This window comes from Thalia democratica, chromosome 4, assembly GCF_965202585.1.
Source record: "Thalia democratica chromosome 4, ktThaDemo2.hap1.1, whole genome shotgun sequence".
Lineage (NCBI taxonomy): Eukaryota > Metazoa > Chordata > Thaliacea > Salpida > Salpidae > Thalia > Thalia democratica.
In genome coordinates this window covers 41,804,082-41,876,170 of record NC_139168.1, presented here as the reverse complement: position 1 = coordinate 41,876,170, position 72,089 = coordinate 41,804,082, and the positions used below count along the sequence as shown (strand labels likewise).

Here is a 72,089-nt window from a genome sequence, read left to right as displayed (position 1 = left end):
CTTTTATTAAGTGTTTATTTTAATAAACAGAGGTTTGAATTTTATTATTTTTCGCACTGTAAAATTTAAAAAATACAGGTCAAAATATAATCTGTAAACTTGTGATACAAAAATCAAAAGGGTTATACTGCTCTATTAGTTCAAGTTACAACAATAAGTTATTTAGATTTAAACATAACTGGCTGACTAAACTAACATGATTTATTTGCTTATATTCGAAAACAAAATTAAGTTTATTTTTTAAGTGTAGTTAAAAAAGTATTTATAGAGTAACGAAAACTAACAGTTTTTAAAACTTTTTACTTTGAATTCAATAATTTTATTAACGATAAAAAAGTAATGTTTTTCATCTTCTTAAGAATTTAACAAGTAGTTGTTTTATTATATCCCTTTTTTGATTAAAAGGTATAAAAGTTATTTAAAAAAATAAAGTATTTAATGTAGAAAGTAAAACTTACTTAAACTATAAACTTGTAAAAATATCGGTTTAATGTACCTTCAATTTAAGTTTTATAACGTTGATCTTGATTTAGTTTCTACACTATTTAATAAATGTTTAACTTATTGATAAAATATTATTCTAAATGAGTAACATTAAATGAACTATTATTTAATGTAAATAAAGTTATTTATAAATGCAGTGAGTAAAAACTACACTATTATACGTTGTAATTTTGATTAAAAAATAAGAAAATTATTATTTGAATTTAGTTTTATGTACTAACTTATACTAAAGTTTTAAATGATAAGCAATAAATTAAACAGATAGTATCGGATCCAAATGACCCTATGGTTAGTTTAATAGAAATTTGGTTTGCAAAATTGTAAAACTGTTAGAACAAGTTTATAGATAAAAATACAACAAAAGTTTGCAAACTACTAAATCTTAAAAAATAACATGTTTTGAAATGTTCCAAAAAACTTGTTTCGTTTACATCTCTGTTAAAATCATTATTAACAATTAATACTTTTTGAACTATTTTAGAAAAAGACATATTAAAGTTAGCTACCTGAAGTAAAATATGTAGCTTTATCGTTTATTTTTATCATATATGCAACTTAGTTTAAAATTAAAACAAAGTATATTTTAATGTTCAATGAACAAACTTTTTTTCTAGAGTGTTATAGAAACATACACGTTTGGTTTTACTTACACAAATGGACAAGTTCATACAAGTATAAAAAATGACCAGAAGAAAACTACCCAGAACATTCCTACTACTGAAGAAAGTACTCATTCTGCAAGAAAGTAATTACTTTTAGTAAACTTAACATTTTCGTTTGTTTTACGAGTAGATAATTAAGTCTCAATTTACTATTCCTAACACTTGAAATGTCAAGTTTAGTTGTAAATTTAAAAGTACTGTTTAGGTTTTGTTTTAAAAAGTTTAATCTATTAAAAAGTCTGTTTAATTATCTAACCTATATGGTTTATTTTTAGTTATAATTACTACTAGATATTTACTAAGCATATTTGCAGAATGCCTTTAAGTTTAGACGTTAATTGTAGTGAAAAGAGAAAACAAACTTTATCAGTTGCAACATTTTTCTAATCTTCTTTTAAGAATATAAGGGTGGATCATGCTTTTTCTTCGTAAAAATTACTTAGGGTTTTAAAAATTAGTTTAAAGCAGTAGTCTTATAACAATAATTAAAATCTATGCATTATAAACCGGTAAAAAAAATTTGTCAAAGACCTTTTTGCTCCTCACCATAAACTTCAGAATGTATAGTGTAAGTTTAAAAGTGAATTTCTGAGACCCATAAATGAGTTTTGTGTACATGTGTGCCACAGTGAAGACAACTGGCTTAAAGTAAAAAGTAGAAATCCCTTTTTAAACAGCCTTTAAATAGTTTAAGAAATTGTTAGTGTTACAATAAAAAAAAAACTGTACGTACAAAAGTGAAAAAGGGTATTTTTATAATCAATTATTTCAAAAATAAAAAAATTATTTTGGTAAAATTGTATAAATGTTAGTAACAGAGATACTATTGAAATTAAATGATTAGTTAAAATATGATCAGGAATTTTTTTTAGTGAAATAGTCTTTTATTGCTTTCCATAAGTGACCTATTAAACTCTTCAACTTTGGTCACTTTTATTTTAAAAGCAGTTAAACATTTCTTGTAGCTATGATAACACTCTACAAAATAAGGTCAACCTGTATAAAAAACAAGGTGCCATAAAAAATATAAAGTGCTTGCAGGGTTGCCACTCGGTCAGGAAATCAGGAAAAGTCAGGAAAAATTTTTAAAAATGACAAAAGTCAGGAAAAAATGGGGGGTTTTGAAAAAAAGTCAGGAAATTTGATAAAATTTAAATAAAAGTCAGATTTTGTCAGTTTAAATTTACAAAATTTCTTGCTTTCCAAAGCCTTCAAATTGTAAAAATTAATTAAAAGTCCTTTAAAGTCAGGAAAAAATTCCAAAATTTTCCTAGAAATTTATAAAAATATTTAATTTTATTTCCAATGCCTACATCTGGTATAAATTAGTAAAATATCCTTTACAAAACTGCAAAAAATTTCTATTAACATATTAAACAATTACCCTACTTAAACAAGCAGATTTTGTAAGCTTTTCAGTATTGATGATCTGTAGCAAGGACACTTCCATAGTCAAACTGTGATATATACACAGTAAATATATAAGTTTATGTAGCATAATTTTAGAATCAAACTGTTTTTTGTTTAAGTAAATAATTGAGTTCTTCATAACTAAGCAGTTAGTTTAGTATTTTATGTAACAAATTAATGTGTATACTTTACCTCTTTATAATTTTTTCAAAGTTGTTTAAATTTATAAAATAAGTTATAAGAGAGGTATATGCCAAGATTAAGTTTACTTATTATTTGTATTTTTGTAGAGTAACTTAAGTTTTTAAAGTAAATAAGAGTATATTTATTTGTTACAAGTTTTATACTAAATGATAGGAGGAAATACTTTATAAATAAAAGTAAAAATAAATGAGTGCCAAAAGAAAAGAAATGAAGCCCACAAGTTGTGGCTTGATTTAGAGAAAACATTCTCTTCAACAAGTGTAGGGGCAGCGGATGAGAGCGATTTAAATAAAATGAGGTAATAATTTTAACTGCCAAGAAAATAAAACGAAATGCAGTTCAGATGAAGGAAACAATATCTTTGTTAGATGAAGAGGTTGAAGTGCTAATAAAAAAACGGAGAAAATAAATTTTAGTACATACATTTAAAAAAAACAGTATTTCGTTAAGTTCTTTATTGTTTTAATGTTTTAACTATAAAAGTTAGTTATTGTTTTAGGGTTTAAGTTATGAAAGTTCCTTATTGATTTAAGGTGTTAATTCTATTGTTCCTTATATGTCGTTTCGTTTATTTAGATACATTTATGCTAGGAAATTCTAAAAAATTGTGTTATTTATTGTTTTAAGGTTTCATCTGTAAAAATTTGTTATTGTTTTAAGATTTTAATTGTGAAAGTTCGTTATTAATTCAAGGTTTTAATTGTAAAAGTTCCTTATATGTCGTTTGTTTATCTAGATACATTTATGCTAGGAAATGCTAACAAATTGTGTCTTTTTTCAGACAAGCTGTGTTTATGAGGTAATAATACAAGTATTTTGCTGATAGAGCTGTTTATTACAAACATCAATTATACACAGATGGTTTGATTGATGTACTGGAAGTTTGATGATAGAATTAGCAAAAAACTGTTGTTTTTAATCTGTATTGAAATTAGATTGAAAGCTTTATATAGTTTCAAGAGTTAGATTATGTATTTTAGAATAAGTTTAATTTAAGAGTTTGATTTAGAAAAGTCAGGAAAATTTTGGTAAAAAGTTAGGAGAAGTCAGGAATTTTTTCTCAGCTTGATCAGTGGCAACCATGTACTTGTAAAAGTAACTTTTGCAACTTACGAATTGTTTTTATTTTCATATAAAAGATTAATTGGAACTAGTTATTAACTTGAATTCTTTTTTAAACATTTACTTATTAATTTTATTCTTTACCACTTAAATTTTAAAGTAAGTTTCTTAACAAATGTACTTATTTAAAGGTTGATAAGAAATTTGATAATTCTCACTCACAATATGACTAATTTACCGCAAAATGTTTTTATGACTCTCCGGCTTTTGTACTACGACGAACGTAAGTTTTTTTTTAGTATTTTTAAAAATAATAAAAAAATTTAACTTTAAATGAAAAAATAAATTACGGCTATAAAGTCTTTTGTGAAATAAACTGTGTTAAATATAATCAAAACTATAATTGAAAATATTCTTGTAAGACTACCTCTATTTAAAAATTTTGTTTGTTTACTTTGTAGAAGATTTCAGTAATATTTATGGCGAACTAAAATGCCACAATTTACTATAAACTAAATCAAGTATTCAAATACAAGATTTTATTTTGTAAAATTAGTTGTATAAACACAAGGTTAACGTAAAATTACAAAATACAACTGTTTTATAAATTATGCTATAATTTAAACAAGACAGTTAAAATTGGCTTTTACATAAAAAAGATTATAGTATATAATATTTTGGTTAGCTTTTTAAGTATGACTTTTTTTGTATAAATTTTTTGATACAAATTTCTGTACAGCATATTTTCATCGCCAATTTTATCGTAGTTAAAAAAAAAATTTTTTGAGCTAAAAGTTTCAGGAAGTATTTTTTTAATATTTGTAAAATTAAATTTTCAGATAAAAAGAAATGGTAACTAAAAATTATTTTAGGTTAGTTATTATTTAAATATTTGTAACGGACTAACTGTTAAACTTGAAGAAGATTGGTTTTAAAATGAAGGTAAATATAGACTTTAATAATTATTTTGTCTTCTTGGTTTGCGCCTTATTTTAGGAACCTATTGAGCTCACTGATTTTGATCACTTATATGAGAAAATTATTAACTGGTAAGGGTTTCTAAAAGCTAAGATAAAACTCTACAATATTACATTTTTAAAACACGGTGTACCCCAATTTCATTAACTCTATCATTATGTAAAGTATGATTTATCAGACAACATAGGGTATATTAAATTTATACAGAAACACCAGAAGATTATCAACCTCCAGGCTTTGTATCCGCTGAAAAAAAGGATGTTTTAAACAATGTAACTGACAAAGTTCGAATTAAAGTTGGAAATCTCAATACTCCTTATTACAGTTTTAAACTAAGGGCTAACACTTCAAAAGAACAATACATGGATGTATGTAAAAGTTATGCAAATTTGATTGCTTTAAATCAGGGTTTCCCAAACTCATTTTCATAATTACCATCTTAGCAGAAATTTAATAAGAAACCACACCTTTACTAATTAATTACCAATCAATTTTTTGCCGCCTTACTAGTAAATGTCCTTTAATAGCCAACATCCCCTCTTTAGAGCGATAGTGCCCACTTTGGGAAACCCTACTTTTAGTCGTATAATATTTAAAACTTTTCCTCACAGTATCTACAATATACTGTTATAAAGTTTACAATTGTACCTAATAAATTTTAGTTTATCAAATACTTAGTATACTTTTTTAATACTTAAAAATGTTTATAGTAATGTATACCTAAAATTATATAAGTTATTCTCTTTTTATATGTGAGTTTATGTTCTTAAATTTATTAAATTGTCTTATAGTTTATAAGTTTTACTTCAAAAACATATTTGAACAGCTTTTTTCCAGTGCATAACTTATTAAAAATATATAACAGAATACATTTCATTTTCTTTAAATTTATTTTAGTACTTTTGTAGTAAGGCTCATCAGAAATAGTTTCTTACTGAATTGGAATGAATACGAATTGAAATAAAATCATACTGAAGTTTTAAGATATAAAATGACGTAATAACCAAATGTTAAAAATTAAATAAGTGCTCATGCTAAATAAATTTGGTATACTAATAAAACTCGTTTGAATTAAAACTATCTAAATAAACAAGCGATAAAGATTTAAATTAAAACTATACTTAAAAATAAAATTTAACAAGAAACTAATTACTTTAAAATTACCGATATAAGGATTTAAAAAGTCTAGTTTGGTAAACGAAGTTTTTCTGCTTACATAAACTGGGCCTTAAAGATTGAATACATAAGGCTTCCAGAATATGCAACTGAAAAGAGTTCTCCGCTCTCACTAAGACTGAAAAATTGTCCTTTTTATATTCTTTAACACACTCAGGATTGTCCAACAAATGTTGCCCAATCGCCGAGAAGCATTTTTTCGTTGGTTTCTCAGAACGGCCATCAAACAACATTTTCAAAACTTTCGGAACATGTTGATCGATTCTTACATGAAACCTTTGAGATGTTTTTCCTACGTAGTCACTACTTAGAACACATATGTAAGAATCGATCAACATGTTCCGAAAGTTTTGAAAATGTTGTTTGATGGCCGTTCTGAGAAACCAACGAAAAAATGCTTCTCGGCGATTGGGCAACATTTGTTGGACAATCCTGAGTGTGTTAAAGAATATAAAAAGGACAATTTTTCAGTCTTAGTGAGAGCGGAGAACTCTTTTCAGTTGCATATTCTGGAAGCCTTATGTATTCAATCTTTAAGGCCCAGTTTATGTAAGCAAAAAAACTTCGTTTACCAAACTAGACTTTTTAAATCCTTATATCAGTAATTTTAAAGTAATTAGTTTCTTGTTAAATTTTATTTTTAAGTATAGTTTTAATTTAAATTTTTATCGCTTGTTTATTTAGATTGTTTTAATTCAAACGAGTTTTATTAGTATACCAAATTTATTTAGCATGAGCACTTATTTAATTTTTAACATTTGGTTATTACGTCATTTTATATCTTAAAACTTTAAACTTCAGTATAATTTTATTTCAATTCGTATTCATTCCAATTCAATAAGAAACTATTTCTGATGAGCCTTACTACAAAAGTACTAAAATAAATTTAAAGAAAATGAAATGTATTCTGTTATATATTTTTAAAAACATATTTAAAAACTAAACTTCGTTAAATCAAAAAATTTTTACCTAAAATAAAGGCATCTCAAGCGAAAACTGAAGTACTAAGCGAGTCGACTAACGACGAAACACCAGTGTCCAAAAATGGCTCTACAAAAGTATGCTTGTTGTTGTCTAATAAAAAAAAACAATTATCTAAAAATATAACACTAACAGCCTGTAAGTGAGGAAAGGAAGTTAGATGAAAAAGATTTGTTGTGGAAAAAAACTCTTGAAATGTTGTTTGATATGGAAAGAATAAGTTTGAGTGTAAGTTTAGTTAAGATAAGTCCGCTTTTGTATACAAAAAATCTGTAGTCATGTGTCAATTACCGTAAAGTTTTAATAGGAAAAACTGTTGATTGTTTTTTATAAAAATTAAAGTTATCGAACAACTATAACTTCCGTTAAACATTTAATAGACACATATAAAATTTGTTTTATCTAGCAAAATCTATCTTTGTTCAAATAATAGTTTTTCTCTATAAATAAATTGATGCTAAAATTCGCTCTTAGACCCAGCTAGCCGCTGTATATATATATAAAAAAAGGTAAATAGGTATCTTTGTTCTTTTATACTTCAGAAATGTAAACTATTGTTCTATATTACATTAATAATGTTTTAGTCAGTATCGTTTATTTGTAATGCACAGTGTTTGTAGTAAATACAGGTTTTGGCAGATCAATGTTATATACTAAGACATCCTAATTAGGGGTACGTAACTTAGGATCCGCGTGCCGGGTCTGGCTGTTATGAACTTTTTAGCTTTTAAACAACAAATTAATTTTTTACAATTAAAATGTTGAAATTTAGTATTTTAATAATATATATTTTTAAACGTGCTCTTAAATTGATTTTTAGTACAAAGTAGTGTTTGCTAAACTATTATTTCATTGCCATTTCGCTTTTTATAGGTATTTAAATTTTTATAGTAATAATAATTATAATAAACTTTTATTCGTCCGCGAAAATTTTTAAGTGCTTATAAATTTATTTGTGTAAGTAGGAAGGCACGACTTCTTATGAATTTTGCTAAGTACCACTTTAAAGCTGAAAAGGTAGTATATTTTTCATTATAATTTTAAACAAATACTTTTACAGGCATTAACCAAGAAGTTAAAATGTACTCGAAAAGTTGCTACAGAAGTGTTTAAGAGGCTTCAGTCTGAAAAAATTATTTCTCGCGGTGGACAGAGGTATAAATAAGCATTACTAAGCTGTTTACAGGGTTGCCAAAAAAACTGGAATCATGGAAAAACCTGCCGTTTGACATTTTAGCCTAAAAAAATGGAATTTGAGGATTTTGAAAAAAGAACTGGAATTTTGAACAAAAGTTGCTAAAAAACCTGAAATTTTAAACAATTTTTTCATGTACATGAAATTTTGATTTGACACATAAAATATATCATATAAATATTTTATTTGATTCCACTTTTTTTTTGTTAAAAACGCATTTAAAAGAGCTTTATAGTATCTTTTCAATCTTGTTAAACTAATTAAGACAGTTTTTACATTTAACTTAATTTTGTACTAAGATAGACCCAAAAACTTGTATTATTGAAAACCTAGAAGAAATTTCTCGAAAACATTTAACAACCGTGTATTTATCTTCAATATTTTAAAAGCAATGGTACATAATGTTTGAACTAGCTTTGAATTTCGAATATACCTAAATATAGTATTACATAATATTTAAATTTAATACTTAACAAAAACTGCAGATCCAACAGCATTGTAAACTCAGAAATTTTGTCGGATGTTTATGAAGAAGAATTTGGAAATTCACCTGAACCTATGGAAAGCGAAAATGTAAATTCACAAATGGAGAATGGTTTTTTTTTTTTGCCTAGTAGTTATATATTAATTTATAGCTTATAAATGTTGTCATACTTTTTCCTTTTTAACTAAAAACAACTTATAGTCTTTATTCAGAATTTAGAAATATATATAATAATTTTGTTGTTAATTATCTTGAAAATGAACAATTCTCTGAGTAGTTCAATATTGTTAACTAAACTGCAGAAAAAATGATGAGACTTGTTTAAACCTATCTAGATTTTTTACCTTTTAAGTTAATTAAAATGAGAATAAGTTCTTGTTGCTTAGAGAAGATAAAAATAGCAATACCTTTTAAATAAACATTTAGTAAATATATATTTTTTAATATATCTACTTGTTTCTTTGGGAAAGGTTCAAAATTGCAAGAAGACAAAATTTCACAAAGGGACAAAATTGAACTAAGACAATTTTGCACCAAGGGTCAATTTTGCACGAGTTAAAATTTTGCATAGAGGGTCATTTTTGCACGTGAGTAAAAAAGAACAGAAAAAAAACTAAAGGATAAATTAATAATGAAAAAAAAGTTACTGACCAAATGTAAGTGTTAGGGATAACAGTGATAGTAAAAATAAAGAAATAACTAATAAAAGTTATTATATAAAAAAATGAATAAATAAAAGTAAATAAATAAAAATAAAAAAAGCTACTGACCGAGGGTTAGGGGTATCAGTGATAAAAAAAAATAAAATTAAATTAATAAAAATAAATTCGACCCGTGCGAATTTGACAGCTACCCTGTTTCTTCAGTATATTATAAAAAGCCGATAGTAATTTTTTTTTTACAATTTAGATTAAAAAGAATACTTGTTTTCAGACATAGAAAAAATGGAAACCGAGTTACTTCTTGAACATGATAAAGAAGCTCTCAAGGTTATTGAAGTTTATTTGTTCTTAAAAATCTGATGTTATGCTTTAATATTTACTAAATACTAAGTAACCATTAGTAGACATTTGTATTATAGAATTATACTTATATCAAATTTATGAGATTTAATTTAAAATTATAAAATACTTTATTATAATAGTTATTTTAATATAGTAAGCCGACAGTATTTTGTAACTTGTAAAGGAAAAATCTAAGGAAACAAAAAAACGTAAGTTGAATAGTTTGGGTGTTTCCGATAGAAAGCGTTGTAACGATAGTGGACTTGGAACGTCTGTCTACGATTTTGGAGGTTTCGAGAACGATTCACAAGAGGTTTTGTTTTGATCCTTTTAGTGTTTTTTATGTAAAAATTTATTGTAATGTTTTATATTTACTGCGTGTATTAATAAAAAAAAGTGTTAATAATCTTTAATTATTTTGTCAACAAAAACATCGGCAAAGGTCTGCAGTGCAGAAGCCTGGACTAAGCCGTGAGACAAGCTCAAGTTTAACAAAAGTGTTGATCATACCAATTCGATCATTAGACCACAGTCCTTCGGTAGACTGATGACTGATTTCGTCCTAATCAGGACGAAATCGGTCTCAGTTTACCCAAGGCTTGTGCTCTGATGATTGAATTGGAATGATCAACCTTATCCTTTATTTAGTTTGGTTAATTATTATTTGCAGTTTTAATTATCAATTTGAAATGACATCAATAGTTTATATTTATTCTTATTAATGATAGACTAAAACATACCTTTGTTTTTCGTTGACATCCTTTAAAAAATGCTGTCTATTTTGCAAACAATAAAATAATTTTTCTGGCTTATAATAACTTAAAAATATCAGGGTTGCCACACACTCAGGGAAACTCAAGGAATTTTTATGTTATAGAAAATCTCAGGGAATTTTGATTCTTTTTTTTACTCAGGGAAACTCAGGGCAGTTTTGGTTTTTTCTAAAAATTTTAGGGAAATTTTTTCTAGATCTAGAATGAGATTTAGTTAATCCAGTTTCAATATTTTGTTCAAAAAAGTTAATTTTATTTGTTTTTAAGTGCTAATTTAGAAATTTTTTAGCCTTGCGGCTAGTTCTTCAATATTCTTAGAATTAATATTGTAATCTTTAATATATGATAAAAATTTCAACTATTTGAAAAAACTCAGGGAAACTCAGGAAAGTTTAAGGTAACTCAGGGAAGATTTTTTGACTCAAAGAGTGGCAACCCTGAAACATGCAAATACATGGTTTTCACTTAAACAGCAAGAATTTTTTTGTTTTGGTTTGTAGGTTTGTGACCAGTAAAACTTTTCTGACTAAGAAAGTGACATCCTGAAAGTAAAAAATATATTGCAACAAGTTTAATTGTTTCTAGTTTTTAGTTTTTTTTTTCCAAAATAAATACTACAGTAAGTAGTCATCAAATTAAAGTAGCTTATTAAATATAAATAATTAATATTTTTATTTAGATTTTTCTTCTTTTAAACTTATACTAAAAATTTTGAAAACTTATTTGCCTTTTTTACATAAAATTTGAGTATTTTATTTGTTCTTTATAAGTTTTTCTTCTAAATAATATTATTAATGTATCAGATTGAAATTGGACCAAAAGCGAAGATATCAAAACATAAGGATGTAAAGAGAGCATAAAACAACTTCTATTTGATTAATAATAATAAATAAGGTTTTCGTTATTAAATAGTTTTGTTTCAAATTACTTTTTGTTCAATAATTCTTGTTAGCTTTTTTTTAGCTACTTTTTGTAATATATTTATGATGATTTTTTTAGATTTTTGTTTTTAGTTTTTAATTTATTATTTGTTTTTAAAATTGAATTGATTATTTTCCATCATTGTGAATAAACTTGTAATCGACAATACACATTTAATCTGACTAATAATTTTGTTGTATTTTTGTTAGAAACAACTAACAAGAGAACAAATCTATTAAAATAATGTTTTACAATATTTTACTGATTAGCTTTTTTAAATATTCACAGTTTTTTGTAATGACTAAAATGAGCTTTAAATAAAATATAACTTTGCTGACATTGCTTCGCAATTTCAATGCGGGTAAGTTATAAACAACGCTTTTATTTTACTAGCCATAAATTATTTTACTTCTACTTTTGAAAATAAAAACCTAGTTGATTAAAAATGCAATGTAAAGTAAAATTTTTAGAAAATATTAATCAACCAATTCTTCACATTGTATATATTATAATTTCAGTTGTTAATCAAACAACTATCGTCCTCAAGACAATTGATTTTGACTCTTGGGTTTCTAAAAACTATTCCGTAAACAATACACCCTTCATAAGATTACCAGTATAGATAATTATAAAAATACATCGAAGTTATAAAGAAGAAAGTTTTAGTTGACATTAACTATTGCAGGGTAGCCACAAAGACAGGAAATTCGATGTAAACATGCTCTTAATATAAAAGTTTGTCATCACTAAAAACTTCATTTTCTTATTTAATTTTGTAATAAATTTTGCTTTTTCAATTCTTTTTTTAGGGTCTAATTGTTTTTTGGAATAAAATGTTTCAAGTCTTTGTTTACGTATTTTTGAATCGGTTTTAATCAAAAATTTGATAAATAAAAGTCAGATTTTTTTGTAGCTTGACCTGTGGCAACCCTGCTATTGGCTTAAAGTTAAAAACAAGAATTAATAAAACTAAAACTTTTAGTTAATTTTTTAAACTTATAAACTGTTTTTACCTTGGCCAGCAGTCAATGCCAACTAATATTTTCTTCTATATGACGACTATCACCAGTATAGTTACATTGATTTTTACAGATTTATTTACATTGGTGTGAGAAACATTAAATATATAAAAGATTCAAACTGTTAGCCTAGTTTAGGGTGGGTATCTATAATGTATTCCAAAAACAACCTGATACTTGATAGTATTTGAAAAAATTTTGAACAACTTTTACATATAAAATTAAGAAAAGAAATAAATATTATACAAAAAAACGTGTTTTAAATACTATTTGATACATTTTCAAATTAAAACTTGGTTTCTGTCAAAGAGAGATAAGAAAGCCTGGAAGAGATTTAAATAAAAAGTAGCCACCCTGATAATTGCTATTGTGTAAACTGATAAAATGTGTTAATTTTTTACGATAAGCAAGATTGATATTATTACAAACAATTTTTGTAATCAAATAGTTTCAAATGCGTACTAATGATATCATTTTGCAACATTTCAATAATTATTTTTGAAATTATTTTTTTCGAATGTGCTCGAGGAGACCATAAATTTCAGATTTTTATGAGGAATTTATACAATTACTCGGGTATGCCAAGTATTATATACATATTACAGGGTGACCAATTAACCTAAAATTTAGTCAAAAATTACCTAGGTTTTTCGAAAAATCCTTAAAATTTTAAATTAATTTTATTTTTTAGATGCATATTAGAATAAAAAAATATTTTTTATATTAAAAAGAAAAAATGTATAATACTTGATTTTTTCTATGATAAAGCGAATTTAAAGTAGCAATTCAGTAACTTGATTCTATTATATACCATTTTTGACCTTAAATTTGATTTTAAGACTATAAAACTAGTGTTTTCAAAACCATGGAAGAAATTTCTAAAAAACTAGTCGAGACCCTAGTATTAGATATGTTATTAGTTATCTATTGGTTTTCGGTTTTCAAAAAAAAGTTGAGGTATTATATTCTTACCTTAAATACATATTTTTAGTAGTTACTAAACGAAAATTAACTGAATTTTTAGTTTAAAAATGTACTTACAAATAAATTTAAAAACTTATTTAATAACATAAGAACTAAAAAAGTAGATATAACTTTAAATTAACTTATAAAAGGAGATAAACAATACTAAAAGCAAACATGTGAATAATTGAATGATAGGTTACAACCTCTTTAAAGAAAGTAAAAATGTAATACGCTGAAATAATTTTTTGTTTAGTTTTATCAGTATTTTGTGGTAAAAGTATAATTTTTATTTAATAATTTTACTTGAACAGTAAAATTAATTTTATATTGAATAGATAAATAAACTATTGTATAATTTTTTAATAATCTTAAAAAAGTGAATTCTACCATAACTGAACTTAACTTTTATAAATGAAAATATAAAGACAATTACTGTAAAATTTATGCTTTTAATAAAAAAAAAATAATAACAATATTAACAGCAACAAATTTTATTCTATCTAAAAATATACTTTTTTATATTTTGGATACTTGTCAAAGTCTAAAACTGTAATAATAAAAGTCAAAAAATATTTTTAAACACAAAAAATAAGATTTTTTCTATTTAATGTCTTCAGAAAAAAAAACTCTTAAAATAAGTTTGCTTGAAACAGTTATCTCAGCATGCTATTTAAGTACTTAATTTTCTGTTAAAGTATGTATATCTGTTTTTTTTTTCCATTGGCATACAAAAAAAAAAAGTTTGTAAGTATTCTGAACTTAATTCAAAAAAGTAATCTTAAAAATTTAAAGAATAACCAAATACAAAATGCTGCAATCTAGACTAAACCACTGTTTTTGTAACCAAACAAATCAACTTTAACAAAAAAAAAGTTAGTTATTATATGACAAATACTATTAACTCCTTAAACAAAAGTAAATAGACGAGTAGCAATGATCACTAATGACCTTGTTAATAATTTTTTTGAAAAATGACTTTTAAGTTCATCCTTGAACTTTCAAAAATGACTCTCATTTTTTAAACCAAATGGTAGCTTAATTCATAATTTGCTTCCTTGGTAAGATAGCGATTTATGACCTATTTTGCTGTTTTTGCTGTATTTAAGCTTTTTGTTTCTGGTAAGACTGATTAAATATTTTTAAAAAAATACGGATTTATTATACTTAGTTATTCGAAATAATATTTTTTAAGTCAGGACTGTCAGGAGAGTTAAAGCTGTTTTTTATCTAATGCATTTTGTTTTAAATTTTGTAATAGAAAGTTTTTTTTTAATATAGCTTTTTATTTCGTAATAAAAACACAATTAAGTACAGAATAAGTTTAACTTAACCATATATCTTCACTTAAAAATGTAAAATTTCCTTAAGAAACTTCTAACAAATATTAAAGAAGATAGTAATTTAAATGTAAAGTTGTCTAACTCAAAACTTCTATCATTAAATTATCATTTACATCTTTTAAGATTCATCATGTATTTAAAGCTAATTAGTTTGAAGTATTTTTTTAATGTTAAACGTTTTTAAAGTACAACAATCTAAAATATTTAAACTGCTGTATACGTTCATGCACACTATAACCTTAAAAGAAGTTATAGTTAGATATAAACTTCAGTAATAATTTTAGATTACTTTTCAAGACTTAAGTCACGAAAAAATATTTTTTAAATTAGAATAAAATAGATTCAAGAAGAAAAATTACAAAAACAAACTTAAGATTACTTTTTTTTTTAACTATGCCTTTTGAATCTTTATTTACCTTATATTATTATACCAATCTATAAACAACATTTTAATCTTCAGTTTATACAACTATTTTAAAATGAACACAAATGATTAAGGGGCGGCTTTATACTGCTTTCTTGGGCCTGAAAAAACCCGAAAGAATTAAACTTAGATTATTTATTGAAGACATTTCTAAAAGAGACACTTTACATTAAGCAAAATAACTACTGGAGATTTCTTAATGTCTTTCTTAATTTTGAATGTTAAGTATCACCTGAGTAAAATGTACACTTTTGAAAAGCTGAAACTAGTTTATAATAATAAAGTGTTTAAATTTTAGAGTAGGTTGGGTGGTCATTTATTTTTTAGAAGTTCTTTTCGTTTTCTATAAACCTTCCTGGCTTTCTTATTTTGTTAAAAAATGTTTAACTGTGTAATTTAATTGTGTCTATTAGTACATAATTAAACTCATGATTTTTTTATTGTTTAATATTAATTCAAATGTACTGCATTGATTTTACACATTTTTTTCTATTTCATTGCAATCTGTACAACTTTTTAACTTTTATTTAATGTTATAATGAGATTGCTTTAGGACTGTCTAATTGAAGTAACACAACTAGTTTTACTATTTAGATTAAGTTTTAACGTAATACTTTTTAATTATAAACATGACTTTAACAAAAGCTTTAATTAGATTGTACATAGAATTAGAATATTTTTCACCAACGTAGTCTATTTGAAGCTTTAAAAAGTTGATAACAGTCTTTTTTAAGTTTTTTAAATTAGTTTTACAAATCCGTTTCCTGCACTAATTAATTAGGGTAGGAGTCAAATATGCACGAAAGGACACTTTTGTACGAAGGCACTTTTGCACGGCGTCAATTTTGCAGAAAGACACTTTTGCACGGGTTGAATTCTTTTTTCAATTTTGTTAACTTTAATTATTTTTTTAATTAATTTAAGTTTTTTATTTTTCTTATTCTTACTATTACTGTTACCCCTAACCCTTACCCTAGGTCGATAACTTCTTTTTCTCTCTTTGTTTTTTATTAACTAACTTATTTATTTTATTTTTTATTTTACTATTTTTTTATTATTATTATTATTTCACTTTTTTATTTTCCTATCACTGTTACTCCTAACCCTTACCCTCGTTCGGTAACTTTTTTTTAAAGTTTATTTTTCTTGTTATTTTATATAAAAATTTTTCTTAGTTATTTTTGTTCTTTATTTTTACTATCACTTTAACCCTAACCCTTACCATCGGTAGATATTTTATTTTATTTTATTTTATTTATTATTTAATTTTTTTATTCTTGTGCAAAAATTACCTTCCGTGCAAAAGTGTCTTCGTGCAAAAGTGACCCTTCGTGCAAAAATCTCTTTGAGCAAAAACGTCCCTTCGTGCAAAGGTGTCTTCGTGTAAAAGTATCCCTTCGCGAATATTTGACCCGTTACAAACTAGTTAAGATCTGATAACTAACAATTTTGAAAAGTATTTATTTGTGAGCTTGTCTGAACAGTTCACGGTCTAGTTTTAGTAAGATACAAAAATGGGTTTTATTTATAACTTGCATCAGTAAGGGTAACATGAATCTAAAATTTAAGTATAAAAAATTAAATTAAACAAATCTATGTTTATTGTGCATTTATGAACTAGATATAAATTTCTCAGCAAATTTTTAAACAAATAAGAATTTTAATAAAAGGTAATTAAGGTTATATTTTTATTTTAAGGCAAATTATAATTATAAGCATATTAGTAGTAGCTGAAAAAGCTAGGAGTAACAGCTAAGGACAAATTACTTAGTTTAAATAAAGGCAGTTCCTATATAAATTAAAAGTTAGCATGTGAAAGTTGTAAAGAAGGCATTTATGTTACCATATAATTGTATATAAACTATTTGTTTTCAAGTAAATTAATCTTCAATGACATTAAAGTTTTAGATTGTGAAAAGATATATTTTAATTTATATTTTATACAATGCTTAATTTTTTTTGTTACAAAAGAAAAGTATTTCATGTAAATACTTACGAGGCTGCCATAGGTTTTATGATCTTTTTCCAGGTTTTTTTTTTGAATTTCTCTAGGTTTTTTGAAATGGATTTTTTTTTTGTCCTACTTTAGTATAAAACTTAATTTAAGGTAAAAAACTGTTAAAAAAAAAGTTTTAAATACATTGTATTTCACTGTAAATGTTTTTTTTTTTATAATAGATAAAAATCTAACCGGTACAAAAATGTTGTTGTATTTGATAGATTTGTCGTAATTAATCAAAATTATATTGTTTTAGATTTAAAAACTGAATTAAATGCAAAGAATTTTAAGGGTTTTTGTTTAAGTTTTCAGACTGTTCAGGGTTTTTTTTCAAAATTTCTTAAATTCCTGGTTTTTATAGCTTTTTGCCTAGATTTTCATATTCAAGGTTATATGGCGACCCTGAACTTACTTATAAAATCTCTAAATTGAGCATAAATCTATTTTTTATGTAAAATAGTTTTAATTTCTATGATTATAATAGACTTTAAGTAAAATTAACGAATAAAAAAATCTTATGAAATTTTCGTTTAGTGAAGTTTTTTTGTTTATTGATTACAAAGCTTGATTAAAAAAAATTGTTAATACTAGTTTGTATTAATTTAAAAAAAACTAATGAACGACAAAATTTATATATGAACAAAAAAAAGCCCTTGCTATAGAAATTATACTAAAATTTTTCAGGGTGATTTTTTCAGGATAAACTAGATAACTCTGGCAATCTTGAAATTAAATATGGTTAATGAGTAATATTGATTGACTTTGTTAAAATCATTTTAGTTTTAGTTTTAACTAGTGATTAATATTTTATCAACGTGAAAGACATATAGGGTTATTACTTTTTTAAACCAACATTGGGTCTTTCGTGTTTGCTAAAAGGTTTTTAGATAAAAATTGCTTAAAAAAATCAACCTTTAAGTTTAGTGTTATAAAAAACTTTTAGCTGAATGTCAATCTATATCTCAATTTTAAGCTTCACTCACTACTCTCTTTACATTGTTAGTCTACTTCTTTTCAAATGAATTTAAAAATTGATTTCTATCCAGTTTTAAAAATCTTTTAAATAGTTTTTTTCGATCTAAATTATTTAGTTGGAATAATACTTGCTACCTATTTTCATTTATTAATTTCAAATAAAACTTCTTATTTAAAAACTTCCATAAAAGTTTGTTTTAACCCTGATTAGAAACTTTTATAATATTTAACATTTTGAACAGTGAAACAAAAAATAATGTGCTTTCAAAAATGTTAGATTGGAACCAAAATTTTAATATTGGTTACAATACAACTATTGTTAACAACTACTAAAAACTAAGTTATACTTACATGTATTAATATTTTATACAACAACCATGCTGTAACTTAAGCTGTTAATGTTTGACATATCTTTTGACCTTTTTATGTAAAGCTAATTAGGAAGAACTAATTATACTAATTTAAATAAAAATAATGCTATTTTGAAAACCAAAACTATGTAAAGTATTATAATTAAAGTAGAAATTAGTTTTCTCTTAACTTAAAGATTCAATGTAAAAGAATCAAATAAGTACATTCTAATTATAAAATTAGTTTTCTAGTAATCTAGTGTTTAAAATACAACTATAAAAATGTTAGATATTTGTTCTAATTTAAAACTTTTTTATATTTTCTCTAAATATTAATATCAGGTGCATTATTTGTAGTTATACTACATTAGGCAAGCTCAGATTATTTCTTTTTAGTAATTCGGCTCTTTAAAACTTTATTTATAAATCTCAGGTAGTATGAATTATATTTAATTAATGTTTAACTTATCTTATATTGGATTTTACGTAATTTTTTTTGACAACAAGTTTTATCATAATGTTTTTGTTAGTTTGTATTTTAAAGGTTCATTCAGCAGTTAAGATTTTTAATTTTTGGCTACTACCTCCACTTAAACTGTTTTTTATTTTATTTAAACTAGAGTTTAAGCTATAAAGATTAGTAGATCTGTAATAATAGTTGTAATTATAACTTTTTTAGTATTAGATTTTCTGTTTATTACTAAATATCTTAAAAATGGTTTATACATCCATTTATTTATTTAAAACTTACATGTGTACAATTTCTTTTTAAGTATTACATTCAGGTTGCAAATAAGTGAATTTTTATTAAAAAGTTAGAATAAAATTATTTTAGACAAACCAAAACAATAAATACAAATAAAGTAAGTTCAAGTTTTACAAAACTCTTCACTATTATTTAGTCTTTAAGATATATGTTAAATTTATTTTTTATTTTGAAAACTGTATAGTTAAGTTATTAATAAGAAGAATAGTATGAAATGATTTTAAGGAAAGTTAAGAAATACTATGCAAATTAATATTCCTACATTAGCAAAATACTTTTTAAAGTTTTTGTTTTTATTAAGTATTTCTAATTATAGTTTAAAACTATAATATTTAAAAAAAATGATACTTTCAATTTATCCCAAAGTAATAAAAATGAAATAATATTTAAAGTAGAGTATATTTGATTTAATAAAAAAACTACTTGTGATCCTAAAAAAAAAAAATATTGATTATTGTTTTTAAATTTAACTAATTAATACTGTTTTGATAAAAAATTATTTCATATATAATTAGAAAGCATTTTGTATTGGTTTTGAAATATATTTTAATTGCTCCTAATTTATTTAATTTGAGCACATCAAATTTGTTTATATTTGGATACAAGTTTTTTTTGTTACAGTTTTTGTTAAAAATATTTAAAACAAAAAGTGTTTATAGGTTTTTTTAAAGGTTTATAGAAACTTCATATTTTTTTTAGTTTACAAAGACTAACAGATTCTGAACGATTACTTTAAGTAAATAGCTGACTGTTTATTCAAAATTAATTATTTTAAACTATTTACTATTTCAAGCTGGTATTAAAAAAAATTGTTATTATAAACATTTAGTTTTAAAATTTAGTCGTAATAAGTAAAAAGAGTGATTTCTTATCAGTCAAGTTTCACTTAAAACGTTTTACAACATTACTTTAAATGAATTTAAAAGTCTATTACCTTTTTTGTACTCAAGTTACAAACTATAAATTTTTCAAAGTATGTACGATTGAAAACGATCTATTCTAATATTTTTCATTAGAGTAATTTTTATTTTTTGTTAAGCATTACCCTTTTCATAATCAGACTATAGTATGAAAGTTACAGAGTTTGTTATTAATGAAAATTAGCTAACAGTCAAATATTTTTAGATTATTTAAATTCGTATTGCTGTATTTTTAGGTTTAATTAAATCAACTTAAGAAAAATAAATCTAGCTTTAAAGTGGTAAGTAAACTTAACTATATACATATATTATTTTGTTTTCTAACAGATAAATACACGTTAAATTAATTTCATGCCGAAAAAGCCGAAATCACAGACTACCTGTAAATTTTATTTACAAGGTAGTTGCAAAAAGGGAAATAGTTGTGAATGGATGCATATTAGAGAGTTCAGAGGTTAACTAAAATGTCTAGGCTTTATATTTATTAACATTTAAAGTAATAAACAGTATTAAAAATAAAAGTCAAATAAAGATGTAATACGTCGTAGATACAATTAAATTTTTTAATTCTGAGATCTTAAGTTCTACAATATTTAGCTTACATAGTCTCTAAAGTTATAGTAACTGTTTAATGTAATTAACATTTTTATCACTTGCAAGCAATTGATACAATGAAAAAATTAAGAAATTGGCGATCATGCTGAGTTATAAAAACAAATAGTTACAATACATTGGGTAGTAAAAGAATTTTAACTAACCCCGTAATTTTAAATACACTATGATATTCAGAAAAAAAAATATAAGAAAAAACTTGCTATTAGCTTTTAATTACCTACTGTTTTAGTTATTTTTATTCAATTTATTTAAGTAGATTTATTAATATCTCAAGAATATTTATAATTTCTATGTATATAAATTTTATCAATAGTTTAGACTAGAAAAGTACAACTTCAACACAAAATTTAAATAGATACGTCCCCGCGGAATCAAAACTCAAAAAATGAAGCAAAAAGTGTGCAATTAGAACAAAATAAAGCTGCAGTGAATGACAATAGATCTAAGAATGAGTTTGTTTTTATTTTTAATAACCTTTTTCAAACTACTTCATCATTAGAGCTTTAAAATAGCAAAGTTTACAAATAGTCTACAAAACTGAAAACTTTGAAGTTTTAACAAAGATTGGTCAAACATTAAAAAAATTAAAATTAGCGTTTGTTGATATTTAAAGCTAAAATTAGGTTAGTATTATTTAAAGCATAGGACTACATTTTTTATTTTAATTAATACATAAAACTTGTTCTAGTTTTTATTTAAACATTATTTATAAAAATACTTAATTCAGGCTAGGAATTGAAGATGATAGTCCCTACGGTCCATATGACAAAGAACTTGGTTTGGTTTTATTCTATTTTTTAAACAGTAGTTTAGGAAAAATTTAAAATTTAACATTTAAAATTATTTACATTAGTTAAATGACAATTTAGTAAAAAAGTACTTGTTTTTTATATTTGCAGAAATTTTAGTCTTTTACATTACGCAATCCGTAAAAACTTTTTTGATAACAAGCTCGGCCCGCAAAAGACTTTTCCTGTTAAATTTAGTACACCGACTAGAACATTTTTTCGCCTCTAGGTTATACGATACTTTATGTTTGAAAAAATAAAAAATATTTTAAGCTTTAAAAACCGCTTAATTTAGTTTTCATACAAAAAAAACTATTGCATAAATCACTTGAGATTTTCTAACTGCAGACATAAGTTTAACTATTTTCAAGTATTCTTATTGATTGTATTTTAAATTAAAATAACGTTTAGTGTTATTAATTGTTAAAAGTAGTTTCTTTAATTTTTATTTAACCTTATTTTATTTTTTAGTTTTTGTCGATCCAGATGAAGAAACTGGTTCGGAAGATGCTTCAATTGCTTCAAATTTCTTTTCAGAGAAGTTTTCTCAGAAAAGTAGGTTTTTTTGTTCAGTTTAATTTTAACTTTGTTTTTCTGTTCGTCTTAGAAATGATAAAAACAAAATAAACAGTAAACATAATAGTAAAACTTAATAAAATAAAATTATAGATTATAAATACTTGACAGTTTGCAAATTTCACCAAATGGGACATTGTAGAAAAGGAACAAGATGTCATGATTTGCACTATAGAAGTACTATTCCAATTCCAGGTAGTATGTGTTTAGTCATTCTAACTGATGATTTTTTTTTAATTTTAATTAACACAACTTCATTTTCTAAAATACAAAAACCATTTATATATTTTTATTATTATTATTATCTATTTTCTTATTTTAATAAAAAGCTAGTTCAGTTTTTACAGTTTATAGCTTTATTATTGTTTTTTATTTTAAAGCAGTTCAAAATAATATTATAACTAAAGATTAAAACATATATCCAGCAGATTTTTATGTTGAATTGTGTAATAAGTAAATCTAACGCGAGTATAGTTAGAATAGGTCTAACACTGTGCTTTTGTAAACATTAATTATAACTGATAACAATTTTTTACAAAATAAAATGAATTTATTGTTAAAAAGACATATTTAACTTTTTTATTAGTTGTATAAGTTCAATGTATAATTATTAATTAATTATTTATAATTACTTTTGCTTGAATGTATAGAGCAATGGTAAACTTTAAAGATATAGTATTATACAAATAAAAATTATAAAAAGCTTTGAAATAGATAACTGAATAAATTTTTACAATTTTTTTTAATGCTTGGGTATTTTTATCGTAAAAATAAAGGGAAATTTTTACATTAGTAACATAATTCATAGCTTAACAAAAATATTAATAACTAAGTATTAGGTGCTAAAACCGTTAATTATTTTAAAGTTGTTTCGTAACTTTAATGAAACAATTTATACTTTTTATGTTTACTATTTTGATTGGTTTGTCAAAAGTTATTTTTTAACACCTTGTTAGCTGCAAAATTAAGTTCGAAAATTTTTATGTTTTGTAGGGGATTAAAGCTTTAGTCAAAATATGACTTACTGCAATTAACTTACTTTAATTGCAGTTTATCTTTGTAGGAAAAAAATTATTAAGATGTTGAAGTTTGTATATAATAGTTTTTATTTTATTAAGTGAAGTTTCGTAAATGTTATTTTTTGGATGTAGCATTGATAAAAAACATGCTTTATTTACAGCTGAAGTTTTTGAAGGCCCAAGATTAGTTGAAAAAAGGCCGAACAAAAAGAAAAAAGAACTGAAGACAAAAAAGAACAAGTTTCACTATCCTCGGCAGTTAGACAACGGAACTGTTAATTTTTCTCAGAGTTTAACAAAACGTGTTTACGATAACAGTTCTAGAGGATTGGACCCAAGTATCAACAAGTGTCTGTTTGTTCCGTGAAGGAGCTTTAATTTGTCTTTATCTATCCTACTTTCCGAAACATCAAGTTGACCTAAAAAACTAAAAACTTCAAAGATGTTTTGGAAAAAAATGAAATGAAGAAAGTACTTTTATAGTTATGGTTTTAAAAAAATTTTAAGTTAAGTTACACAACAAGTAGGCTTGTAAGTTTTTGAACGGTTTTTATATCTTCTTAATTTTTATAAGGTACTGGTATTATTATTTTTTTCTTATTATAACATTTTAGGAACATGTATAATTTTAAATGAATTTATATATATTTTTTTCAATAAGTATTATAAGAAACTTAAAATAACGATTAAGAACAAGTTAAAAGTTAGTTCAGAAAAAGAAAGAACAAAACTACAGATGTTTATAATCTATTTTCAAATATAAAGAATAAACACGTTTCTAAATACTTACTAAAAATGAACTAGGTTGTTTGTAAAATATTGTTCTTAGCAAACGATTGTCTTCAATAAACTAAATAAATGTTTGTTGTATTATAAAAAATAGCTAAAGTTGTGTGTAGAATAAAAATTTCCTATGAATTGTATAGTAATAAAATTGCTTCAGTATAAGTTATATGACAAAAACTATTTAACTTATTTATTCTTAGTATCCAAGAAACATTAAACTCTTTACTTTTAAAACAGTTTTCAGAAATGAAAAGAAAGCTATAGTTAGTAGGTTTAAGTAACATTATTAGTCTGCGTACAAGATCTACGAGAACGAAAAATTGATGGTAGCCGGACTTACAAATCCTAGCCGGCCGCTTAACTTCTTTAAGTTGTACTTTAATTATCAAAACTTCTTAGAAGTAAAATTTTATTGAAATAATCATTTTGCACCTTTGCGTAATTAAAATAAAATTAAAAACAAACTTGAACATATTTGCAATTAAAAAACTCCATTTATTTTCAATTTTTAAGTATGTTAACAACCTAAATATATATCGAGATTTTTTGGTTATACAGATACGGTCTGCGGGCTGTATGAAGCCCATTCTTAGTATAAAACATAACTTACATTAGTGGAAAAATATTTGATATGATACAAAAAACTATTATTTTTAACATTAAAATGTCCAGTATTAAAGCATTTGTTAATAACTGAATACAGGATCTACAATTTAAGAGTCTGATGCGTCTGGATCCTTGAAAAAGGTCGAATCCTTTTTTCAACTCTAATAAATCCATACTTAATTGGAAATTTGAAATACAACAGCTTAAGTTACCGTTAAACTATTACTTAAAATCTTTATGGCTTCAAAGTTAAAAATTTAAATGATTATTATTTTCTTTAATTTTCTTCTATAACTAAACATCTAAAAAAATTAAATTTTTGTAGAAAATATACTCCTATATTAACTTAGTTTTAGGTAACAGAAAAAAACCGTCAAAATTCTTAATAACTAATTAACTTTACAGCTTATATTTGTATTAAAGTAGAAAGGCTTCTGAATTTATTAAAATTCGTATAATGTGTTAGTATGATAAATACTACATTATTGTATGTTGAACTTTCGTAAATAGTTTTAAAATTTATAAACTATAACATTTACATTACGTTTAATTATAAAACAAATACTCTAAAAATATGTTGTTCGTCTACATTTAAGAAGTTGAACTTGTCAAATGAGAACTTAGAACTATTTACATATTCAACTAAGCACACAACTTTTATTGTTATTGATTTAATTAAAATTAACGTTTAGTAAAAAAACATTATAAGTGAAAACCAATATAAAGCTTTATAATACTTATAGGAAAGTACACTTAAAGGTCAGTCTGAGCTGAAAAAAGCTTAATTTTTCTAAAGCTTTTTCAAAAGCCTCATTTGTTTACACCCTTATTCTAACCCACCTTACCAAAAATTTTTAAAAACTAATCAAAACTAAAGCTTAAACAGTTTAGATTAAAAATAACATGAAAAACAATTTCTTTTTTTTTTTGCTGACTCAAATTTTTTTTTTCAGTTCAGACTAATCTTTAAGTATATCAGCCATACTTATAGGTTTAAATAAGTACTTTTACCAAAATTATCTTTAAAATAGTTAAAATTTTAAGCAAGAAAAAAAGTTGATAGTAAGTATGGTACTTTTCTGAACTACTACAGAGGTTGGCAAGCATTTTGCGGTTGCGGGCCAATTTTTGAAAATAAAATTATTCACGATTAACTATTGTAGTTTTTATTTTGTAAAACAGACCCGAAATACCATTTGTAAATTTCAAACTTTCCGTAAACTTTACCTAAGACCTTTTATATCGACTCTAAATTTCAAACCTTAGTATATATTTTTTAGTTTCAATTTTTTCAAAGACTAAACTTGCATGCTCCTGGGCTGCACTATTACTTTTCATGGGCCACTCCACTTCCCATAAAAAATAACAAAACATGCTCGCGGGCTGGAGTTTGCCGACCTCTGAAATAGTATTATAGCAACTAAGTTTAATTTACTAAAACAATTTTTTTTCCTCCTAGTTTTAAGAATTATAAATACAAAGCAGTTTTTTAAACCTATTTAAATAAATTAACAGTAACTTCACACAGTTCTCCCTTAAGTTTTTATAACAATGAACAAATAATTAGTCCATTTTAGCACATAAAACAGCATATATGTTAACATGAATAACTACAATGCTAGTTTTACAAACTGTTAAGTTAATTACAAGTAAATAATGCAGATTAAATATTAGGAAAAACACTCCGTTTGAAAATTTAAAAAAGTTTTAATTGCTATTATTTATATAAAAGTCTGATACAATATAAAACTTTTTTTTACAGTGGTATTAACTTGTTTGAAAAAAAGATAAAGTACATTACCTACATAATCAGATATAATTGTAAAGATCCAATTAAAATTATAAAAAAGAACGTTGTTTTGAGTGCTTTAATAGAGAGCTATTTTACTATTTGCTAACGGAATGATATTTTTAGACAAGTTTTGTAAGTTAAATAAGTTGATTTTTTAGTAAATCGATAAATATATACCTTTAAAAAAATATTTTTTGCAAGTGAAGAATTTTTAAAGATAGTTTTGATAAAAAAAGACTAAAATAAAAAATAATAAAGACTATTTTACTTCAGTAGTTAATGAATTTTTCAACTCTACTGGTTCTAACGAAAGTATACATTGTTTGTTGTGTGCCTGAACAAACCCTCTGTTAAAAAAAAACTAGTCTACGGAAATTAAAGTATGTGTATAAATTTAAAATTCTATAGTTGATGTGTAATAATTTGAAGGGTTTGATTTGGACCACAAATAACTTTTACTTACTAGTTCTGTTCACTTAATCCCAGGTTTACAAGAAATTAAATTTTATAACTATTAGACCTAGTACAAGACTTAGCTCAAACTGCTTTAGGTGTTTAGGTCCAAGTTTTTGTCTAATGCCAAAAAAACTTTTTAAAACTCACAAAAAGAAAACTATAATTTTAGTTTTGAGTTTTTTAATAAACCATTGAAATCAGTATTTTAGAGTCCTTTTTAGTATATGTTTTGTATGTACTGAGTTTTGATACATCTTGTTATACCACAGACTATATTGGTTCTCTGTTATAATGTGAATGTTTAGTTAATTAAAGATTGACTGGTAAATATTATTGAAACAAATTGTATGTACTGATAATATTAATTTTTTTTCACTTTATAACTTTAATTTAATTTAAATGAGTTAGATTTAAGAATTTTGATGTTTTTTCATCACAAATTAGCATAAAAAGCTTAGGTTTTAATCAATTTTTATTTTGTCTTTTTTCAAGTATCAGGTTAAGTTGTCACTAGCAAAGTTTTGAAATACTTTCTTTTGTTTTGAATTTATTGTATAGTATTTTTTTTCTAAATATTTTTATAGTAATTTATACTTTTAGTTAGATGCTGGTACATTTAAATTTTCAATAGCTGATTCACTTTAGAAACAGTTATTACCTGATTAAATTATTGATTTTTTTTTTGTTGCAGTATCTGCAGATACTTTCTTAAAGGTAAACAAATATCCTTCTTGCATGTTAAGTTTTATTGAGGTGTAATGATAAGTCTGAAAAAAATATTATATAATTTCTAATTTAATAATTGTATAAGTATTGCCTATGAATGATTGTAGATTTGTGTAAATTTTTATGTTTACTATAATTTGTGTCAGGTATATCATTTTTGTAATTTATTAGTTAATAAATTTATACTCAAAAACAATACTTATTTATGACAAATTCCTATGAATCAAATTAAAGAATTAAATTTCCACTGAAAAAATAGACGTATGTACTCTAAACCAGATGTTGATTCTTCTATAGCTGATTTTTTGATAATTATACAAAACAATATCAACTAGTGTTCTACGAGATAGTAACACGCCGCATAGTGTTAATACTTGCCATAACTTGCTAAGGTCTAGATCTAACTGGTGTAACTATCCAGTAGAACACTATTACCCTCATTAAAATTAATATTTGTTATTTAAAACATCCAAAGATAGACTGTCCTTAAACAGAGAATGACTGTAATGAAGAGGTATGGAACATGTACCTTTAAAAATAGAAAATTTTATAGACACCACAGAGATGTCAGAAAAAAATCTTAATTTTTTTACTTTTTGTTTCAATGATTAAACGTTTGTTTCATTAATTTTGTTTTTATGGTATTATTACATTTTATAAATTTGTTAAAGGTTTAAACTTTTTAGTTATTACAAGTTAATGTTATCACAGCAGTTTAACAAGAGTTAAATACTGATGAGAGTGGAAGAAAAGTACTTATGCTTAATAAAATAAATATCAAAGAAAAGTTTGAGCACAAATTCTACTAACATTGTGTTTAATAAGTCTTGTAAAAGTTTAATATAAGTATTATATGGTTTTTCAAAAGTTTAAAACCGGACGATTGTAAATTTGCATTCATATTAAAGAAGTATAAAGCGTTAAATAAAGTAGTTTACTACTAGACTAACATACAATAAAAATTGCAACAATCCAAACTGGACCAACACAATCTGAACCCAACCAATTTAACATTTCCAATAATAAATAGCTTCAAAAATAGAATTAATTAAAACATTTTTAAGGTAAGGATCCTATTAAACCTACTTATACTTTAATTATTTAAATACTTAAAAAAAAAATATACCTCAGTCCAATGTGGAACATTTTAAGACGTTTTTGGTCTTGTAAGTTTACAGTTATTTTTAACCTTTGCTCAATATTCTGATAATCAAGGGATTTAAGAATGTATTCATTGAGATCCTTGTAAATAAAAGTTTTATTTTGAAAACATCTTATTGTGTACTATAGACTTAAATGAAATCAACGCTGGTTTAATATATTTTTAAACCTATACAAATAATTTAACTTATATTTAAAAAAATATTCAATTTATTTTGTTTTTTTGTGATATTTACACTTATATTATATATCTTTTGTAGTATATGCATTAAAAGAATACTAACTACTTTCTAAATACAGTTTTATTTATTTATGCTAAAAAGTTTAACTAAATTTGTTTGTAAATTGAATATACAATCCTACTAACTTTAGTTTTTTTAAATACTGTTGTTTAACAAAAGGTACTCTAAATACTATTATTTATTAGGCAGCTATGTTGCATGTAATTGGTTGTTCCCTACAAGAAATAATTGAATTTAAAGGAAATCATCTTAAAGAAACAGAGCTTTGGGCTGTGATTGAAGCTTTTTATAAACAGCAAAACTCACTAAAAATTTGCAGTTAGTTAATTATTTAATTTTATAAACATGTATAAGTGTATTTTACTTGTATAAAAAATACGGTTTTTCGAATATACCTAGATTTTAGAATAACACAACTCAATTCCAGGTGATCTTATTTCAAACAAGAATATTATAACTCCTAATTGTTTGACTTTACTTCCTAATGGTAAATTGTCAATTAAGCACACTAATGTAGACTTACTCCGGAATAAATTTTGTACTGTTTTGAATACATTTGACTCTACAGATTGTGAAGTAAGTATTTTTGCCAATTAAAACAAAGTTATAAACCGTATTTGTTTTTATACCGAGCTTTTAATGAATGTTTTTTAGATATAGTCTTAAGGTTTAGTTTAGAAGTTTTGTTTTTTCTACTTGAGTTTTAATGATCATAAAATGACTAATTTTCAATTCATATCTCAATTTACCAACTTTTTTTCAAGTTATATTATATTTTCAATTTGTAGTTGTTTAAAAGTTCGTAATTTATTTGTAAAAGTAGTTTCATATGAATCAAAATCAACTATGTTTTTGAACAAAATTTGTTTCTCACTACAGCTGTATTTTAATGCTTTAAAAAATACAATTGACGTTTTTTTTATTTAATTTTAAACATTTAAAAATTTGTTTTATATTTTTTAAATACATAACAACTGCATTTGTATATAAGTATTTATTCTTCAGTTTAAGACTTTATAATTTTTGGACTACTATACATTTATAACTTTTTATTATTATCATTTTGATCATTATTGTTTAATTTTTTGTTAAGCCATATGCTAAATAGTAGTATGTACTTCTTTTCCAAAAGTTTAAATTTAAAAAAATTATAGTAGGTTTCCAATGCATGTACATTATACATGTAACAGTGTTATTTTACATTGTTTTTTAAATTAAATAAACTAGTAAGCTATGCTGGTTTTCTTAATTTATTAAGATCAAGATTTTTAATTTGAGCTATTGCAAGTATGATGTATAAATAATGTTTTATAACATTTTTAATGTGCTCAAAAAGTCTACTTTTTATTTACAACTTTTTTGAACAAAAAAAAAGGAGATAGGTTATCTTAGTAAAGATATCATTCATATTTATTTTTGAAAACAAAATTATATTAAATAAGTTGAAACAAATTTTGAAATGCATTCTTTTGACTGCAGTTTGCCAGCCCCCGTTATAGAGCAAACTCATCAAAGTTTAGGTGTTATTACAAAAATAAGTGTTGACTGTTTTAACAAGTTTTAATAAGTTTAAAATGTTAACTATGAATAACTGTATAAAGAACAAAAAGTAATAATCAACTCAGTCTACTTTGATAACTCAGGCTAGTATTAACTTTGCAAACTAACATAGTTTGAATTTTTTGAGAAACCCAGGTTAGTTTTAAGGGGTAGTCGTCAAATATGCGAAATTAGACACTTTTGCACAGGTTTATTATTATTTTCTTATTTATCACTGTTACCCCTAACCCTTACACTTATTGGTATTTTTTTTCATTTAATTTATTTTTTTTACTCTTGTGCCAAAAAGACCCATTGTGCAAAAGTGACTCTGGTGCAAAAGTGTCCCTTCATGCAAAAGTGAACCTTCTTGCAAAAGTGTCTTTGTAAGTGTTTGACTCGTCACCAGTTCACCAGATGGCTTTTTGAAAATTTTAGACCAGTTAATTTGTTAAAATTAAATTTTGTTTGAACTGTTTTAGTTTGAAAAATTTTCATTTCATAGTTAGCTTTTTTTTTTTTAATTTTTATCATTTATTTTAGTCATTATTTAAAATTTTCTGTATTGTGGTTTACTCTACTTACATGTATCAATTTTATTTTTCATAGAATTTTATAAACATAATATGTGAAAAGCATACACTTACACTCCTTCGTTCATAGAATAAAAAATGTGCATACTGTGTCACTGGAAAAAATATTCACATTACATAGATCACTGATGATTTCTTGCACAATATGTAATATAACTTTAATTCTTTTAAAGATAAACTACTTTTTAAGCTTGAATTGCCTTTGTAGAAGCTATCTGTTGCTATGAAAAATATACTTGAAATAATACAAGACTGATTATGAATACATTTAATTATTAGTTTTAAATTTGAGAATATTGTTGTACACACTAAAATGTTATATATGCACATTGCACAAAGATAATTGCACCAAAGACTCAAAAATACTTATTTATAAACTCAGGCTGACTCAACCAAGTTTTTTCGCCTCAAAGAATGGCAAACCTGTAAACATTGATGTACAGTCAATAAAAATATTTTTGTAATAAATGTGACTACAGTTTTTTTTATGTCAGTTTTTTATTCTTAATTTAAAATTTTCTTACAGTATATTTACTTTCTAATTGTTTGAACTTGAGACTGATAATTAAAAAAAAAACCTTAACTAGCTTAAAATAAGTGAAATAGGGAAGTTTTTTATTTTAAGTTGTTAAATGATAGTGCTGAACTCGAAACTTCCAAGAAATTCTAACTGAAATGTATTTATAATTATCTTCATTTACTTTTTTGTTCAGTTAGTTTTGAATGAGTTGTAAAAACATGAAGAAAGTTAGTTTAAAAACAGAGAAATTATGTTTTATAATATTTTTAACCTTTTAAAATGCGAGGTGTTTTATAAAAAACTTGTTGAACTTTCAAGTTTTGGTCCTTTATATCTTTAAACTTACTTTGTTTTTTTCAAACGGAGAAACATTTCTGATAAATGTGACAAAAGTTAACAAAATAAAAAAGTTGTAAAAAACAAAGTGGATCACTCATATTACTTTAAAAATATCAATTTTTTAATTGATATTATACATTTACATAATAATCTCTACAGTATATTATAGTTTTTGAAAAATGACAATTAGATTTTTACTTTATTTGAGACAATAATTTTTGTTTGGCTTGTTTAACTGTAAAATTACTATTTTTCATTTAAAATACTAAATTGTTATAATTATAGATTTATAAGAAATTTTATAGATACAAAAAAGAAATTAAATTTATAACTAGAAAACTAAAACTTTTAAATTTGTTGTCATTAGGACATGGAGAAAATGTGTTTATATTTTTTTGCTATGCCTTTTTATGCTCTGAATATATACATGATTGATACCTTTTTAGTATCAAAAGTTACACTGCAAGTATAATATTCAATGTAAATTAATATGTATGACATTTAAACTTAATGTATTTAATTCAATTTTAGTACTTTAAAAAATATGCTAGGTGTGTTTATTATTTTTCTACCTATTGTTTATCTTTATTCAACTATATCTATTAAAATATGATTCAAATTTGGTAAAACAATTAGCTTATTTTATTCGTTTATTTAAAGCTAATTTTAATATATTTTAAAGTTTTTTTCTAACATAAGTTTTAAACACACAATTCTTGGCTGAAAAGTAAGAGCTCAAGAAATTTAAACTTATACAGCAGACCACTATTGAAGTTAGAAATAAACTTTAGGTTAATAGGTAAATCAATACAACTGATAGTATTGTATTAAGTTCTTTGTAACAAAGTATTTTATAATTGATAGTAAAAAAGATATTATTCAAACTCAATATTAAGGGTATAGGGGAGGAAAACACTTTCTTTCTATTCGTCTTATTTTTTACATATTTAATTAAGCTACGAGTTACTTTTTACTGCTTTTTAAACTTTCAAGATATAAACGATCAAAGCTAGAGAGTTCAATAGGTTCTCAAAGGGAAGCCAAAAATAAAAAGGCAAAAATAGACTACTTAACTAAAAATCTATCTTTTTATATAGTTTTTTAGCAATTGTTTAAAAAAAAATTCAGCGTAATCTTTAATAAATTTTAAACAACTTGTAGAAAATAAAATTTAAATTTATATTAAGTCAAAAAAAATTTTTTTAGCTCTGTTTATAAACTTTTTATTATTTATTTATTAAAAGTTCAAATTCAACAATGATAGTATTTACTGAAAATGTTTTTTGTTTTAAAATTTTTCAAAGTAGTATTTAATGTTTCTGACAATTTTGTTGTTGGTTTTAAAATGAAATTTCGTATATTGAAAAAAATTAAATAGACTATACTAAATACAACTTAGGTTAATTCTATTACTATGAATAGCTCTTAATAATAATAAAATGTTGTTATTTTTTGTATTAGAAAAATGTATATTCTTAACCATTTTAAAATTGCTTCACATTTCAGTCGAAACATACTAATCAAAGTTTTGGTCTTACCCTTCTTTGGTGTGCAGAGTACAACTTGGATAAGAATACACCACTTAATTTGTCTAATAATCTCTTGAAAGTTATAACAGAAATATGTGAAACACAGCAGGAGACAATTAGTTTTATTGAAAGTTATATAATTTCTGATGATAAACTAAAATGTTCAAAAACTCTGATAAATATGTATGAAGAAATCATGGGTGACTATTTTAATGTGAGTTTTAAAATGAAAATGTGTTTTAAGCTAACTGTAAACAATATTAAATTTAATTAAAATGTATAAAATACTGCTGAATAGCATAGATAAGATAAAATTCTATAAAACATGACTAAAATAATCTATAAAATAAATAAAAACAAATTATACAGTAATCTTCCTTTATTCTACCAACATATGTTTCTGTGTGTCAACGAATCAACACACTTCAACTGGGTTCTGTAAAAAAATAATTACTGTAATGAGAGAATAGAAGCATAGAATAGAATATGTGTATACATGTTTTCATTAAAATAAGATATTTTCTACAGATAATAGATATTAATAGGTAAAATACTTAATATTAAATCCGACTGCTATAAAACTATATAATATTTATGATTATTAAGTCTAAAATAAGTAAAGTAAGCTAAATTATACAACAAAACAACAAATTATAATATAAACAAACAACTCACGTTAATGGGAAAGATAAGTGATTCAAAATTTATTGTCGTTAACTAATGAAAAATATATTCATTGCAACTAATAATTACGTCACAATGTAAACGAGGTTATTTAAACTATTTAATTTGTATTGCAAAGATCATTAATTTAGTTTTTATGTAATCTATTTTGAACAAAATATTTTGAACAAAAATAATCTATTAAGATATATTGAGTTGATTATATAAACTTTAAAATTTTTTTTTGTTTTAAATATTAAGCTAATATAGTTTAGTCCATTATTTTGTTTAAAAAAATATAGCTTAAAGGCATTCAATGTTTAACATAAAAAAATTTCAGAGCTCTTTTCAAAATTATCCTAACAACTACTTATCTAGTAAGAAGCCAAAGACTAAGTTCGTTTTAAAAATATTTCTATAGTTTTATTAGATTTTTAAGTTTTTTAGATTTTTAAGTGAATAAATATTTAAATTTCAAGTGGTATCATTATTACATACTGATAAAGTTAAAGAATAGTTCTCTACCACTCAAATTTCATAAAATAATAAGTTTTGTAAACTTTCTAGTTATCATTCAAGCGTTATAGAGGCTGGGTTGCTTGGTGACTCAACTTCATTTCCATCATCAACGTCTTTAGGTGAAAATTTAATCTAAATATACTGAATAAATCAGATTAAAAGTCTACATTTTTTTACAAGTTTTCAAAAGTTTTTCAATCTTAATAATGTTTGGTAATTAAAGATCCAAAACAAACAAGTTCATTTAAATATAAGTAACATTATGCAAGGAAGTCACAATAACAATTTGTAAAGCTACAACAAGTTGAGTGCTTTTTCAAATTGTTGTTGTGATTACCTTAGATAACTTTTCGTAATAATTAAACTTTATGATTTTTTGTAAATTTTAAGAATATACTGGAGTGAAAGATTTCATGTAAAAAAAATCAATAAAAAGTTCAAATTATTATGTTTTTTTATTAAAACCTTAGTAAGTTGTAAACTAGAACTTATTTAGAGACGGATACCTCTAAAAGGAAGGAGCCCTCAATGATGTTTTTAAACGATACAAGCTCACTCGAACAAACTTATGAAAACAGTAAACTTCTACCTAGTACAAAAAGACCAACCAAGAAAAGCTTGTTCGAAGAATGTAAATGTTTTAAAAGTTTATTAGTTAGTTTAAATTTTATACTTGAATAAAAAAAAAAGATTATATTAGATTTAATTTATATAAATTATTTATTTTTCAAATGTTGTTTCATTGAGTGCAAATATTAATAACAACCAATAAAACTTTTTCTATATAATTTTTTTTTTCATTTAAGTTTTATATAACTATCACAAACTTAAATTTTTTTGAATAAACTGAAATGTTCAGGATGCCACAGAATATGTTGCAAACAATGCTTTTATTGATATAGTTTTTATGGGGATAATAACATTCAGAATATCGTATGATAAATCAGTTCCTACTACTGTGAGAAAAATACTTTCTAAAACACTTACTCTTCTTAAATTTAGGGAAGATAGCACTCACTTTGCACTTTCATATGTTGTAGGTATGAAGTTTTTAATTATTTTTATTATTAAAGTATCAGAAAATTTAGTTTTCAAAAGTATATTGTTGTAAATTTTTAAAATCAATTGTTTAAACATTTTGGTAACTTAATAGGTTTTAAATAAACTTTACATATATCATTTTTAACTATTTATATTGTAAAGTTTGTAATAAGATATTTTAAGGTTAACATTGTTTTAACAACACTTTACTTGCAACTTAATAAATAACTTAATAAAACACTTACAAACACATACCTAAAGCAATACTTTTATTATTAAGTGTAATATTAAAAAAAAATATTATTAAATCTTGTTTTAGCCCAAAAATACTGCAAAGTGTATTTTCTACCTAATAAGTATAATACTATTTTCTATAATATAATCTATAACTATTTAAAACAAAAGATGCGGAGTATGTATTTTTGGAAAAAGAAGCAACTTTACAAAAAGTATTACCTTTAGATATCCAAAAACTACATTTACGAATAATGTTTTTTCCTATAGACGTTGACAATATCGGGTAAGTAAAATTAGCTTCTATATAATATAAGTATGCTACAAAAATAACTTAGAACTGTTTTTAAATGTTTTGTATTTTAAAAAGTTGTGTACTTCCGAAAATTAAAAAGTGTACACAAAACAACTGTTTCCAAATCTAAATTTTAAATTTGAGATAAATGTGTTATAGATTTAATATTGGAATTATTTGTAATAACATGTTAAACCCAAGGTTTCATCAGATATAAAATAGTTTATTTTATTTTTTTTACTTTAAATACATTTTACAGAACTACTTTATAACCTTATGAACTTTTACAATATTATTGTATTACAACAAGTTCTGATATGATAAATATATTGAATTTATCTCTTTAAATTTTAAGTTGAGAACTGTAATTGTTTAATTAAAACCAAAGGTTAAAAAGCTAAATATATTACTATAATCAAAAAATAGTTTTTGTCTAAATTTTTTTTAAAGAATCACTGAAAAACACATTATGACATTTCAAATAAAATTAAATAGTTTTAGTTAGCTTATCCTAAAAAAAAATTATGTACAAGCTAACTTTTGTTTTGCTTTGTTTGTTCTTGTTTTTGATTTTATTTTGTTGTTATTTTTTGTTTCTTAAAATACATGTTATGGTTGTGAAGACAAGGTTGCTGTCTTTATTTTATTTAATGATAAATCTTTTTTAACTTTTTCGATTTCATACTTTTCTAGGCTACATAAATAGCATGTTTTGTTGTTTTTTTTTAGTTCTGCAGAGTATTTCCCGTTTTAAATAAAGTCTTTGTTTGCGTCTTTTAACTCCCATATATAGTATGATAATTCAGTATTATGTCTTTTTAATTTGTTGTTAAAGCTTGCCTTATAGTTGCTATATATGTTTCAAATCTTTTGCTTGTTTAATCCACGTAAAATTTTGTTATATAGTTTGTTTTTATAGTAGCTCAGTAGATTATATTTATTGCTAGGAAGTTATTGTTTAAAATGCATTTTTCATTCCTGCAGTTGCAAGTTTTTTCTTGTTGTTTGAGGTTTAGGTTGTTTAATATTTTGGTTTTGAAGTTTTCCATGCAGCTATAAGAAATCTTAAGTGTGTTCCTGTTAAAAATTTTTAGTTATGGGTAGTTTGCGTTAAAGTTTTTACCATGTTTAAGAATTCTTTGCCTGTTTTAGTGGCTACAGATAGGGAAAAAGGTGGGTCAAAATAATAATTTATTCTTGCTCATTTGTTATTTTATTTGCTTTTTAATATTATTTATTTAACTACATTAAATCAAAGTTGCCAGAATGCTAATGTTGATAAAACAAATGTTTGTTTTTATATTGTTTTGCTTTTACCTGATTGTAATCTGGCAACTATATTTGAAATTAAGGATGATAGTATTTACATAGTTGAATCTATTTGGTTAAAGTAAATATTAAAATACAGTTATTTTTATTTAATTTGGGTTTAATGAAAACTTTTTATAGACTATATAGGAACCGGCAGTTGATTAACAACAGTATAACAGTAGAAATAAAACCACAATCTTAAATGAAGCAAACCTAAGTTTTCCAAATGTACATTAATTTAATATTAGTTATTAGTGTATTAGTGTATATATTCTGTGGTAAAAATTACGTTTTGTAAAAATTTTAGAAGACAACTGTTACAGTATTTCTAAATTTTCAAAGTTGTAAATTTACATTATAATATTTTTGTACATATTTTTAATATTCAAAAACTACTAGACTAAATCGTTGTAAAAATCCCTTGATTATTCAAGCAAATAGTCGAACTATACTAAAAAGCCGACAAGTAATCTTGTTTCCAATTTTTTTATGTAGTGAGTCACTGTTGCGAGCAATGTACATGCAAACAAGAAGTGACATAGCTGATGGAAGTGTTGGTTGTAATCACAATGATTCTTTAGAGCTTTGCTCGCTCGCCCTTCAGTGCGACTTTGGTGACTACAATACTGTATGTTTTGTGCTATTAGTTTGTTCTTTTTTTATTTGTTTCTTTATAGTTGTACCAATCTTCTGTTGTACCAACCAACTGTTTTAGCTCAAACCAATAAGTTTGTATAAGTTTTTTTTTTCCATATGTTACGTTATGTAATAAAATTCAAACATAGTTTTAAACAAGTTAAATGAATCTTTAAAATGTGGTAACGATTTATTTTTATGGAACTTTAGATTTTTTGTCAACTACTTACAGCCTTTTTTAACCTTTTTACATTCAAATTCTACTTTAAAGTGCGAAGTAGTGTTATTTTATTACTGTTTTGTTTCCCTTAAAAAATTTAAATGTCACTTATGTTATAGGAATACGGGTTAAATTACTATGCAATCGAAGAGTACATCTTTGACACACACCACCTTGGTGTTGCCTATGTGAGGTCTCAAGTATGTGTCCTCCATCGTCAACTGGCAGGTATTGACGCAGTTCAATCGATGCGAATGTATTTGCTTAGATGTCAACAAGTCGAGGAATATGGCGCGCACACTTACAAAGTTTACAAGGTTTTGGACAAGTCGAGTTTTTAGTTGTATTCAAATTAATCAAATAGTGTTTTCTAGAAGTTGACTTCAATTTTTTTAATACTATTCCCGTTTCGTTGTATTCATTATTCTATGCTGAAATCCTTGTCATTTTAGGGAGATAGGCGAACATTTCTATTTTTGTAAGTACTGAAAAAAAATCTAATACTAACTGCACATGTTTAATGAAAATAAAAAGCTAAATAATAAAGTTTCTGTAAAGTGCAATGATATAAAAATGTATAAGAAAATTATTCACGCATTGTTTTAATAAGTAGTTATTGTACTTGAATAAGCATTTATTTTCGTCGACTTTTTGTGTAAATTAAAACGTTTATAGAATGTTGAAATAATTATCAGTATTGAAATAATTTTTTATGAGCAAAACAAAAAGTTGTTATATTTAAATTAAAAAATTAAACATCTTTTGACACTTTAATAAATTCTTTCAAACAATATAAATAAGACTCAATTTTTCAGAACAATATATATTTCATGCTTCTTTCGTCAGTTTTATACTAAGCAATAAAAATAAAATTTCAAATCTAAATAATACAGTGAAAATGCAATCAATTCGTATTTTCTATTAGGACTTATCATTCGGCAAAGCCAATCGTTATTTTCGTATCCAAACCAATGTTTAGACCTGGGGCAAAGATCCGATAGCAGAACTTAAACAAAGTATGGTAGTTTACCAGTTTAACTGCTTCTGTGAAGCTAGTTATGTAGGTTTGACCTCAAGACAATTTGGCAAAAGAATAAAGGAACATATTCCAAAAAGTATCGATGAATTTTGTATGAGTAATAAGAAAACTAAATCTATTAGAAGTAATAAATGCTTCAAAAAGATCTGCTATTGCTGAACACTTAGTAAATAGCCTTGATTGTGCTAGTAATTATAATTAAAAAAGATATAAAATTATTAAAAATTGTTTTAACATTTCTGTTTAAATTAAACTTGAAGCTATTTGTATTTTGTTAAGAAAACCTAAGTTGTGTAAACATAAAGATTTTGATTATACTGTTTCGTTGTTTTCTTAAATTGTTTTATAAGTTGTTGCTCTGTTTTATTATTTTTTTTTAGTTGCATTGTAATTAGAAGAACTTATGTATTGTTAATTACTCTTTGCTTTATTATTAATTACGTTGATTGCATTTTCACTATTCAAGCTAGATTTGAAATTTTATTTTTACTGCTTAGTATACAACTGACGAAAGAAGCATGAAATATATATTGTTCGGAAAAATTGAATCTTATTTATGTTGTTTGAAAGGATATTTAAATTAAAGCATCTTTTATATAAAACTATTTTTAATACAACTATAACTTTTAGAATAAAAAAGCATATGACGAAGGAGTTTCAAAGCTTTTAATTGGACCAAAAGGCTTAGTATGCAATGATATGAAAAGACAAAAGTCAAAAAATAATAAAAAAATAGTTTCATGGACTTCTTTAAAACACTTAATACTGAAGGTAAGATTGTACTTTAATAATTTAAACTAATTTAAGACTAAAATACTATTATTATTTAGGGTAGAAAATTAAAGTTACTTCAAAAGTCTGAAGAAAATTTGAAGCTTTATTTGAAAAACTCTGTAAGGTTAGTTTTTAAAGTATTTTGGTAGAATTTTTTTTCAGTTAATAAGCTAATTGCATTAATATTAGAACCTATATAAATTTTTTATTTATTTTACTAATTTTATAAAGCTTTTTTTCTATACAGGTTGACTAAATGAGTCTTAACATTACATTTTTTTTCATACCTTTAAAGTATGTTGGTATTTTAATTTATTGATGGCATACAATTATTAAAAATAGTTTTAAACATGAAACCTTTAAATAGGGTGAATTTTATTGTACATAAAATCTATTTATCATATGTAATCATCTACCCCACTAATTTATTTAGGTTAGTTACAATTTTTTTGTAAAATTAATCTTAATTATGCAAAAACAGACAAAATATAATGATAAGTGTTTTTTTTCATAAAGTAGGGGTTTGAAACTTTTCTAGTTGGTGGGGAAAATTTGACTAAAACATTCAATAACCCATAGACTTTATCCAACAAAAAATTATTATAAGATTTGATATACTTTGTATGCCTTTTGTTATTCTAACAAGTTTAAAAATACATTATAGAATTTTTCAGTTTTGATAAATGTTTTTAGTGTCACTATACTAATATAAAACTTTCATTAAAAGTATTTATGTAGTTCATGATCTATAAGATTTTATGTAATTAAGGTATTGTAAACATTATATGTGGTTGTTTGGCCTAAACAGAGTTTATTTTGTTATAACTGATATATTACTTATATTTTTTTATAAATATGAACTTATATACTTTATCTAAGGATTTTTCATAAACTATAGCATAACTTTTGTACTAAGCGAAAACATATTTAAAATTTTTTTCAAAAAAAAAAACTCACTTTTTATAATATTTTTTGATTGTTTAAATATAAGTAATAAATACTTAGTTAGTTCTACTTTTACTGTTTTATACCTGTTTTGTAAAAAAAAACACTTTATATCATTGAGAGTTTTGTCGCCTTGAGTTATAGTATGTCAATGGTCATATTTACTTACTCTTTAAATCTAGACTAAGTTAATCAATTAGGAATCTGTAACTTTTTATTTTATTTTATCATGCCTCCGTGTTTAATTTTTGTATAAATTACTTTTTCATTGGCGTATATTTCTGATATCCAGTAGTTACATAATCATGTGTTTGTAGAATTTAGTATTTTTAGTAAAAATGAAATTTGTTGGTTTCTACGTAAAATTAATGCTTAGATTTTTTCAGAGCAAAATACATACATCAATTAGTCATAGAGAGCTACAACTTTTACAGCAGTGCTAAACCCTGTAGTAAGTTCTCCACTTTAGCTCTTTTTGATGGTATAACAAAACTTTCCTCCCCAATGAACGCAATTTACCCAGCTGAGTCATCTTCAGAAACAAATGTAACCCACAATGAAAACAGTGAAACTTCAGCAAATGTAGGCAACGGTCAGTTTGCTTATTATTTTTGTTGATTCCTTACCTAGAAGTTATTCTAGTTTTTGGAAACACTTTTCAAGAACTGTTAAATACTAAAAACTAATCCTAGTTATCATGTCTTAATTAGTTGTCCATTTTTTTTAACAATTATAAGTCTCATAAAATTTTTAAACGACATTGTAAACTTTGAAATAATTTTCACAAATGTTTTTGCTAGCCTTAATATAGAGAAATAACAACCAAACTATTGCTGTCAAACTTTGTATTTTTATAAAGTTAGTATAAAATAATTCTGTTACTATATAAACTGTTCATCAAATTAAGCAATTTACAACAAATTTACAAGTTTACGTAACTCATGAGACAATAGTGTATGCTATTTGAATTATGCTTCTCTAGTGTTTTTTCAGTGTATAAGAAAACAAAGATAACTAACAGATTAAAATACTCTATATAGTAAATGTAGCGTTAACACAGTACTCGCATTTTGAATAGCTAAGATTTGTTACCAATAAAATTATTTTAAATTTTATAAACAGTAAATAGATTTTAGGGATATATTTTTTAATTTAAATGAATAAATTTACATTCTTCATTATTTTTTAGTAATTATATCAATTTGTTGCATTTTTTTTTCAATTTAAATTTAACTTATTCTTATGCTAATATATATTTAAATAAAAACAGTTACAAAAAATATTTAATTTATACTAGTAAACTATGGTGCACTAAAGATTATTTCAGTTGAGAATTTCTTAAGTTTTTATTTTATTTGAACAAACTTATGCAGTTTCTGCAAAAATAACTAAGTTTTACTATGTAAAACTCAAGTAGCTGTAAGGAGCAACAATTGTAATAACAAAGATACATAAACACACAGAAACTGAAATTACAAACAAAAAGAACAATGACGAAGCTAGCAAGGAAGTCAATAGTATAGAAAACAATTTCACAACTTATAAAGTAGTTTTTATTTCTTACTATTTAAAATTATTTTTTGTATATAAATATAAAGATGTTTAAAAGTGTAGATTAAACTGATACAAGCTAGTCAAAAACTTTTAAAATTTAATTGAATAGACATTTTCTAATAAGTTTGCTATTGGTGAAGTTAAACACAAGTAACGTGGTTGTCAAGTTCATGAAATTAGAAAAAAAATGTTGTACAAAATTCTTTTTTAACTTTGTTTTTACGTTTGATTTTATTATAAGCTCACCAAAATGTTAAATTATTTCGTTATTATCAAGATAATTATCTTTATAAATACTTACGATATATTTTTTTAGTTCATATCTTAACTATTTTTGGTTTTTCTTACTTATAAAGTTATTGTCATTATATAGGGGAAGGGTCAGTTTTGATCAAGTCGTCACTTTTGCTCGGATTTCAATCTTATAAATTAAGTTGTACTTGACTAAAAAGTAATTAAAATATACCAAGTTAAAATTTAAACAGAAACTAATGACAGCCTAAACTTGAATAAAACAAAAACTAAATTTGAAGTAAAAGTGACTTTCGTGCATTTTTGATATCTACCCCAGGATATAGTAACATATAACACTTATTTTTCAAAAAACCTGTTTAAAACTTATATTTAATTTTTTTTAGAAAAATTTATATGGTAGAAATGTTCAAGAAAAAAATTTACTACCAACTTTAGCAAACAGGTTTGTTGTTATATGTTCAAATTATATAAATATGTAAGCTATACTTATAACATATTTCATATGGACATGTTTATCTACATTATTAACTAAAAATTATTTATAAAAATCAAATATATTGTTAGTTAACTAGTGAAAGGGGTAAGTGATCCTAAACAGTCTTTAGAATTTTCTAAAATAATATATACATTTTTTTTGAATCTCTAAAAATAATCTTCCGAAGAAATATTTCTATATATTATTTACAAGCTTAATTGGTATTTAATAATTAGATTAAATACTTCCAGAAACTCGAAACTTAATTTGATAAAGGTCATACTTATGTTATCTTTAATTTAATTTTATTTTACAGTTCAGATGATATCTCTATATACACTGAGGCAGAATGTTAAAAATTTGAATTTTATAGTTCCTATAATTTTTTTTGCATTTTGTTAATTCAATGATAATTTTTTTAAATTTTATTACAATACAATGTTTCACTCGTTTAAAAAAAAAACGAGATCTTCAGTTGTTTAAAATCTTATTCAAATAGAATCTTTGAAGCCGAATTCTATTTGAATAAGATTTTAAACAACTGAAGAATTCGTTTTTTTTTAAAGGAGTGAAACATTGTATTGTAATAAAATTTTAAAAATTTAGCATTAAATCATTCTCCTTTTTAAGTCGAGAATTTTGATTGCAACCTTTAAAGCAAAAAGTACTTATTTTGTTAATAGTTATTTGAAGTTTAATTTTTTCTATCTTTTCATGTTTTGTAAACTGTTTAAACTACATTTCAAGTTGTAAAAATAAGCTTGTTTTAGTTTTTTTCTTTGTGTCATATAATTTTAAAAGTCATTAGATTTTTATTAGTTCTTAAATGAAAGAAATAATGATAATTTGTTTTTCTACTTTTATAGATTATCATCTATTTTCTACAATTTTGTATTAAAATTATATTTTCTTTTTATAAAACTTATACTGTGAGATTTATGCTAGTACGGTTTTTCATAAATTAAAAGTAACAACAAAAACGCATAAAAGAATCCATCCGTTAAAAAAAGACTATATCATTTATTAAGCAATAAATCTTGTTTATTTATTTATACAAGTTTAAAAATACAATTAAAAATAGTAGGTTTACTTTTTATAAGTAATGAAAAACTTTTGTTTACTAGAAGTTATTTATTTATACATGTTTAGTTTAAAGTTAAAGTAATATGAAAAAAAAAGTTTTTGTAATTTTAAGTAATAAAATAAAACACACGAAGTGTTTACTTAGTTAAGAAAGTACCAAGTTAAAGTTTTTAAAACCACTAAAATATAGTTTTAAAAATATCATTTTTATAACTTGTTATAGCTACGTATTACTTACTAAAAGTAATATACTAAACAGCTATAAGTTAATGTTTTAGTATTATTTTTATCTAAAATATAAATATTATTAGTTTTTTTGTGTTTTAAATATATTCTGATTTGAATTTTTTTTTTGCATAACTAATTTAACTTTTGAAAATTAGGTCGAATTTTTTATTTATTTAAGATGCTTTTATTTAAGCTTTTTTAATTTAAAATATATAATAGCATATCACATTGTTTTCATTTGAAAAAAAAAATTAGTAGTATATATTTTAGAAAGTTTTCTTAGAATATAACAATTCAAAATCTGTTTTAAAGTTTGCTAATATATATAATATTCTTTACATTGAATTCTAAAGTTTAATTGAAAATTTCTAGATATTTATTTTTGTTATATAAATTTGAATAAATAGTATAATAAACTTTTCTTAAAATAATGCACAATACAAGCTTGAACCGTTTTAGAATATTTTTAAAACACTTTTGCATATTTAACTTTGTACTGAGTTTATAATCGAGCTGCTCTACTAGAATGCAAATAATTAACATCTTCAAACGTAATTAATGTTGAAAGTTTGTCTTCATATCAGTTAAAGAGAAAATGTTTCAGTTCATTGGTTCAAAACACTCTTTTTCACGACAGCTTTCATTTAAACCGGCTTAACATTTTATACATTCATGACCATCACCTTCTGTACACTTCTCTCACTCAAACGTTTTTTTGACTACTTGTATATCTTATTTAGGTAAAACTTATTGATTCGCACGAGCCTAAGTTGAATATTAGCATGTGTACCAAGTAAAAATCCCCGTCTTAGACAATGCGGGGTAGAAGATAAATTTCCTTTAGCTTAACTTATGAAGTAGATGTTGTACGAATTTTTAACAAGAATTAGCCATGCTTGTTAAAGTTAAATATCAGCAACTGTATGAGCATAATCAACAGAAGTTTTTGTTTATATGTAGATATAGATGATAAAATAAATAAGTATATTTTGTGATAAATTTATATAAAAAAATCAAAAACTACTAAATTATTTTAAAGCAGCAAAAGGAGTTTTAAACTTTGATTATAATTAATTTTCCAGCAAAAATATAAAATACCCATTTATTAAAGATTTCAAAAAATATTTGAAAACAACGTTTTTTTTTCGACTAGCGGGTTTTGATCTTACATCGTTCACTTATTACAGTTTTCGGTGCCGTCATTAGGACTAAAGTCTGTTTTTAAAACATTTCGACAAAAAAAAATTATCGAAACATAATTCTTAATGTCAATGTTTCACATTCTATTTAAAAACTTTTGATTTTAATTTAAAATAAAGTTGTATTATTTCATATTTTTTTTAACAAGCTTATACAACAGTCTACAAAAAAAATTATATAAGTATTTTACTCTTTTTCACTATCAAAAAAACTTAATTGCTGCCTAGCGTATAGAGCTAATAACATTACAAGGACTCAAAACAAATAAAAATTTTCATCCTTATTGCATTAATACTATATTTTCGGACAAAAACATTATATTTTTCTTTTCGTTTATCTGATTGTTTTATTACTAAAGATTTAAATGATTAAAAAAAACTATGTGTAATAGCTCGTAACAAACTTTATAAGTATGTATTGTACGACTCGATAACCGAAAGGTTCCTTTGTACACCAGGTCCAAAGACCAAACTTTTTGAGCGCTTTTTTTATCGTTCAATTAACAAAAATAATATATTACATAATAGAATAAATGCTAATAATGATTAAAATTAAAGCTTAAGTGACTTCAAGCATATGGTTAATTAGAGACTATCATATGCATAAAAAATCACATATACCAAAGTTTCGTAATGGTTTCGAAAAACTTTGAATTAAAAAGATCCTAACTTTTTTATATTGTTTAAAATAGAGAGCGTTTTTTCGAACAAAAAGTTTTAGTACTAAGATTATAGCATTTTACTTTAGAATACTAACAAAATTGGTAATAAAATTTGTTATGATTATTTCAAATTGTTTTTAAAATTTTATCCAACTGAAAACTTGAATAAAACCGAGGTTAGGTTTAATTCTTTCATAAAACTAATATATTTAAAAAATATAATCATTAAAATAAAAGGAATATCTGAAAGCGAAAATAGACTGAACTTGATGACTTTAGAATAATTGTTATCTCGAATAAAAGTTAAGTAACTAAAAAAAGGTGTATTTAATTATTTCGTTTAAACAGTTTTGTTTAAAGATAATAGCTATACAAACCTGTATATTTTATTACCTCAGAAGCTGTAAACCAACTTGATCAGTAATTTCGTGCGGAAATATTTTAATACTAACTATAGTATTTAACTTTTTCTAACATCGAACAACCTTAGTTGCTGTCTAACGTATAAAGCTAACTCATATTACAAGGACTATAGCAAAAAATATTTTCATACTAATTGCATTAATACTGTACGTTTGAACAAGTTTTAGTTTACAGTTTCCTTTATTTATTCGAATTGTGTTCAATATTTACTGTTTATAGCTTTAACCAGTGGTCTTCACAGTGTGCACGCATGCATACTAGTTTGCATGAAATATATTTTGGAGTTTAGATGTTCTGGTAAAATTTTTAAACTTGCTCTAGATATTCTAGAGTTACTGATAAAGGGCAAATAATAAGATCTTGTCTTATTTTTTTTTGTAAGAGTTTCGAAACTTCAACAAAATTTGACGTGAAAGTTCTAAATTTACACTAGATAATATTAGTTTCGGATGAAGAGTAAAAAAGGTCTTTGGCATATTTTTTTTGAGTTTGGGGTGCACAAAATTGTTTTAGCTTAGTGTGTATAGGTTAAAATTCCGATGAAGATCAATATTTTAAGTTACAACAATTTTTAAATTTAGTTACATTGCAGTTTAATATTTTGTAATTTATGTTATTTGTATCTAACGAAATAATATTTTGCCTTTTTTTTACAAAATAAATTACTAGACTATAAAAGTCTTTAACTGGACAAGAAATTATAGTGCTTATACACTAATGGTGATCAAGAACATTAGTATTAGAAGAAACATAATATTAGAAATTCCAACCCCCTTGCCGTAACTCAGTCAAAATCAAAGTTGGAAAAGAATCCCTTCAGCATGTAAGTACGCATTTTCTGAAGGTTCCAAGCTACACAAGACATTTAACAAAAACGCCGTCAACATCACTTTTAGCTGTTCCACTAACCTGAAATAAATCATCCAAGCACACAATAAAAAAGTTCTACGCAAACTAAAATTGACATCTAAACTCTGCAACTGCAGAAATAGCACTCAATATCCGTTCTACTGCCAATACCTCCAAAATAAGATATATAAAGCCACAATTTCATATCAAAACATAACTAGAGTACATAGGCTTCACTAGTGTATTTTTCAAGACCAAATACAACCAGCATAAATCCAGCTCCAATCCTAACAAATCTACCCAAACAATGTTGTCGGCTTACATAAAGAGAAACAACTTAGATTATAGCAATTTCTCATAGAAAATCATGTACAAAAGTCATGCAGCAATCCCGCAAAAACCAGAGGCGTGTACAATATGTAACTTAGAAAGAATAGCATTTGCAGAGTCTAACAGAGAAAAATTTTTGAAACATAGATTAAGAGCTTACAGCCCTGTACCCTCACTTCAAATCGTTCTAAATTTAATCTCATTTTATTTTACTTTAAAATAATTTTATGTTTTTTAAGTTGTTTTTTTTTTTTTTGCATACTTTTAAAAGTTTTGTATTTGTTTGATTTTGTTGTAAATACTTAATTTAGTTGAGTTTTGTCCTAACACTTTCTAATAATTGCAAATACTTATTATTTTTTATTATTAATAATCTCCCCTAATTACCTATCTATGTATGTAAAGTGTTTAAGATCGTTGTTTATTTGTTGTACCTGAAGATCTGCCCTTATGAATAGAAACTTAAATCGTACTAATAAACGTAACTTAATGTATTGTTAGTATAAAATAAAACACATACTTTTAGGCCAACTAAGAATATTAGAATATTTTAGTACATCTATAAACTATATTATACAGTTTTTTAACTATAGTTTTTTAATAAACAAGCGTAACAAAAAACTTGACGTTTTCAATATAAAATGTGTTATAAAAATTTTGTTGTAGTTAGTTAAATTTTTAACATTTCTGAAAATCAAAATCATGAAAACTTAACCTTTTTAAAGTTATTAACAATGTTATTAGCAAATTTTATCGATAACTTAAATAAAGGTAAACTTAAATATTTAAAAATTTGTAAAAATATTTCAAAAATTTTATTTTAGATCAAGACGATAGTTTTGTGAAATATATGTCTAACGGATTGTTTGTAACGGACTAAACGAATTAAAACTAAATATTAAACAATAAAATAAAAACAAAATAGATATAAGTAAATGAATAACTAATTGAGATAAAGGTTTTACTGCCACTACTTACTTTAAAAACTTTTTGTGTAGAATTTGTTAAACTTTTGTCGGTGTTTGTAGTTTTCTTAGAGTCAATTTTTAGCAAAATATTTTCATATAAAGTAGTAGATTCTTGCTCGTCAGTAGTATTTTGCAGAGAAGAAATGTTCATGATTCCTGGTGAATCTGTTTCTACGACTGGTGTTGTAAAAGTTTCGTTATTAAGTTCCTTAGTAGATATTGATACATTATTTGCTGCTGTTGTATTAAGTTTTATTTTAGGTTCTGTCTTTTGTGTTTCTGTAAATGTTTTAGTCTCCATCTCTTCTGCAGAATAAATAGCTATTGTAAGTGCATTAGATGGTTCCATAGTAGAATTTGTTGGCTTTGACGTTGTTTTAGGTTCCATGTCTACTGTAGTAGATGTAGTAGTTACAAAAATAGTAGTTTGTTCTGCATTTGTTTTAATAGTTGTGTATTCTGTTGGTGTAGGCTGTGTCTCCACTGTAGTAGATGTAGTAGTAGATGTAGGAGTAGTAATAGGCGTAAAAATTGATGTAGTAGTAGATGTAGGAGTAGATGTAGTAGTAGATATAGGAGTAGTAGTAGGCGTAGTAGTTGATGTAGTAGTAGTAGTAGTAGTAGTAGTAGTAGTAGGAGTAGTAGTTGATGTAGTAGTAGAAGTAGACGTAGAAGTAGTGGTAGATGTTTCTGGTGGTACATGTCTAAGTGATGGTGACTTAATTTTTACCCAGTAAGTTGAGTATGATTGTACAACAGTGGCTCTGAAAAAAATAGTTTAAAATAAAAATATCAAGAAGTCATGCTGCAAGCTTTGTTTTGCTCATTCAAAAAAAAAACCTGCTTTAGAACATGTTTTAATTTTTAATGTTGCATTAACAGCCTTTAAATCAAAAACTTTATGAAAAGTATACAGTAATTTACTCATGAATAAAAGGGGTATTCTCACAATTCCCAACCTTGAACAGACCCTACCCGACTTTATTAATTAAATTTTTATTATGTTTAATTTATTTTCTTACTACCACAGTTACTCCTAACCCTTGGTCGGTAAGCGGTTCTTGAATTCGATCGGGTGGGAATTGTGCGGGTAGGAACTGTGCGCGGGTTTGAACAGAGTGTGTCCCAAAAAAGGTAATCATTTAAATATGTTGTTAGTATATTTTTCATTTTACTAATACCTTATTAAATACATTAAAACTGAGCTACAAGATTTTGATGTTTCTATATGTTATTCTACTAAATGTATAAGCTATAGTCGTCTACCCTTAATGTTTTACGCTAGCTTTTTAGGAGTTTTAAAAATTACATAAATTAGAAGGAAAAATTTAAGATAATATCTTAATAAGTTTATTTCTAAGAATGCCTACCATTTTGAATTATTAAGCTTTAAGTTTTTATTTTTCATGCCCAAATCCCTAGTTTTAATAATATAATTGTCATCAATAAATAATTAATGTATAAAAATAACCATATTGATAAGTTTAGAATCTTTGCTTAAAAATTTAGAAGTAAGTTTGCTTTTGGCATATTGATCTTACTAAAAAAGGTTTGATGTATAAAAGCTGATTTAAATAAACTCATTACGCAGTATACTATGACTCTATTTTGTGTTATTTTAATCTATAATAATTAAATAAATGTAATAAAAACAATTTCCACAGTATTTTTTCTTTGTGGAATTATCATATGTTTCTCTGTGTTAAACAAGTTGTTTTAGCTTAAAGTTGACAGATTAAAATTTTAGATGTCGAGAACTCCATGGAACTGTGTTACTTAAACACTGTGCAAGTTGTTTTTATTATATATTCCAACGAACTTCCTTTGCTCGGGTCTGTATTAACAAACTATTTACTTAAAGATTTTAATTTTTAATAAATGAGTTAACTTAGTTTGGAAGCCAACATCGTTTATTTTTATATCACAGTAAATTAATTTATATATAAATCAAAGAATATATGTTTCTTAATACCGGAGTAAATGGTGCAAGCTTCTAAAACGCATTAAAAAAGTAATATAATTTTGATATTACTAACTCTTGGCCACTAACAAAATCTCAACTTCACCATAATCGTCATTTGGTAACCACTCGGCCTCAACAACGTTCTTCAAAGCGGAGCTCGAGTGAGTTAAGGCACTTGAAGATATTCCACTGCACGATATTGTCTTAAACTTGTTTGTGGCAAAGTTCTGCCATGTTCCAACCGCATTTGAGGCACCAACAGAGCGAACTTGCAACAAAACGCCCTTAAAACTCTCAGTCCCGCTTGAAACTCTCACTGTTAATTTTTATTTAAATAGTTATTGTTTGAATTATAGCTATTAATACAGTAAATAATATAAAAGATGATAACTAAACCTGCATTAATTTAGACTAGTTTTTACACACTAGTAACCTCAATAGATCAAATCTAAAATGTAAACATTTTGCACTAGTGTAAATCCAGTAACCATTTTTTACTTGGTAACAATTATTTATAACATCAAATTCCTAGGTGCAAGCATCACAAGTTGTTTTTGCGAAAAGTATCGTTTGAGTATAGACTACTGCTATACAAATGTTTTTAACTTTTAGATAAACTCCGGGCAGCAGTTTTAATTTGTTAAAATAGAGTTAAAACTATTCAAGTTTTCAAAAGTTTTGCACTACGTATAAAAAACAAAGTAAAGTAGTCTTTTTTCAAGTTTGATTATAGTATTTGTTAAAGTGGAGTTGTTAAGCATTTGAGGTGCAGTTAAAATTAAGGCTACTTAAAACATAATTAGTTAACTTCTAAACTTAGCTAGCTTAATTCCATAATAGGTTAGCAAAAGCTATGTTGAAAATTATACTTGTTTGAAGAAAATAACCCAGTTCTGTTGACTTTAAATACGTTATAAACTAGTTTTTAAACATCGCCCTACTGCTTTATGAAAACAACCTTTCATATATAATAGAAAAATATTTTAGATTATAAATAAAAATAATAATTACTCAGATTATTTACTTACGAGGCAAAATTAAAATTTTAAAGTCAATTGTAAATAAAATATTTAACATTTATGATGAAAATTAAAATTAAACTTCAATAACATTAAACAACTTACAAAGTTTAACTAATGTGATAATTAACTAAAGTGTATATAATACTACACAAGCATTTAAAATGTAAAAATGACTAAGTTTGAATGATAATCAGATCAAAACTTAAAGCTAAAACTCTTACCAATTACAGGCTCATTAGCATTGTAATACGTATCTGGTTCAATCTCAAAACTTATTGGGTAATTTGACGTTTGCGGACTTCCTGAATGTCCAGGTCTCATTGAGTTGCAAGCAGAAGTTGGAGCTCCTGAACTATACCCTTTGATTTGACTTACAAGGCAGACTAGAAGAAATATGAATATTTTCATAGTAATCATAAATAGTATCCATAAATAAACTATTTGATAACATAAGTATGTAATGTACACTGTACATGTGATGCATAACTGTTTAATTTTTGAGTTGTAAATTGTTACGTAATATGCAAACAGATATCTAAACTTAAATATATTTTTAATAAAATTCAAAATAATATTATTTAAACTATTTAGTGTTTAAAATTTGTGTCAGTGGTCGGCAAACTGCGCCTTACCATGCAAAAATTTTTGACCGCCACATGCTTTTAAGCTGAAGTGCAACTTTCAAATTGAGATCCGGCCGGATGCGGATCTCAAAAAAAAAAATCCGATAAGATACTAGATCTAAAAACTTCTAAATTATGTTAAGTAAAAAGTTAAACGACTAATTTCGATAGTAATCTATCATTTTTACTTAAAAGCTCGAATAAAACTCATAGTATGATGCATTTAACAAAGCTTTTTTTTATTTCTGAAAATATACTTTCACTTGGCTATTTACTGTGGTACACGTTTTGTTACACTCTCCTAGTTTTAGCTAATTAAAATTAAAAAGATATATTTCAATTGAAAACATAAAAATCAAAGGAAGCATCGGCAAAAGTCAACATTGCCAGAGCTTGGAATTAAATGTAGAGTTTGCTACATAAAGTTTTGATCATACAACTTGGATCATTAGACTACAAGCTCTTGGCAGACAGAGACAACCAAGAGCTTGTTTGTATGTATACGTCTAAAAAAAGCTTGTGATCGAAAAATTATAAAGTTGTTAAAAAACAAAAGGTTTTTAAACTTTTTATTTAATTTGAAACTGCTTTTCTACAAAAATAATGTAAATGGTTTTTAAAATTTTGCTTATGAAAACTTTAAAAAATATTCTTGTGTATAGTTTTTAAGTTTTCTAAGTTTTTTTTATATAATTTCTAGCCTAAGAAGAAAATAAAGAGAGGTCTCCATTAGTTTTTCAAGTTATATGATTCACATCAAATATTTGTAAGGGAGTGAAAGTTTATGAATGATCTAAATTAGTCATGTTAGTATTCAATAAGATAAATTCATAACCGAAAAGTTATTCTTCTTTAGAACCAATTCTTACGTACAACTTTTATACATTATTTGTAAAATTAATTATTGCTGTTAGATATAAAATTATTATTAAATTGTTAAATATTAAATTTAATTATGTTGTAAAAGACTGAAGACTGAATTAAGAAATAAATTAAAATCTATTTTTAATCTTAAAGTTTCTAATTTTCAGTTCAATCAAATTTGTTATAGGTTAGCGGTGAACAACATACGGGCTTCAGGTTAAGTTCAGCTTGGGAATATATTTTTAAAGATAAAAGTCTGTACTAAAAAACATATGATGAAAATTGTAACAATTCCAAGTACAGGTCAATTCAATAAAAACCTTAATCGTAATACCGTTAGAACTAATGTTAGATGTCTGCCACTTTTAGAGTTATTAGCGGTTTAGCCAGTATAAACGTTTTACACTGTTAATTGACCTGAACAAATAACTTTAAATTTTAAAGCTTATAATCTCTACAAACCTTTGCAAATTCTTTTTCGGTTTTCTTAAATAAAATCACACAACTTAAAAATTTAAAGAGACTAAAGCATATAGTCATTTATGTTTCCTGTCAATAAACTCATTATAAAAATTGAATTTACTTGTCGTATGTATTGAAACTTCATTATGAATTTGAAATTTTTTGATATAATACTTTTAAACTTTAAAGCTTTTAGCTTACTTTCATATTTTATTTTAAGATTTTACAAGCTTAAAATGTTTCCAACTCTAAAAGAAATAAACATTAAATTATTTCCAAACTTAAAACTAAAGTTTTCATTAGTAACTATCAAAACATTTGCTTTAACTTACATTTTTAGCTTGTGATCTAACTTATTCAAAAATTTCAGATTCAGTCGGATTCGGATCCGGGTATTTTTTCAAATTGAGATCCGGCCGGATCTGGATCTAAAAAGGCAATATCCAGCCAAATCCGGATAGTTGGATCCGGTAGATCTCTAGAAGCAAGTTCAAAATATTTTATAATAAAGGTTTAAAAATATCATCCTTTTGCTAATAGTAAAAGTTGCCTATTTTAAGTTTATTTCGTTATATAAAGTAAACTTAAGTTTTGCAGATATTTAAAAAAAGATATTCGCGTGTTTTGAATACTTATTTGAAGAGTGTAAAGTTAGCTTGGTAACGTTTTTCAAGAATTTTAAAAAATGTCCAAACTTTAGATCCAATTATTTTCCTTATCTTAAAAGCTAAATATTTTTTATTTATTTTAGAGAGCGGTCTTTTGTCTTTAATATACAAAAAAATCCATTGGACTGGGGTTTGACTTATAGTGTGAGTCCCCTTAGAAAAAATGAGTTTTTTTATCAATTTTTACTTAACTCGAATTTAAAAAAAAAAAATTTTTTTTTATTTAATATTCATATTTATTAGCAAATAAATTCTGTACAACACTTTTTTTTTCCAACTGTTAATATTTTGTACTATTTAGCCTTATTCTAGATTTCCTAATTCCGAAATAAGGCCAAATAAAACAAAATATTAACAACTAAATAAAAATTGTTTGACATTATTCACATGTAAATATTTAAAAAGAAGAATTTAATTTAACTTATTTTTTTGTTCCGGAATTAGGAATTCTAGAATAAGGCTAAATAGTACAAAATATTAACAGTTGAAAAAAAAAGTGTTATGTAAAATTTATTTGCTAATAAATATGAATATTAAATGAAATTTTTTTTTTTAATTCGAGCTAAGTAAAAATTGATAAAAAAAACTCTTTTTTTAATAAGGGGCCCTACACTAAAAATCAAGCCCCAATCGAATAGATTCTTTTTGAATATTAAAAACAAAGGACCGCTCTCTAAAATAAAAAAAAGCTTTTAAGTTTTTATTTAGCTATTAAGATAAGGAAAATAATTGGATCTAAAGTTTGGACATTTTAAAAAATATATATTCAAGCTAACTTCACACTCGTACTTATTTGCTAATTTTTTTTTAAATTTAATTGAACGTATAACTCTTATTAAATTTACATACAATTCATTTTTAACGATTGGTCTTTCTTTTTGTAGATATTTTTTTTTATTTAGATTAGCCAAAAAAAAAAGACAAAGTAGTTAAATTTTTATTCTAAAAATCTAGCTTTTTTTTTGTTTATTTATACAAAACAAACAAGTTTCCAAAAAGTATAATGGAGCTTATTACAGTACTTATTCAGCACAGTACTTCTTGTTTGGATTAAATAAAAACATCTAAAATACTTTTATTTTTATGACTTAAAAATCCAACTATTTTTGTTTGTTCTATATAAAACAAACAAGTTCTTAAAGTTTAAATGAAGCTTACAACTTTTAAGATAATAAACAACTTAAACTACCTACAGGTAATAATATCTGTTAATGAAAAAAGTTTATATAAAAAATGTAGATATTTTCAACTTTTGAAAAACTAAAAAGCAAAGTTTAGTCAGACTTAGCTTTCAATACACATAATTTACGTAATAAGCAAAATTTATTTAAGAATTCCTCGTTTGCAAAATTATCTATAAAAAACAATATCTTACTTCAAGAAATGTTAATCTAAATTAATAAACTTTTTCTACAATTATGAAATGAAGTCAAATCAGAATTAGTTTAAATATACAAAATTGAGAAAATAAAGCAAAATCTATGTAATGGTTCACAATATGCAAACTAACAAAACTAATTTTTTAAAAAATAACTTTATAGCATTAATATCTAATCATTAATAAAAAGGCATTCAAGTAGACCAAGGCAATTTTGGTTCAATTCTTTTTTGTAAAAATAAGTGTTTGTGATGCCATAAAAGGAAATTTAAACTTAAATGTTATGAAAACACAAAAAAAAAAACATATAGAAGCTGGTTTTAAAAACATAAAAAGCGAATTTCAAAAAAAATCATGAAAAACTTTCATAAAAAAACAAAAACAGCTTAACAACCTTTCTGTAAACTTCATATTAAAAAAACTATTTCATTTAAAATAAATGCATGAAACTTGTAATTTGAATACAAGTGATACAAGTTTAAAATAATATTTGTTTATCATCTTATTTATTTGCAAATCATTTAAAAAAATTTTAAATATACTTTTATTTTGTTGTAAAACTTGAATGTATTTGCTTTAAAAAACGAGACGAGACTGTTGATAAATAATAATGGCAAATTTGTATTTTCCTTACATAAAGAAAATTTTTGTACTCTCCAACTTTTACTAGAAACATATCAAAATTGAATTTCAAAAGTAGTAAAAATCAATTTATAGTTTAATTAAAAATCTACAAAAAGAAATTAAGCTGTAAAATAAAATACTTGAGGTTACAAAAATCATTTTAAAGAAATATACATTACAAATTCATAGTTTATTTAGTATTTACACCGTTTCTACTTTTCATCAGTCATTATCAAAAACAAAAATGTGTAAAATAACTAAAAATTAGTGTTAAACAAATAAATATATAATACAGAATAAGTAATAAGATATATACAAACAGTAATTTGATAGGGACGATGGCCTCGCTTTCATACAATCTAAATCTCCGAGAGAACAGCAGAAAAAGAAAACAAAGCATTGATGCGACATCATGTTAGGTAATAACCAAAAAATCACTAAACGACTAAACCACTGTTTACATATTAAGTGATATTAGGAACTAATGTAATATGGTTTTATTACTTACGGTATTAATGATTTTGTAAATAAGAATTAAAATGTAACAAAATTGAGTTGTGTTATAGTAGCTCAACACTAATTTTCAAACTTCTACACCTGGCTTATTAACACATGTTGTTCCCTCTTAATTTCAGGTTGTGTAAAATGTTTTAATCTAACATAAAAGTCCATAAGTTAGGAATAGCTTAATTGTTTATTGTGATCTTAACTGGCTAAAGTTGGCTAAAGTAAAAAAAGTCCTATAATTTCCGCATGAGTAACTACAATAACAGTAGCTTGGCTAATGTTGGCTAAAGTAAAACTTGGCTAATTTTGGCTAAAGTATAAATTGTAATAAAAATGTAATCCATTAATAATAAACAAACAAAATATAAACTTTAACGAAAAAAAGCGTAAAAAGCTGAGCAATTTATTTAAACTTATATAATAGGTTATCAATAAAAATATAAACGTTATCGAAAAAACAACAACTTTTATAAGCTTAGCATTAAAACGCTGTTCGACTCTTACATAAGTTATAAAAAAAATCAAATATCATTCGAATATAAGTTTCATTTAAAATAATAAGTATAAATTATAATAAGTTTCCGCCAATCTAGCTTTAAAGTTCTTTAAAATTGTTTGCTGTAACTAAATAAAAATATTTGTTGCGCTATAAGTTTATTATACTAAAAATTTTATTATAAAACTTGAATTATAAATTAAATACCACAATTGCTATAGCGTCAAAATCTTAAAAGTTGAAAAAGTTACATTTTGTCATACTTTACGGAAACTCGTTAAAAAATTTGCTTATAAAAATAAAAGGTAACTTTGTTTTTAACATATCTTCTACAATTTCGCTTAAATAACTCTAAAAATTAAAAAACATAATCTTTAATAGTTTATGAATAATCATAATTAATTTTATATCTTATTCTCGAAAATTACACAAGTTACAGTCTATCATAGTTTTACGAAACTTCTTCAAAATGTTTGCTTTTAAAAGTAAGTGTTGTCCTAACTTTTCACTTATCTTCTACAATTATGCTTAAAAACCTATAAAACTTTGCAAGCGTAATCTTTAATTATATATTAAAATTCATTTTTAATATTATGTCTCTATCTCAAATATAAATTAATTTACAGCGTTTCAAGTGTAACTTTGCTTACATAAAAAACTTAGCTTAAAACAGTTTTCTTAAGTTTTACTGTTTTAAAAGTAAAAGTTGTTCTTTTTTTTTAACATATATTCTACAATTTCGCTTAAATAACTCTAAAACTTTGCAAGCATAATACTGAAATATATATTAAAATTTATTTTGAATATTATGTCTCTATCTGAAATATAAATTAAGTTACAGCGTTTTCAAATGTAACTTTGCTTACATAAAAAAAAATTAATTGAGTTAAAAAGTGAATGTTGTTTTTGTAAAATATTTACAAAAAAGTCTAAACAATAAAACAAAAACTTTAGAAAATATGCTTATTTATGCTTATTAAAAAAAAAGTTGATAATAACTTGAAAAAAAAATGTACTGTCTATATCTTGAAAATCAAGCAATTTACAGTCAATCATAACTTACGAAAATTCTTCAAAAATCTTTGCCTTAAAAAGTAAATGTTGTTCTTGTAAAACATTTACAAAAAAGTTTAATGCACAAAAACAAACACTCCAGTAACAATGTTTCTTTCTTCACTAAACAAACAGGCTGATAATAACTTGAAAAAATTAACTTAGAATTTACAATGCAACAATTTTTTTTTTTTTTTTTTTAAAGTACGAATCTATTTCTAATAATCTATTTGCACATTTGATAAATCCACTTTTTAATCTTTGGTTTACTCTTTAAGAATAAGCAGTTGATATGAAACCAACGTCTACATTCTTTTCTTTCACAGAAGATTTTAAATTAATTTAATTAAACAAAAAATACTTTAAAATACTAAACACTTTATAATTAACAAATCATATACCCAAATATCGTATCTTGACTTTTTAATTTTTTTTTCCTCGTCTACAGTTTTTTTTTCCGCATTGAAAACAAACATTACCATCTTTTAGTGTGTTCGACGGTCAACTGCAAAGTAGAATGTCGAAGGAAATTTCTTTTCTATACTTTGTTGAGTTTTGGAAAAGTTTTATTTGCTTTGTCTCTCGTTTTTCAATAGTTGCTCAGCATACTAAAATAAAAAGTTGTTAGTCTAACACAAAGTTTGTATATGACTTCAAAATTGGTAGAACACTTACTTTAAGTATTGCTAATTGAGCGTCGTTAAGCTTGTCCCATAGGCAAATATTCTTGATTATACGCTTTGTAGCTTATCTTTTCCATGCATGCTAGCTGTGCTATATATTTTATTCTTTCTTTGTCATGGCCTTCTTTTTTATAAGGATTCAGCACAGTAAAAAACGTCTTACTTTTGTTGACATACTGTAAAATTTTGCAAAACTCATGTCTAATTCTTATTTAGCTATTAATTTAATTTTAAGATAATTTAATTTAAGATAAATATATACATTTTAATGAACTTTTAATGACTTAAAACTAATTTTAGTATTCTTGCTCTCACCAGAAGGATTATCTTTTTGGCCATCAGCATCCCTTTAAGCTCTTACTCTTTTAGGCTGCTCAATATATTCTTGTTGACCAATTGATTTTCATTAGCAGCTAACACACATGAATCTAAAATATGTATAATGCAATGATAATTATAAAAAATTAATATATAATAAACTCTTTGATATAGATTGCAATTATATTTTACCTGAATTTTTAAAATTTTTTAGAAAAAATTCTGTAACCGTCGCCGTCATTTTGCTGTTTTTTTTTATTGTTTGAAAATCAAAGTGCCTCAGTAAAGTTTCTGTTTCCAAGTTCACGCTAGCAATCACTGCAGATGCTTCGCACTTCCACAAGTGCTCTCTCTAAAAATAAAGCTTAATTTTTGACTGAGCTTCTAATTTTTTATTTATGACTACTTACGTCGTTGAATGTTTGACACAACTTTGATCCATTTGATTTGTTTTCTTCTAGACTATTTAGCTCAGCCTCTTTTAGCTATAATTTTTTTGCTGTTTTATCTGTGTTATTTAAAAAAGTTTTAAACTAAAATATGTTTTATTCGTTCAACTAAGCACGTGGTCTTGATTCCAGTATGACTAAATAGGTTTAGCACTTGTGTTAGTTTTTTTTAAGCAGAAGGTAATACCGTCTTCTGCTATTGCTGGGTGGTCAGCTTCAAGCACTTCTTCCTCACGTCATTTTCATCGAATACTTTATGATTCCGTTTGTAAATCGTTTCGTTGTATCTAGAGTACTAAGAATCTAAAAACCCCAAACAAATACCATTATAGCGGTTTTATTGTTGAAACTAACAAAGTTTTTTTGCGCTATTTACACATATCAGTATACATAATCTGTAAAAGAGATGTAAGTACTTAGAGATTAAAAAAATTACTTAAAAATGCAGTTAATTATTTTAAACTAATCGTTAATCGAAAAGTTATATAGGTTTTCAAGCGAAATTTGTTAAGGTATGTAAAAAACAAGAACAACGTTTACTTCTAAAACAGTAAAAGTTAAGAAAACTGTGTTTTAAGCTAAGTTTTTTATGTAAGCAAAGTTACATTTGAAAACGCTGTAACTTAATTTATATTTCAGATAGAGACATAATATTAAAAATTAATTTTAATATATAATTCAAGATTATGCTTGCAAAGTTTTATAGGTTTTTAAGCATAATTATAGAAGATAAGTGAAAAGTTAGGACAACACTTACTTTTAAAAGCAAACATTTTAAAGAAGTTTCGTAAAACTATGATAGACTGTAACTTGTGTAATTTTCGAGAATAATATATATAAAATTAATTATGATTATTCATAAACTATTAAAGATTATATTTTTTTAATTTTTAGAGTTATTTAAGCGAAATTGTAGAAGAAATGTTAAAAACAAAGTTACCTTTTATTTTTATAAGCAAATCTTTTAACGATTTTCCGTAAAGTATGACAAACTGTAACTTTTTCAACTTTTAAGATTTTGACGCTATAGCAATTGTGGTATTTTATGTATAATTCAAGTTTTATAATAAAATTTTTAGTATAATAAACTTATAGCGCAACAAATATTTTTATTCAGTTACAGCGAACAATTTTAAAGAATTTAAAAGCTAGATTGGCGTAAACTTATTATAATTTATACTTGTTATTTTAAATGAAACTTATATTCGAATGATATTTGATTTTTTTTATAACTTATGTAAGAGTCGAACAGCGTTTTAATGCTAAGCTTAAAAAAGTTGTTTTTTTTTCGATAACGTTTATATTTTTATTGATAACCTATTTTATAAGTTTAAATAAATTGTTTAGCTTTTTACGCTTTTTTTCGCTAAAGTTTATATTTTGTTTGTTTATTATTAATGGATTACATTTTTATTACAATTTATACTTTAGCCAACATTAGCCAAGTTTTACTTTAGCCAACATTAGCCAAGCTACTGTTATTGTAGTTACTCATGCGTAAATTATAGGACTTTTTTACTTTAGCCAGTTAAGATCACAATTAATTGTTTTGATATTTTCCTAACATTTTTTCCTTAAATAGCTTTCAATATTTTATTTTTGTAAATAAAAAAAGTACTGATTTTCATATAATGAAATTATTTTATAAATTTTACTAGTTATTTAAATGTAAATTACACTTATGTTAATTTATTAGTTATTTTGATATTATAGTTTGAAATATTTTTAGAACTTGATTATTACTTTCAATAAAATCTAGAAATATTTTAAGTATAGAGCAAATCCTGTTTACTTGAAATGTCATCTGTTAAAGAAGGTTATCTTTTAAAGTTCTGTAAGTGATTTTTTTAAATACTTAAAAATATTGTGTAAAATATACTTCTATAATTTTTAAGTTAAGTCATTCCTAAGAAGTGAAATATACCACTTTAGAGTTTCTTTTTTGTTAGAAATTTGACAACAAACATGTTTTCAATTCAAATTTATGGTTGTCAAAATACAAATTCAAAATGGCTGTTCTTTTAATTTTAAGTATCTATTTACTTTATAGATACTTTATTTAATAAAGTATCTATCATTTTACAAGCATTTTTATCAATGGTTATATTGTAAACTTCTATGAAAGCCATTGGTTGTAAAATTGAGTTGAGTTTTAACATATTCTATAAGTTTTTTTTTAAGTTTTTGTTTTAAAGTAAACTATTAAATATATATATACTCATGTATAATGGTTGGTCAAATCAATAGTTTTAATTTTTCTCATTTTAAACTTAATCATACTTAACTTTTATCAATTCATATTTATTATTTCTCCTACAGTTTTTTGATTCAGGTAGTTTGTAACATATATAATATTATCAGCAAGTATACATATATGTTTTAAGTACATGTCTGTTTGTAATCTGTAAATTTTTATTTTTAAAAGTATTTTTCGTTATATCCTTCAATGATTATTAAAAAAAATTAAATCTGAACTAATTGAAATTTTTTTTTGTACCTTATCAAAAATTAAACAGTATAATAATTATATATATATTATCTTGTAATTGAAACTGTTCTTTACAGGGTTGCTGAAAAACCTAGAATCCTGAAAAAACCTGGAATTTGACAATTTAGGCCAAAAAAATATTTTAAATACCTGGAATTTGAGAAATTTTGAAAAAAAAGCATAAATTTTGGACTAAAATCACTAAAAAATTTCTAATTAAAAAAAAATATTATATGTAAAATAATGAAATCTTGATTTGACACAACAAATATGTCATGGAGATAATTTTTTGTTATTATTAATGTTTTTATAGAAATAATATAAAGTACCTTTATAGTATCTTTTCAATGTTGTTATACTATTAAAAACAGTCTTTTACCTTAAATTTTAATTAGAAATATACCCAAAAACTTGTTTTTTGAAAACCTAGAAGAAATTTCTCAAAAACCTTTGGCTACCCTGTATAAATGACAATTGTTTTAATTGTATTTTATTAAAAATAAAAGTTTTTTTTTCTAATATGACATAACATCAGTAATACTTCATTTTTTAGCTCCTGGTGTCATTAAATATTGGAAGCAAAGATATTTCATTTTGAAAAGTGATGGTTATCTAAATATCTATGATCAACCAAGAGGAAGTCTGCTAAAAAAAGTGAATGTTTCTCAGCAAACAACTTTACTGCAAGTTGGTTTCTAAACCTTAAACAAATGCTAAACTACTTAGTTACGTATGATGTATAAAGTATGAAACTTAATTATAAGTTTTTTTATCAGAAACTTAAGCGTTCTCATATAATATTTTTTATAGCAAAAATTATTTTGATAGCTGTTAAAAATATAAATTTACTAAATACTATTTTAATAAATAAAAACTGTTAAAGTTTGTTATGTTTTCAAAAGGTTTTACTTATATAAAATTAATGGTTGTTACTATTAAATGAAAAGTATTCAATTTTTCTTCAGATACTCATACCATAAAGCTTTTTAATTCATGTTTTCTTTTATTTTAAAATGACATAAATTTTGTTTTCTTAAATTAAACATCTTCTAAATGGTAAATGGGATACCTTTATTTAGTTAAAATTTGCTACAGGTTAATTTTTAAAATAAATATTGTTTCTGTGATTTGGTATAAACTACGTTATATATTCAGGAACAATTGTTTAATAAAAACTTTTATTTTAAAAAAAGTAAAATTAACACCATGAGTGTCAAAGCATCAAATAAATTGTTGACTATTATATAAGAGCTGAAGTATGGTCAATATATCACTTTTTATAGAACATAAAAACTTTATACAAGTAAATGGACTGCAATTTTCTTTGAAATTAGAACTTCTCTGAAAAACATTTATATGCTTTTTTAATCGAACATATCTCAAATTTTTACTAAACGTTTCTCAAATTATTGGTCTTCAAGGTAGCTGAAATCTGTGCACAGTATACTAGAATAAAATAGTTTTGTGCACCCCAAGCTCAACTCCTCAAAAATGAAGTAACTATTTTTAAAGTTTACTGTAATACCTAGTGTAAGTTTAGAAACACCCCTCAAATATGCCTAAGACCGTTTTTTGCTCTTTATTAGAATTTATAGAAATTTCTAAAGTAACTTCTGATAGAAAAAACGCCTTGAAAAATATTTACTTGTCATAAATGTAAATTCTTATATAAGTAAATTGCTGTGCATATTATGATAAAAACTGGCTTAAGACGCAAACTAGCCTAACAACTTCAATTGCCTTTTTTACTTTATATACAGCAGCTAACATTGATTTATATCAAATATCACTTTTTGTTGTACTTGACTTAGTAGTATCCTAAAAAAGAGAGTTTTAGTGCAAGCTTTTCTTAATTTAAATTTATAGTCAATTCTAATTTATCTATGTATTGATAATTTTATTTTAGTATATTATAAATTTTAATATGTATTTTATTCTTAAATTGATAAAACAAGTAATTTTCATAATGAAATATTTAACCAGTTTTTCTTCAATATGAAAATAATTACTATTATACTGAAGTTGTTCCAAAAATTAATTTCAATATTTTTATAATGAGCAATTACTTAACTCATTTAAGTGAAGGTTGTCTGAGTTCAAATAAAAAACATTTATTTTTGTTAAAGTTATTTGTCTTATACATTTATTATAGCTGTGTTTTTCAGCACTATAAATAATTTTGCTATATAAAGATAACTATATGTTTTTATAGATGGGTGCAGGTATTCAGGCCAAGATTCCTGCACTGCCAAACAATCATCATACTGTTGACTGTGTCTTTATGCTTGGTACTAAAGGAAAGAAGTATCTTTTCCTTGCAAATTCTAGACCTGAGTTTGAGTGAGTTTTTAAATTTCAATATTTTTTTATAAAAATGAATTCAACCAATAATTTTTAAATAATAATAATTATGTTTATTTATAGTTATTTTCTGTCACTAAAGTAAATACCTTGATATTAAATACATGTTTATCTCGAGAACTATTCAATAGGTTCATTGACTATATTAAAAACTCATTTTTCATTCTCATGCTAATACTGTATGTTTACACATGCTCCTTTAAAAAAAATTGGTATACCAATAAGAGTGTTCATTTAAGTTTAATAAATAATTAATTAAAAGTTTTATTTAAAGATTTTGACAGCTGTACTTAAATTATTTAAATTTAAATTGTATTAGCTTTGAGCATTAAGGGCATAGGGGGGGGTAAACACCCTTTTTTGGTTTTTGATCTTATTTTATATAGTTTTTACTAAGCTACAAGATGCTTTTTACAGATTTTAAAAATTCAAAATAATATTTTAGATATAGCCGGTCAAAGTCGGAGGCTACAATAGGATCCTTATGGGAGGCGCAAACTAAAACGGCAAATAACTAGAAATCACTAAAAATCTATCTCCTCCTACATTTTTTGAGATAACTACCTCAAATTTTCAGGAAATGTTCCTTGCAATATTAAGAAAATTCTGTCGGAACAGAATTTAAAAAAATTTAAAAATAAAAATTTTATAATAAAAAAACTAAAAAAAAACTGTTTTTTTTGTTTATTTTTTTTATAAATTTTTTTTTTTTCAATTTTTTAAAAATTCCTTCCGACAGAATTTTCTAAATATATCAAGGAATGTTTCCTAAAAGTTTGAGGTAGTTATCTCAAAAAACGTAGGAGAAGATAGATTTTTAGTGAAATAGTCTATTTTTGCCGTTTTAGTTTGCGCCTTCCATAAGAAACCTATTGTTGCCTTTGACTTTGACCGGCTATATCTCAAAAATTATTTTGAATTTTCAAAATCTGTAAAAAGCATCTTGTAACTTAGTAAAAACTATATAAAATAAGATCAAAAACCAAAAAAGGGTGTTTACCCCCCCCTATGCCCTTAAAAAGTTTAGTTGTTTGAAGGGAAGCATTTTTAACTTTTTTTGGGTACTCTAGATAGTTTTTTTATACATTTAATCTTAAATCAAAGCAATCTTGATTTTTATTAAACATATGAAAATTTAAATTATAATTTAGCATGTTCATTACTTTTTCTATTAGTAAAGATGATTTAAACAAGGTTTAGCAAACTTAGCAACTAAATTACCGATAATCAGTTATTTTTTATCAGGTATTTATAATCAAGTATAAAACATATCAAGATGTTTTAAATATTTTTATACCTTGTACAGTTATTTTACTAAAAATTTTAGCAGCAAAACTGTATTTGAATACTTAATTTTAATACATGAATATGTGTAAAACGGTTTTTAACTACTGTACAAAAGTATTATTATTTTACTTAAACTAACTACCAGAACTATTCTGCTTTTTCTTTATCTAAATGAAAGTTATTAAAACTTAATCAGTTTTATTATAAAAAACAATACTTTCAATGAATTTAAGATACAGAACTTATGAATTTTTTTCAAAGGGGTGTTAAGAACCTACATAACTAAGTGTTTCGTCTAATTTAGGAAAATAAACATAAGTCAGTGCTCTAAATATTTAAGACAAAAGACTAGTTCTTTTTCGGATACAGCATGAGCTTATTTTTTAAATTAAAATACCCTTTGGTTTATATCTTCAATCTTTTGCTAGTGTTTTTATATTTTACCTCCAGAGAAATGATCAACTATAAACCTTATTTTATTTCTTTCTTTGACTACTATAGTTTTTAAAGGTTGCCCACTTATTTAAAGTTGTCCCCAATTATGTTAATTACAATTTATTACCCATTGACTAATTAAAATCATCAAAAAACAAGTTTCTTTTTGGGAAACTTTAAGTTTAATAAAAGGGTAACTTATTTGTTGTGTTTTTAAACAATCATTTAGTGTTTTGAAAACTTCATTAACACAGCAAATAATTTTGACTTGTTTTATTAAACTAACTTGATATAGCATTATGTTTGAAATTTAGCTAGTGACATACTAGATGAGGTGACAAATAAGCTAAACCACACTAAATACACATCTGCAACTATGTATATTAGTTTTTTTTGGAATATCATTCAATTAAAAGTGCAGGTTATAATCTTTTTAGTAATGTATGTACAGTGTATAACTATAATCAATATTTTTTTTTGTAAGAACTGAGTAAAAAAAACAGTAGTAAGTATTTGTTTTTAGCCACATTCAGTTTTGAAATCATTTATAAACTTAAGTGCAGATTTAAGTGCAGTGAAATCATTAAACATTTTAATCAAGTTCAAGAATCGGCAGTCTTTTGCAAGTTTAGGCTAATTATACTCAGAAAAATGAAAAACATTGCAAGGAATAATTTTTTTTTGCAGGGCAGCAGTTGTTTTAAAATAATTGTATTAATCACTATTTAAATACTATTTTTAATTAAATTTTCTTAAAATATGCTATAATACAGGGTTGCCACTTTACCTGAAAAAACCTGGAATTTGACAATTTAGGCTAAAATGACCTGGAAAAACCTGGAATTTGAGAAATTTTGAAAAAACCTGGAATTTTGATCAAAAAACCTGAAATAAACCTGGAATTTTTAATAATTTTAACTTTTTCAGTTGTAAGATTTTGATTTGACACAAAAAATCTATCATATAATTAAGATTTTTTGTCTTCATCAAAAAATTTTTTATTAAAAAACACATTTAAAGTAACTTTACAGTATCTTTTCAATATTTTTATACTATTTAACACAGTTTCTTAAACAGAAATTAACTTAAAACTAAAAATAGACCCAAAAATGTGTACTTTTAAAAACCTGGAAAAAATTTTGAAAAAACAAGTGGCAACCCTGTATAATAGAGCACTATTAATCAGTAAACATTAAATTAAGAGCATAATTGGAAGTTTTTACCATAAAAAAAATTCTTTCTGTTGTTGAAAAAAAGTAATTTTTTGGCCAAAATTTACCTTGCGAGATTTTTGTTTTACGGGCTGCAATTTGCCAACCCCTGATCTAATAGAATTTTAAAACTTAGTTTTAAGTTGTAAACTGCACAAATGTTTATATATTTAAGATTGAGGTGTGCCGTGCAATATAAAATCAGCTAATACAAATATTTTCAGGGTTGCCACACACTTTGGATAACTCAGCATAGTTTAATATTCTTTGAAAATCACGCCAACTAAGGCTATTTTAATGATTTATATAAATTTCAGACTAGTTTTTATGACTTAGTTCAATTTTTAGCACACAGTAGTGCTTTTCAAATAATTAACCTTGTATATTTGCTTTAAAGAATTTATTTTAAGTTTAGAAGGAATTTTTTTTTTTTAGGATGTCTAGCATGTAAAAGACTTATTACAATAAATATGATCAGTCAAATTTAAAATTTGCCGACCCTAAATGTAATAAAAAGTTCATCACAGTTTTTTAAGCTATAAAACAACTTATTAATTCTTTTTTTACTTATATGATTTTGAATTTAATAGAATATGGACTTTGAATTTAATATATTGCAATTTTTTAAAGTTCTTGGATGCAAGCAATCAACCAACACAGAAACCAAGCAATGCCACACTCAGCCCAACCTTCATATCCTCCGCAACAATCGTATCCTCAACAGCCCTCATATCCTCCACAACCCTCATATCCAGCACAACCCTCCTATCCAGCACAGTCTTCGTATCCTCCGCAGCCCATGTATCCCAGTACTTCTCAACCACAGCCTGCTACTAATCCCAGCAATCTTGGATTTGAAAATTTGACCTTAGGTGCCGGAAACTACAGTGGATCGGCCGCATATCCCCCTCAGCAACCGTATCCTCCTGGCAATGTTCCGTATGCGCCTCCACCACAGCCTTACCCCAACCAGCAACACCATTACCCCCAGCAGCCTGCTTACGGGCAACCTGCTTACGGTTACCAGCAACCACCACCCGCCCAATACCAAGCATACCATCAGCAACAGCCTCACAGCAGCCATTCGTCTGGAGGCCTGGGTGCCATGGGAGCCCTCGGAGGTCTTGGAGCGTTAGGAGCCGTGGTTGGGAAGAAGGGAAAAAAGCACAAGAAGGCACTTGGTGGCGCTGCAGCCGTGCTTGCTGGTGGCTACGCGCTGAAGAAGGCGAGCAAGTTCGGGGGAAGCTGGGGATCTTGGAGCTCGGGTAGCTTTGGAAGTTTTGGCAGCTTCGGAAGTGGGTGCAGCTGGGGAAGCTAAATTTCAAGTTTAGATGGTTTTCCTTCTCACACATGCTTTTGTAATTTTTTTGTTGTCTACTGTATAAGTATGATTTTGTTTACTCATTTGCTTGGATTGTGCTTTTTTAAAATATACGTAAATTTGTATCGATACTAAATAGTAAATAAGTTGTATTGTTTGCTAAAGTTTTTGAAAGCTTAATTTTAGGTTTTTCCTATTTTAATTCCAATGAAATGACCTCAAGCAACTTACACAATTTCTAAACTTTGAGCTTTATATTTAAATCATGTTTTTTGCCTACACAAAGTTATTGCACTATAAAATATTACACATAAATCTTATTTATTGCAGTCGTAGTTAATACTGACCACTTTAAGAGACTAACTTTTAGTTATTTTTTAAATTATCTTGATACTATAACTTCATTGCATTCTAATTAAGCTCAAAGTACAGAAGCATTTTTTTGTCCGAAAATATAAATATTTTATTTTAAGCAATATTTCATAGCTTTTACAATAATGTCAGTGTTTGTAAGATTGTAACTTGAACTTAAAATAAGCACAATTAGCTTAAACAAAGTTTTTTAGCACTTGTTAATATATCATAAAAATTCAAAGTTTCTTAACTCAATGTAGTATGTATCTTTCTTTTTACAAAATTATAATTCGTATAAGATCTATTTTTATTATATTAATTCGTATTACATTTATTTTTTTCGAATAAGTGCTGAAATTATGTTATTTATACACTTCTAAACAATGTAATAATTTTGTTCAGTAGAAATTTTAATTTAAAGATGTTATTCTAAAATTCATTTTGTTATATTAAACAGCGTTTTACTTTGTTCTTAGTTCTGACTAAATTGTTTAAATGTTTTGTGTTGTTTCTTCAATTGTAATATAACATTCCTATACATCCTTTGTATTATATAATATTCAAGTATAAATATTCATATCTTATTGTACACTAATCTATGACGTTTTTAGTGATGTAAAGATTATGAAAGAATAAAAGCTTTTGGTACTTAAAATAAGGAATGAAATTAGAATTAATTTTATAATTTCAGGAAAAAATGGTATAAAAGATATTTGTTACACCACTTTATGGCAATAGGTATTTTTTGTTAATGTTATCTTAAACTTTACTAACTAAGCTGAGTTTATCTGAGTTTTCAAGACATTTTGTTTAAAATGTAGTTAGAATTTTAGCCTTAAATTGTAACCATAGAAAAAATATCTTTTGTAATAAATTTTATCAGTAAATAAAAATCTATTTTATCGGTTAATGAATTTTGTTTAGCTTTTTTTTTTTTCTAAGTAGACTTTTTTGTAAGTTTTAAAAGCTTTTTTTAAATATTTGTTATGCATTTGTATGTTTTTATAATAATAAGTTTAATGCAGTATTAAAAAATGAACTTGTTTATAAGATACTAGACTACTTTAGTTTTAAAATGCATTTTTACAACTATAAAAATTACGAAATTAAAGAGAAAAAGGAAGCTTTCTCGAATTAAAATAACGATTTTATTATAATATCTCTTAGTTTCAATATAACTATATATAAGTTTAATGTTTATTGTAAGATTTTATCAAAAAATTTATAAATATTTTATTTCCATATTTCATAATTAGAGTTTATAACCAAATTTTAGTTTTTGATAATTTTAAACTATTACTGTTCTAAAAATTATCTGAACTTTTTAACTTAGTACATATTAGTTATAGTTACATCATTTTTAGCTAATGACGCAATTAGTAGTTTTAAATGGTACTAGTTACAAGTTTTATTCTACTAAAATATGAAGTTTTCAAAATATTTTTTACAAAGGTTGAAATAAAAACTTTAATCAAGCTTTCTTGCAAATTTAATAAATTTTTATTAAGGTTTAGTATAAAAAGTACAAAGCTTTCGCAGGGTAGAATTTTGATGTTTAAATTAAAATGGTAAAAAATAAAGTTTTAGACCCAATCGCATATAGTTTTCTTAGGCATAGTTTACAATTTAAGCTAATTTTATATAGCGAAACTAAATGAATAGTTTTGAAAAATTGTATGCAAAGTTTTTCATTATTGTATAATACTTTAGTTGTAGACGTAGAAGAGAAAAAGTTTTTAATCTGTGTTTAGTTTATTAGTCCTGGTGAAAATAAATTTAATTATTTTGCGTTTTTAGAATTTATAAGAAACTGAAACCCGGTATACCCAAAACTAACTTGAAATTTATGAAAATAAAAATGTTATCGGACGAAACATTTTTAAGCTTTTGCTGCTCTTGCACTATAATTCACATTAAGAACTAAAAGTTTAACATTACGCTGCACTTTAATCTCAATAAACACTTCGTATATTTAGTATAATTTCTTTTTATAAACTAGTATTCTTTTTAGTATAAAAAGATAAATAATTTTATAAGATTCAAAAAGTCAATATAAATAAACGTAGAAATAAAGTGCGAATTTACCAATTGGTCATTTTCAATTGTACTTGGATTACTAAATATAAAGGTTGTATTTAGAGCTTCTGAGAATTTGAACAAGTTTTCCTTATTTATATCTTGATTACAACATAACTTTTATTACAGCTTAACAAATTTTTAAACGTTTTATTAGTTCAATAGATTCTTACAGAGATACAAACTTTAACAGATCTTTTTATTCAATTAATCTTATTCGTTTCCTAAATGGTTTTCTTAATAATTTTGCAGTTTATTTTTAAATTAACTTTTTTTTAAAATAATTTTACTGCTTGTATTTTATTATTGCAAACTTACTTGAATATTTAAAATCTATTTCTAG

General features: G+C 24.6%; 2 protein-coding genes across 2 annotated transcripts; both read left to right on the top strand.

Annotated features, from left to right (window-relative positions):
• The first annotated feature begins 27,965 nt into the window (after positions 1 to 27,965).
• Positions 27,966 to 43,808, top strand: LOC145834503 (uncharacterized). Its single transcript, XM_082941948.1, has 17 exons — positions 27,966 to 28,541; positions 29,066 to 29,198; positions 29,308 to 29,456; positions 33,378 to 33,614; positions 34,404 to 34,459; positions 34,631 to 34,701; positions 35,079 to 35,236; positions 35,442 to 35,622; positions 36,029 to 36,143; positions 37,959 to 38,091; positions 38,439 to 38,636; positions 39,989 to 40,129; positions 40,189 to 40,256; positions 41,464 to 41,669; positions 42,541 to 42,623; positions 43,270 to 43,328; positions 43,678 to 43,808. The coding sequence occupies exons 2-17, from the start codon at positions 29,072 to 29,074 to the stop codon at positions 43,715 to 43,717; spliced, it is 2,022 nt and encodes a 673-aa protein (XP_082798074.1). The 5' UTR covers positions 27,966 to 28,541; positions 29,066 to 29,071; the 3' UTR covers positions 43,718 to 43,808.
• Positions 43,809 to 61,944: 18,136 nt separating this feature from the next.
• LOC145834567 (uncharacterized) lies at positions 61,945 to 69,849 on the top strand. Its single transcript, XM_082942022.1, has 4 exons — positions 61,945 to 62,047; positions 63,255 to 63,388; positions 64,914 to 65,041; positions 68,626 to 69,849. The coding sequence occupies exons 1-4, from the start codon at positions 62,011 to 62,013 to the stop codon at positions 69,311 to 69,313; spliced, it is 987 nt and encodes a 328-aa protein (XP_082798148.1). The 5' UTR covers positions 61,945 to 62,010; the 3' UTR covers positions 69,314 to 69,849.
• Positions 69,850 to 72,089: the final 2,240 nt, after the last annotated feature.

Excerpts from the sequence above, each read along its gene's own strand:
- LOC145834503 (XM_082941948.1), top strand. The coding sequence starts at position 29,072 with ATGTTGCATGTAATTGGTTGTTCCCTACAAGAAATAATTGAATTTAAA. Across the intron at positions 34,702-35,078 it reads TCCATCATCAACGTCTTTAG|AGACGGATACCTCTAAAAGG; the intron begins GTGAAAATTTAA and ends GAACTTATTTAG. Across the intron at positions 40,130-40,188 it reads TAAAACACTTAATACTGAAG|GGTAGAAAATTAAAGTTACT; the intron begins GTAAGATTGTAC and ends ATTATTATTTAG.
- LOC145834567 (XM_082942022.1), top strand. The coding sequence starts at position 62,011 with ATGTCATCTGTTAAAGAAGGTTATCTTTTAAAGTTCT. Across the intron at positions 63,389-64,913 it reads AGCAAACAACTTTACTGCAA|ATGGGTGCAGGTATTCAGGC; the intron begins GTTGGTTTCTAA and ends ATGTTTTTATAG. Across the intron at positions 65,042-68,625 it reads AATTCTAGACCTGAGTTTGA|TTCTTGGATGCAAGCAATCA; the intron begins GTGAGTTTTTAA and ends AATTTTTTAAAG.